The sequence below is a fragment of the Nothobranchius furzeri genome, chromosome 1 (assembly GCF_043380555.1).
Source record: "Nothobranchius furzeri strain GRZ-AD chromosome 1, NfurGRZ-RIMD1, whole genome shotgun sequence".
NCBI lineage: Eukaryota > Metazoa > Chordata > Actinopteri > Cyprinodontiformes > Nothobranchiidae > Nothobranchius > Nothobranchius furzeri.
This window is the reverse complement of record NC_091741.1, coordinates 4,924,356-4,995,403: the sequence shown is the minus strand read 5'-3', so window position 1 is coordinate 4,995,403 and position 71,048 is coordinate 4,924,356.

Genomic DNA, 71,048 nt, shown 5'->3' with positions numbered 1-71,048 from the left:
TGAGCGCCTCCAGGAGAGAGGCCCAGGCAAGATGCGCCCCGAGGAGCGTCTTGCCACATGTCACCACTGGGTCTGACTGAGCGCCTCCAGGAGAGAGGCCCAAGCAAGACGCGCCCCGAGGAGCGTCTTGCAACATGTCACTACTCGGTCTAACTGAGCGCCTCCAGGAGAGAGGTCCAAGCAAGACGCACCCCGAGGAGCGTCTTGCCACATGTCACTACTCGGTCTGACTGAGCGCCTCCAGGAGAGAGGCCCAAGCAAGACGTGCCCCGAGGAGCGTCTTGCCACATGTCAACAATGGTTCTGACTGAGGGCCTCCAGGAGAGAAGCCCAAGCAAGACGCGCCCCGTGGAGCGTCTTGCCACATGTCAACACTGGGTCTGACTGAGCGCCTCCAGGAGAGAGGCCCAAGCAAGACGCGCCCCGAGGAGCGTCAGGCCACATGTCACTACTCAGTCTGACTGAGCGCCTCCAGGAGAGAGGCCCAAGCAAGATGCGCCCCGAGGAGCGTCTTGCCACATGTCAACACTGGGTCTGATTGAGGGCCTTCTGGAGAGAGGCCCAAGCAAGACGCGCCCCGAGGAGCGTCTTGCCACATGTCAACAATGGGTCTGACTGAGGGCCTCCAGGAGAGAAGCCCAGGCAAGACGGGCCCCGTGGAGCGTCTTGACACATGTCAACACTGGGTCTGACAGAGGGCCTCCAGGAGAGAGGCCCAAGCAAGACGCGCCCCGAGGAGTGTCTTGCCACATGTCACCACTGGGTCTGACTGAGCTCCTCCAGGAGAGAGGCCCAAGCAAGACGCGCCCCGAGGAGCGTCAGGCCACATGTCACTACTCAGTCTGACTGAGCGCCTCCAGGAGAGAGGCCCAAGCAAGACGCGCCCGGAGGAGCGTCTTGCCACAAGTAAACACTGGGTCTGATTGAGGGCCTTCTGGAGAGAGGCCCAAGCAAGACGCGCCCCGAGGAGCGTCTTGCCACGTGTCACCACTGGGTCTGATTGAGCGCCTCCAGGAGAGAGGCCCCAGCAAGACCGGTCAGGCCTGCTGTGTACACATCAGAGACATGATGTTCTTTCACAGAACTGAGGTTGTTCATTACTAAATGACTTTTACAGGAATATTGTTATTATACTATTCAACAGGTTGATCATAATAATGTGTATTAAACCCACAACCTAGCACTGAGGACAGAGGGACATTATTTAAATTAGTACTTAATGGAAACGATACATAATGATACACAAGAGCCATGTCATACATTCAGCCTAGGAATAGTAGCATTGTGCACTATTAAAAATATACACATCAATTGCTCGAATCCCATTGTTGCAAAGTAAAACTCTAATAAAACTCTAGTCTGACATCAACAGAGAAGACTTAGTGTATGCACTACAAATACAGCATTAGGATTTCGAGTGGACCGTGCACCTTGTGAACCATCAGAGGCTTATGACGCAACATATCTTCCAGTTGCTATTAGACAAGTTATAATTCTCGACCATTTTTCGGAACTGGTTTCTTGGGTCCGTGAGTAAATGCCAAATGAGATGATAGTCCTTAAGTAAGTTCCTTGCGATCCCATGTCACGCTCTTGCCCATCAGCCGGTGAACGCTGAGACGGAACTCGATGAGAGCGATGTATTTTTTAAGTGCTCTGAATGTACTTCTAACAAGCGTGCCATTCACTTCGTGAGTAAACCGCAGCTGCAGCTGATTCAAACAGTCGAGCCAACTTTCTACATCACAATATTCGTTTTGTAGTTAGTCGAGTTACCTTTTGTGTGGCGCATGCACGGGTTGTTAGCGTCCAGCTCCCAGCTTAGAGAGTCCTGTATTGACACAGACGTCAATACATCTCGATGTCATGCAACACACAAAGTCTGTCGCATACAGGTGGGTTAACACATGTACGATACCTTTTGTGTGGCGCATGCACGGGTCGTTAGCGTCCAGCTCCCGGCTTATAGAGAGTCCTGTATTGACACAGACGTCAATACATCTCGATGTCATGCAACACACAAAGTCTGTCGCATACAGGTGGGTTAACACACATGTACGATGTGTGCGATGGCACGCCCAGTTTACAATGGGACACGACGATGATCATTGTTAACCAAACTCTTGTTTCTCACGACAGGTGTTAGCGTTGTCTCCTGCACCTGGTCTTCGTGCACAGAGGGTGCTGTAATGTGCTCGTCATAGTCGCGATCGTTGTCACTCGAATCCGTTGTTCTCACGACAGGTGGTAGCGTTGTCTCCTGCATGTTGTCTTCGCGTGCGGCAAGCGTTGTGCTGTGCTCGTTATAATGGTTGTCTTCGTACAAAGGGGGTGTTGAATACTCCTTCACGAGTAGTGTAGGCGGTGGTGTGATGGGACGTATCTCAGAGGCGTTATGTGAGCGTACCACCATGGCCTGAGCAACTGCGACTACTGAGAGTACACCCAGTACAGACAGCGAGATCATTTTTTTTCTTGGGTGTTGTAAGGGCGCAAGGGCCTGTGTGTGTGTGTGTGAGTGTGTGTATGTGTGTGTGTGTGTGTGTGTGTGTGTGTGTGTGTGTGTGTGTGTGTGTGTGTGTGTGTGTGTGTGTGTGTGTGTGTGTGTGTGTGTGTGTGTGTGTGTGTGTGTGTGTGTGTGAAACAAATAAAGATAAATATAGCTAGTGCGGCCACGAGCGGTCGTGCAGCGTAGAGGCTGCGCGAAATTGCCTCTAAAACAAGCGCGTGCCCACGCCCGATCCGTGGAAGCACGTAGAACTAGCAAACGTACTAGCAGAAATCAACGATCGCACACGGGTCATTGAGTGTGTACAGGGTTCGTCTGCGTGTGTGGCATTGGGCAATCTAGCGGCAACCGAGTGGCCTGAAGGCGGAACCGGCCAACCCGTCGCCCTCACCATCGTTGTGCTTCGAGATGAACTATTGCTAAAGATGATCGTCCTCGTCAACCACGGCGCTACCAGAGTTACCACGACATGCGCCTTAAAAGCGTTCTCGTTTGGGTCAGCGCCACCAGAATTGAATCGGCAAGTCAGCGGATATTACACAACTCGTAACGAAGACCCTCTCCGCGACCTCGCGGCCAGTGTACGCAGTGTACAGCAAATGACAAACGATGTTTCGAGCGATATATCGGAAAAACTTTGCACTGACGCGACGGTCGCCACTGCAGGTTGTGTAGGAGGTGGTGTGATGGGACGTATCTCAGAGGCGTTATGTGAGCGTACCACCATGGCCTGAGCAACTGCGACTAGTGAGAGTACACCCAGTACAGACAGTGAGATCATTTTTTTACTTGGGTGTTGTACGTGTGGGTACAGCCGCTTTAATGGCAGTGAGAGCAAGTGGTCAAATGTATTTATAGGTCACTAGCAGAAACTAAGGCACGTGGTCAGAGTGTAATCGTAACCACCGTAGCTCTTGTCATAATTTAATTAACATAGAAATCAGAAACGGGCATGTCAGGATAAACATCGCGAGTGATAATGCGGCCAGTATCTGTGTGCGCTTGAGAGCACCTTGTTGTTCTACTGTGGTGCTCACGCCGCCGGGTCTGTAAATGTCATCGACCTTCTTTATATACGCATACGCTAAAGACCGTATATTCTCTATGGATTTGAACACGTCCTTTGTTTTGCGTAACACTTGAGCTGTCTCGAGCGTGATTTTGTGAGTGTACGCAGGTGTTTCGCGTGCACCGAGGTCCGAAAGGGCGTGCGCTACAACTATTAACCTTGGTTTGGGAGTGTGGCGAAACGCTCGCTCCGCTGTAATGGGCAGATGCAATGTTATCACCTGGTACGTTTCGTTAGTCGGGTCGTAACACACCGGTCCGTGACACGGACCGTCACATTGTATGGGGCACAGTAAGGACAGCACGCCGCCGACCGTGACTTCGCACTCGACCGCGGTGGTGTTGTTGATTTGCAAAGGATCACATACGCCTCTCCAGTCGCAATGAGGCACATTGTAGTCGACGCGACCGTCGGTCACCATAGCTTTCGTCAGCCAACACACTCGATTGCCCTTCGAAACATCGGCGATCAACGTGAGCGTAGAGGTCGCTGTCGCTTTACTGTACGCCAGGATATCCGTGTGTGAGTGCACGCTCGACGTCGATTGACAACCGGTCATGTCAGACCTGATCAGACCTTCCGAACACATGACCATTAGTTGTTGTGCGGCCGAGAGTATCGCGATCATACCGTTGAGATGTGTAGAAAGCGCGTACACGCCAGCCTTCCACGTTTCCAAAGTTTCCAGCAATCTAGAGGGACTTGTCTTAGCGCGCACGGCTGTGCTGAATTTGCGTTGGGTAGACACAACGGCTTCTACCTCGCTTAGGATCTTGTGGGCTAATGTACCCGTGGTAGGCCAAGACGTGAATAGTCGAGCGCGGTGACGCCCCGAACACTTGACCCGGTTTTGTTGTGGCGATATGCGTGTCCAGTAACGCGGCAAAGTCCGCGTGTCTAGCGTGTATTGATTTTACAGCTCGCTCATACCCCAACAGTACGGTCCGTAGAAGTTCGTTCACTTGTTTCCATGCGCTCGTGGAACACAGGACATCGCAACCTCTGTGATAATCAAGTAAAGCGTCACACACCAGCTGCTTGCACGCTGTAAATACAATCGGTAGTAACTTCTTACTCCACTCTATGTTGAACTCGTATAGTATGTATATGGGCGGTTGCGGCGGTTTGCGCATTTTCTATCTACCCTCCGCTAATATGACTCTGTGGTCTGTCTCCTGAGATGGTGCGGTTGGAACTTGCGAGAGTGCACTATGGACGGTCGGCGTTTCCATTTCGTCAACTGTGCCATTTTCAGCAGCTGGCAAACGGCCGTCGACGGTCGATGCGAGACACCAACATAACGTTAGACCGCGACCCTCATGCCAGTTTTCTGTAGTACTGGTTGTAGTTTCTGGTGCACACTCGATACGCCATTACGATCACAATTACGTTGATTAATAAATCCAGTGTTGTAGCGACTGCAGCCAGCGCCGTCGCGCAACTCGTGTCGGTGTTATCTCTCGATACTTTCGTTGGTATTCAAGCGTATGCAGAATCTACGGATCTGGTGAAGTTGCTTGTCACTAGCTTGCGCACGTTTGATATGGCACTTTGCGCGAGACTCACACAACCTGCAGTGGCGACCGTCCCGTCAGTGCAAAGTTTTTCCGATATATCGCTCGCAACATCGTTTTTCATTTGCTGTACACTGCGCACACTGGCCGTGAGGTCGCGGAGAGGGTCTTCGTTACGAGCTACTCTGGTAGCGCCGTGGTTGACGAGGACGATCATCTTTAGCAATAGTTCATCTCGAAGCACAACGATGGTGAGGGCGACGGGTTGGCCGGTTCCGCCTTCAGGCCACTCGGTTGCCGCTAGATTGCCCAATGCCACACACGCAGACGAACCCTGTACACACTCAATGACCCGTGTGCGATCGTTGATTTCTGCTAGTACGTTTGCTAGTTCTACGTGCTTCCACGGATCGGGCGTGGGCACGCGCTTGTTTTAGAGGCAATTTCGCGCAGCCTCTACCCTGCACGACCGCTCGTGGCCGCACTAGCTATATTTATCTTTATTTGTTTCACACACACACACACACACACACACACACACACACACACACACGCACACACACACACACACACACAGGCCCTTGCGCCCTTACAACACCCAAGAAAAAAAATGATCTCGCTGTCTGTACTGGGTGTACTCTCAGTAGTCGCAGTTGCTCAGGCCATGGTGGTACGCTCACAAAACGCCTCTGAGATACGTCCCATCACACCACCTCCTAGACTACTCGCGAAGGAGTATTCAACACCCCCTTTGTACGAAGACAACCATTATAACGAGCACAGCACAACGCTTGCCGCACGCGAAGACAACATGCAGGAGACAACGCTACCACCTGTCGTGAGAACAACGGATTCGAGTGACAACGATCGCGACTATGACGAGCACATTACAACACCCTCTGTGCACGAAGACCAGGTGCAGGAGACAACGCTACCACCTGTCGTGAGAAACAAGAGTTTGGTTAACAATGATCATCGTCGTGTCCCATTGTAAACGGGCGCGCCATTGCACACATCGTACATGTGTGTTAACCCACCTGTATGCGACAGACTTTGTGTGTTGCATGACATCGAGATGTATTGACGTCTGTGTCAATACAGGACTCTCTATAAGCCGGGAGCTGGACGCTAACGACCCGTGCATGCGCCACACAAAAGGTATCGTACATGTGTTAACCCACCTGTATGCGACAGACTTTGTGTGTTGCATGACATCGAGATGTATTGACGTCTGTGTCAATACAGGACTCTCTAAGCTGGGAGCTGGACGCTAATGACCCGTGCATGCGCCACACAAAAGGCAACTCGACTAACTACAAAACGAATATTGTGATGTAGAAAGTTGGCTCGACTGTTTGAATCAGCTGCAGCTGCGGTTTACTCACGAAGTGAATCGCACGCTTGTTAGAAGTACATTCGGAGCACTTAAAAAATACATCGCTCTCATCGAGTTCCGTCTCAGCGTTCACCGGCTGATGGGCAAGAGCGTGACATGGGATCGCCAGGAACTTACTTAAGGACTATCATCTCATTTGGCATTTACTCACGGACCCAAGAAACCAGTTCCGAAAAATGGTCGAGAATTATAACTTGTCTAATAGCAACTGGAAGATATGTTGCGTCATAAGCCTCTGATGGTTCACAAGGTGCACGGTCCACTCGAAATCCTAATGCTGTATTTGTAGTACATACACTAAGTCTTCTCTGTTGATGTCAGAGTAGAGTTTTATTAGAGTTTTACTTTGCAACAATGGGATTCGAGCAATTGATGTGTATATTTTTAATAGTGCACAATGCTACTATTCCTAGGCTGAATGTGTGACATGGCTCTTATGTATCATTATGTATCGTTTCCATTAAGTACTAATGGCATTTACTCACGGACCCAAGAAACCAGTTCCGAAAAATGGTCGAGAATTATAACTTGTCTAATAGCAACTGGAAGATATGTTGCGTCATAAGCCTCTGATGGTTCACAAGGTGCACGGTCCACTCGAAATCCTAATGCTGTATTTGTAGTACATACACTAAGTCTTCTCTGTTGATGTCAGACTAGAGTTTTATTAGAGTTTTACTTTGCAACAATGGGATTCGAGCAATTGATGTGTATATTTTTAATAGTGCACAATGCTACTATTCCTAGGCTGAATGTGTGACATGGCTCTTATGTATCATTATGTATCGTTTCCATTAAGTACTAATTTAAATAAAGTCCCTCTGTCCTCAGTGCTAGGTTGTGGGTTTAAGTGGCAAGACGCTCCTCGGGGCGCATATTGCTTGGGCCTCTCTCCTGGATGCCCTCTGTCAGACCGAGTGTGGACATGTGGCAAGACTCTCCTCGGGGCGCGTCTTGCTTGGGCTTCTCTCATGGAGGCCCTCAGTCAGACCCAGTGTTGACATTTGTCAAGACGCTCCTCGGGGCGTGTCTTGCTTGGGCTTCTCTCCTGGAGGCCCTCAGTCAGACCCATTGTTGACATGTGGCAAGACGCTCCTCGGGGCACGTCTTGCTTGGGCCTCTCTCCTGGAGGCGCTCAAACAGACCGAGTAGTGACATGTGGCAAGACGCTCCTCGGGGCGCGTCTTGCTGGGGCTTCTCTCATGGAGGCACTCAGTCAGACCCAGTGTTGACATGTGGCAAGACGCTCCTCGGGGCGCGTCTTGCTTGGACCTCTCTCCCTGAGGCGCTCAGTAAGACCGAGTAGTGACATGTGGCAAGACGCTCCTCGGGGCGCGTCTTGCTTGGGCCTCTCTCATGGAGGTCCTCTGTCAGACCCAGTGTTGACATGTGTCAAGACGCTCCTCGGGGGGCGTCTTGCTTTGGCCTCCCTCCTGGAGGCACTCAGTCTGACTGAGTGCTGACATGTGGCAAGAAGCTCCTCGGGGCCCGTCTTGCTTGGACTTCTCTCCCGGAGGCCCTCAGTAAGAACCATTGTTGACATGTGGCAAGACGCTCCTCGGGGCGCGTCTTGCTTGGGCCTCTCTCCAGAAGGCCCTCAATCAGACCCAGTGTTGACACGTGGCAAGACACTCCTCGGGGCGCGTCTTGCTTGGGCCTCTCTCCTGGAGGCCCTCTGTCATACCCAGTGTTGACATGTGTCAAGACGCTCCTCGGGGCGCGTCTTGCTTGGGCTTCTCTCCTGGAGGCCCTCAGTCAGACCCATTGTTGGCATGTGGCAAGACGCTCCTCGGGCGCGTCTTGCTTGGGCCTCTCTCCTGGAGGCGCTCAGTCAGACCGAGTGCTGACATGTGGCAAGACGCTCCTCGGGCCGCGTGTTGCTTGGTCTTCTCTCCTGGAGGCCCTCAGTCAGACCCATTGTTGACATGTGGCAAGACGCTCCTCGGGGCGCGTCTTGCTTGGGCCTCTCTCCTGGAGGCGCTCAGTCAGACCGAGTGCTGACATGTGGCAAGACGCTCCTCGGGGCGCGTCTTGCTTGGGCTTCTCTCCTGGAGGTGCTCAGAAAGACCCAGTGTTGACATGTGACAAGACGCTCCTCGGGGCGCGTCTTGCTTGGGCCTCTCTCCTGGAGGCGCTCAGTCAGAACCAGAGGTGACATGTGGCAAGACGCTCCTTGGGGCGCGTCTTGCTTGGGCCTCTCTCCTGGAGGCCCTCTGTCAGACCCAGTGTTGACATGTGGCAAGACGCTCCTCCGGGCGCATCTTGCTTGGGCCTCTCTCCTGGAGGCCCTCAGTCAGACCCATTGTTGACATGTGGCAAGACGCTCCTCGGGGCGCGTCTTGCTTGGGCCTCTCTCCTGGAGGCGCTCAGTCAGACCGAGTGCTGACATAAGGCAAGACGCTCCTCGGGGCGCGTCTTGCTGGGGCCTCTCTCCTGGAGGCGCTCAGTCAGACCCAGTGCTGACATGTGGCAAGACGCTCCTCGGGGCGCGTCTTGCTTGGGCTTCTCTCCTGGAGGCCCTCAGTGAGACCCATTGTTGACATGTGGCAAGACGCTCCTCGGGGCGCGTCTTGCTTGGGCTTCTCTCCTGGAGGCGCTCAGACAGACCCAGTGTTGACATGTGACAAGACGCTCCTCGGGGCGCGTCTTGCTTGGGCCTCTCTCCTGGAGGCGCTCAGTCAGAACCAGAGGTGACATGTGGCAAGACGCTCCTCGGGGCGCGTCTTGCTTGGGCCTCTCTCCTGGAGGCCCTCTGTCAGACCCAGTGTTGACATGTGGCAAGACGCTCCTCCGGGCGCATCTTGCTTGGGCCTCTCTCCTGGAGGCGCTCAGTCAGACTGAGTAGTGACATGTTGCAAGACGCTCCTCGGGGCGCGTCTTGCTTGGGCCTCTCTCCTGGAGGCGCTCAGTCAGACTGAGTAGTGACATGTGGCCTGACGCTCCTCGGGGCGCGTGTTGCTTGGGCCTCTCTCCTGGAGGCGCTCAGTCTGACCAAGTGGTGACATGTGGCAAGACACTCCTCGGGGCGTGTCTTGCTTGGGCCTCTCTCCTGGAGGCCCTCTGTCATACCCAGTGTTGACATGTGTCAAGACGCTCCTCGGTGCGCGTCTTGCTTGGGCTTCTCTCCTGGAGGCCCTCAGTCAGACCCATTGTTGACATGTGGCAAGACGCTCCTCGGGGCGCGTCTTGCTTGGGCCTCTCTCCTGGAGGCGCTCAGTCAGACCGAGTGCTGACATGTGGCAAGACGCTCCTCGGGGCGCGTCTTGCTTGGGCTTCTCTCCTGGAGGCGCTCAGAAAGACCCAGTGTTGACATGTGACAAGACGCTCCTCGGGGCGTGTCTTGCTTGGGCCTCTCTCCTGGAGGCGCTCAGTCAGAACCAGAGGTGACATGTGGCAAGACGCTCCTCGGGGCGCGTCTTGCTTGGGCCTCTCTCCTGGAGGCCCTCTGTCAGACCCAGTGTTGACATGTGGCAAGACGCTCCTCCGGGCGCATCTTGCTTGGGCCTCTCTCCTGGAGGCCCTCAGTCAGACCCATTGTTGACATGTGGCAAGACGCTCCTCGGGGCGCGTCTTGCTTGGGCCTCTCTCCTGGAGGCGCTCAGTCAGACACAGTGCTGACATGTGGCAAGACGCTCCTCGGGGCGCGTCTTGCTTGGGCCTCTCTCCTGGAGGCGCTCAGTCAGACTGAGTAGTGACATGTGGCCTGACGATCCTCGGGGCACGTCTTGCTTGGGCCTCTCTCCTGGAGGCGCTCAGTCAGAACCAGAGGTGACATGTGGCAAGACGCTCCTCGGGGCGCATATTGCTTCGGCCTCTCTCCTGAATGCCCTCTGTCAGACCGAGTGTTGACATGTGGCAAGACTCTCCTCGGGGCGCGTCTTGCTTGGGCTTCTCTCATGAAGGCCCTCAGTCCGACCCAGTGTTGACATGTGGCAAAACGCTCCTCGGGGCACGTCTTGCTTGTGCCTCTCTCCTGGAGGCGCTCAGTCAGACCGAGTAGTGACATGTGGCAAGACGCTCCTCGGGGCGCGTCTTGCTTGGACCTCTCTCCTGGAGGCGCTCAGTCAGACCCAGTGTTGACATGTGTCAAGACGCTCCTCGGGCGTTTCTTGCTTGCGCCTCTCTCCTGGAGGCGCTCAGTCAGACCCAGAGGTGACATGTGGCAAGACGCTCCTCGGGCCTCTCTCCTGGAGGCGCTCGGTCAGACCCAGTGTTGACATGTGGCAAGACGCTCCTCGGGGCGCTTCTTGCTTGGGCCTCTCTCCTGGAGGTGCTCAGTCAGACCCAGTGTTGACATGTGGCAAGATGCTCCTCGGGGCGCGTCTTGCTGGGGCTTCTCTCATGGAGGCACTCAGTCAGACCCAGTGTTGACATGTGGCAAGATGCTCGTCGGGGCACGTCTTGCTTGGGCCTCTCTCCTGGAGGCGCTCAGTCAGACCCAGAGGAGACATGTGTCAAGATGCTCCTCGGGGCGCGTCTTGCTTGGGCCTCTCTCCTGGAGGCGCTCAGTCAGACCCAGTGTTCACATGTGGCAAGACGCTCCTCGGGGCGCGTCTTGCTTGGGCCTCTCTCCTGGAGGCGCTCAGTCAGACCCAGTGTTGACACGTGGCAAGACGCTCCTCGGGGCGCGTCTTGGTTGGGCCTCTCTCCTGGAGGCGCTCATTCAGACCCAGTGGTGACATGTGGCAAGACGCTCCTCGGGGCGCGTATTGCTTGGACCTCTCTCCTGAATGCCCTCTGTCAGACCGAGTGTTGACATGTGGCAAGACTCTCCTCGGGGCGCGTCTTGCTGGGGCCTCTCTCCTGGAGGCGCTCAGTCGGACTGAGTAGTGACATGTGGCCTGACGATCCTCGGGGCACGTCTTGCTTGGGCCTCTCTCCTGGAGGCGCTCAGTCAGAACCAGAGGTGACATGTGGCAAGACGCTCCTCGGGGCGCATATTGCTTCGGCCTCTCTCCTGAATGCCCTCTGTCAGACCGAGTGTTGACATGTGGCAAGACTCTCCTCGGGGCGCGTCTTGCTTGGGCTTCTCTCATGAAGGCCCTCAGTCCGACCCAGTGTTGACATGTGGCAAAACGCTCCTCGGGGCACGTCTTGCTTGTGCCTCTCTCCTGGAGGCGCTCAGTCAGACCGATTGTTGACATGTGGCAAGACTCTCCTCGGGGCGCGTCTTGCTGGGGCCTCTCTCCTGGAGGCGCTCAGTCGGACCCAGTGCTGACATGTGGCAAGACGCTCCTCGGGGCGCGTCTTGCTTGGGCCTCTGTCCTGGAGGCGCTCAGTCAGACTGAGTAGTGACATGTGGCCTGACGCTCCTCGGGGCGCGTCTTGCTTGGGCCTCTCTCCTGGAGGCGCTCAGTCAGACCCAGTGGTGACATGTGGCAAGACACTCCTCGGGGCGCGTCTTGCTTGGGCCTCTCTCCTGGAGGCCCTCTGTCAGACCCAGTGTTGACATGTGTCAAGACGCTCCTCGGGGCGCGTCTTGCTTGGGCTTCTCTCCTGGAGGCCCTCAGTCAGACCCATTGTTGACATGTGGCAAAACGCTCCTCGGGGCACGTCTTGCTTGTGCCTCTCTCCTGGAGGCGCTCAGTCAGACCGAGTAGTGACATGTGGCAAGACGCTCCTCGGGGCGCGTCTTGCTTGGACCTCCCTCCTGGAGGCGCTCAGTCAGACCGAGTAGTGACATTTGGCAAGACGCTCCTCGGGGCGCGTCTTGCTTGGACCTCTCTCCTGGAGGAGCTCAGTTAGATCGAGTAGTGACATGTGGCAAGACGCTCCTCGGGGCGTGTCTTGCTTGGGCCTCTCTCCTGGAGGCGCTCAGTCAGACCGAGTGCTGACATAAGGCAAGACGCTCCTCGGGGCGCGTCTTGCTGGGGCCTCTCTCCTGGAGGTGCTCAATCAGACCCAGTGGTGACACGTGGCAAGACGCTCCTCTGGGCGCGTCTTGCTTGGGCCTCTCTCCTGGAGGAGCTCAGTCAGACCCAGTGGTGACACGTGGCAAGACGCTCCTCGGGGCGCGTCTTGCTTGGGCCTCTCTCCTGGAGGCGCTCAGTCAGACACAGTGTCGACATGTGGCAAGACACTCCTCGGGGCGCGTCTTGCCTGGGCTTCTCTCATGGAGGCCCACAGTAAGACCCATTGTTGACATGTGGAAAAAAGGTCCTCGGGGCGCGTCTCGCTTTGGCTTCTCTCCTGGAGGCCCTCAGTCAGACCCATTGTTGACATGTGGCAAGACGCTCCTCGGGGCGCGTATTGCTTGGGCCTCTCTCCTGGATGCCCTCTGTCAGACCCAGTGTTGACATGTGGCAAGACTCTCCTCGGGGCGCGTCTTGCTTGGGCTTCTCTCATGGAGGCCCTCAGTCAGACCCAGTGTTGACATGTGTCAAGACGCTCCTCGGGCCGTGTCTTGCTTGGGCCTCTCTCCTGGAAGCGCTCAGTCAGACCCAGTGTTGACATGTGGCAAGACGCTCCTCGGGGCGCTTCTTGCTTGGGCTTCTCTCCTGGAGGCCCTCAGTCAGACCCATTGTTGACATGTGGCAAGACGCTCCTCGGGGCACGTCTTGCTTGGGCCTCTCTCCTGGAGGCGCTCAGTCAGACCGAGTAGTGACATGTGGCAAGACGCTCCTCGGGGCGCGTCTTGCTGGGGCTTCTCTCATGGAGGCACTCAGTCAGACCCAGTGTTGACATGTGGCAAGACGCTCCTCGGGGCGCGTGTTGCTTGGACCTCTCTCCTGGAGGCGCTCAGTCAGACCGAGTAGTGACATGTGGCAAGACGCTCCTCGGGCGTTTCTTGCTTGCGCCTCTCTCCTGGAGGCGCTCAGTCAGACCCAGAGGCGACATGTGGCAAGACGCTCCTCGGGCCTCTCTCCTGGAGGCGCTCAGTCAGACCCAGTGTTGACATGTGGCAAGACGTTCCTCGGGGCGCGTCTTGCTTGGGCCTCTCTCCTGGAGGCGCTCAGTCAGACCGAGTGCTGACATGTTGCAAGACGCTCCTCCGGGCGCGTCTTGCTTGGGCCTCTCTCCTGGAGGCGCTCAGTCAGACCCAGTGTTGACATGTGGCAAGACGCTCCTCGGGGCGCGTCGTGCTTGGGCCTCTCTCCTGGAGGCGCTCAGTCAGACCGAGTGCTGACATGTGGCAAGAACATCCTCGGGGCGCATCTTGCTTGGGCTTCTCTCCTGGAGGCCCTCAGTCAGACCCAGTGTTGACATGTGGCAAGACGCTCCTCGGGGCGCGTCTTATTTGGGCCTCTCTCCTGGGGCCCTCAGTCAGACCCAGTGTTGACATGTGGCAAGACGCTCCTCGGGGCGCGTCTTGCTTGGGCTTCTCTCCTGGAGGCCCTCAGTCAGACCCATTGTTGACATGTGGGAAGACGCTCCTCGGGGCACGTCTTGCTTGAGCCTCTCTCCTGGAGGTGCTCAGTCAGACCGAGTAGTGACATGTGGCAAGACGCTCCTCGGGGCGCGTCTTGCTTGGACCTCCCTCCTGGAGGCGCTCAGTCAGACCGAGTAGTGACATGTGGCAAGACGCTCCTCGGGGCGTGTCTTGCTTGGACCTCTCTCCTGGAGGCGCTCAGTTAGACCGAGTAGTGACATGTGGCAAGACGCTCGTCGGGGCGGGTCTTGCTTGGGCCTCTCTCCTGGAGGCGCTCAGTCAGAACTGGAAGATATGTTGCGTCATAAGCCTCTGATGGTTCACCAGTTGCACGGTCCACTCGAAATCCTAATGCTGTATTTGTAGTACATACACTAAGTCTTCTCTGTTGATGTCAGACTAGAGTTTTATTAGAGTTTTACTTTGCAACAATGGGATTCGAGCAATTGATGTGTATATTTTTAATAGTGCACAATGCTACTATTCCTAGGCTGAATGTATGACATGGCTCTTATGTATCATTATGTATTGTTTCCATTAAGTACTAATTTAAATAAAGTCCCTCTGTCCTCAGTGCTAGGTTGTGGGTTTAATACACATTATTATGATCAACCTGTTGAATAGTATAAGCCCCATACAATGTTAAGGTCCGTTGTGACGGACCGGTGTGTTACGACCCGACTAACGAAACGTACCAGGTGATAACATTGCATCTGCCCATTACAGCGGAGCGAGCGTTTCGCCACACTCCCAAACCAAGGTTAATAGTTGTAGCGCACGCCCTTTCGGACCTCGGTGCACGCGAAACACTGGTGTACACTCACAACATCACGCTCGAGACAGCTCAAGCGTTACGCGAAACAAAGGACGTGTTCAAATCCATAGAGAATATACGGTCTTTAGCATATGCGTATATAAAGAAGGTCGATGACATTTACAGACCCGGCGGCGTGGGCACCACAGTAGAACAACAAGGTGCTCTCAAGCGCACACAGATACTGGCCGCATTATCACTCGCGATGTCTATCCTGACATACCCGTTTCTGATTTCTATGTATATTAAATTATGACAAGAGCTACTTTAGGTGGTTACGATTACACTCTGACCACGTGCCTTAGTTTCTGCTAGTGACCTATAAATACATTTGCCCACTTGCTCTCACTGCCATTAAAGCGGCTGTACCCACACGTACAACACCCAAGAAAAAAAATTGATCTCGCTGTCTGTACTGGGTGTACTCTCAGTAGTCGCAGTTGCTCAGGCCATGGTGGTACGCTCACATAACGCCTCTGAGATACGTTCCATCACACCACCTCCTAGACTACTCGCGAAGGAGTATTCAACACCCCCTTTGTACGAAGACAACCATTATAACGAGCACAGCACAACGCTTGCCGCACGCGAAGACAACATGCAGGAGACAACGCTACCACCTGTCGTGAGAACAACGGATTCGAGTGACAACGATCGCGACTTTGACGAGCACATTATGACACCCTCTGTGCACGAAGACCAGGTGCAGGAGACAACGCTACCACCTGTCGTGAGAAACAAGAGTTTGGTTAACAATGATCATCGTCGTGTCCCATTGTAAACGGGCGCGCCATCGCACAAATCGTACATCTGTGTTAACCCACCTGTATGCGACAGACTTTGTGTGTTGCATGACATCGAGATGTATTGACGTCTGTGTCAATACAGGACTCTCTATAAGCCAGGAGCTGGACGCTAACGACCCGTGCATGCGCCACACAAAAGGTATCGTACATGTGTTAACCCACCTGTATGCGACAGACTTTGTGTGTTGCATGACATCGAGATGTATTGACGTCTGTGTCAATACAGGACTCTCTAAGCTGGGAGCTGGACGCTAACGACCCGTGCATGCGCCACACAAAAGGTAACTTGACTAACTACAAAACGCATATTGTGATGTAGAAAGTTGGCTCGACTGTTTGAATCAGCTGCAGCTGCGGTTTACTCACGAAGTGAATCGCACGCTTGTTAGAAGTACATTCGGAGCACTTAAAAAATACATCGCTCTCATCGAGTTCCGTCTCAGCATTCACCGGCTGATGGGCAAGAGCGTGACATGGGATCGCCAGGAACTTACTTAAGGACTATCATCTCATTTGGCATTTACTCACGGACTCAAGAAACCAGTTCCGAAAAATGGTCGAGAATTATAACTTGTCTAATAGCAACTGGAAGATATGTTGCGTCATAAGCCTCTGATGGTTCACAAGGTGCACGGTCCACTCGAAATCCTAATGCTGTATTTGTAGTACATACACTAAGTCTTCTCTGTTGATGTCAGACTAGAGTTTTATTAGAGTTTTACTTTGCAACAATGGGATTCGAACAATTGATCTGTATATTTTTAATAATGCACAATGCTACTATTCCTAGGCTGAATGTATGACATGGCTCTTATGTATCATTATGTATCGTTTCCATTAAGTACTAATTTAAATAAAGTCCCTCTGTCCTCAGTGCTAGGTTGTGGGTTTAATACACATTATTATGATCAACCTGTTGAATAGTATAATAACAATATTCCTGTAAAAGTCATTTAGTAATGAACAACCTCAGTTCTGTGAAAGCACATCATGTCTCTGATGTGTACACTGCAGACCTGACCGGGGTTTGCACGCAAGGGCCTGTGTGTGTGTGTGTGTGTGTGTGTGTGTGTGTGTGTGTGTGTGTATGTATGTGTGTGTGTGTGTGTGTGTGTGAGTGTGTGTGTGTGTGTGTGTGTGTGTGTGTGTGTGTGTGTGTGTGTGTGTGTGTGTGTGTGTGTGTGTGTGTGTGTGTGTGTGAAACAAATAAAGATAAATATAGCTAGTGCGGCCACGAGCGGTCGTGCAGGGTAGAGGCTGCGCGAAAACGCCTCTAAAACAAGCGCGTGCCCACGCCCGATCCGTGGAAGCACTTAGAACTAGCAAACGTACTAGCAGAAATCAACGATCGCACACGGGTCATTGAGTGTGTACAGGGTTCGTCTGCGTGTGTGGCATTGGGCAATCTAGCGGCAACCGAGTGGCCTGAAGGCGGAACCGGCCAACCCGTCGCCCTCACCATCGTTGTGCTTCGAGATGAACTATTGCTAAAGATGATCGTCCTCGTCAACCACGGCGCTACCAGAGTTACCACGACATGCGCCTTAAAAGCGTTCTCGTTTGGTTCAGCGCCACCAGAATTGAATCGGCAAGTCAGCGGATATTACACAACTCGTAACGAAGACCCTCTCCGCGACCTCGCGGCCAGTGTGCGCAGTGTACAGCAAATGACAAACGATGTTGCGAGCGATATATCGGAAAAACTTTGCACTGACGCGACGGTCGCCACTGCAGGTTGTGTGAGTCTCGCGCAAAGTGCCATATCAAACGTGCGCAAGCTAGTGACAAGCAACTTCACCAGATCCGTAGATTCTGCATACGCTCGGATACGAATGAAAGTATCGAGAGATAACACCGACACGAGTTGCGCGACGGCGCTGGCTGCAGTCGCTACAACACTGGATTTATTAATCAACGTAATTGTGATCGTAATGGCGTTTCGAGTGTGCAAAAGAAACTACAACCAGTACTACAGAAAACTGGCATGAGGGTCGCGGTCTAACGTAATGTTGGTGTCTCGCATCGACCGTCGACGGCCGTTTGCCAGCGGCTGAAAATGGCACAGTTGACGAAATGGAAACGCCGACCGTCGATAGCGCACTCTCGCAAGTTCCAACCGCACCATCTCAGGAGACAGACCACAGAGTCATATTAGCGGAGGGTAGATAGAAAATGCGCAAACCGCCGCAACCGCCCATATACATACTATACAAGTTCAACATAGAGTGGAGTAAGAAGTTACTACCGATTGTATTTCCAACGTGCAAGCAGCTGGTGTGTGACGCTTTTCTTGAGTATCACAGAGGTTGCGATGTCCTGTGTTCCACGAGCGCATGGACACAAGTGAACGAACTTCTACCGACCGTACTATTGGGGTATGAGCGAGCTGTAAAATCAATATACGCTAGGCCCGCGGACTTTGCCGTGTTACTGGACACGCATATCGCAACAACAAAACCGGGTCAAGTGTTCGGGGCGTCACCGCGCTCCACTATACACGTCTTGGCCTACCACGAGTACATGAGCCCACAAGATCCTAAGCGAGGTCGAAGCCGTTGTGTCTACCCAACGCAAATTCAGCACAGCCGTGCGCGCTAAGACAAGTCCCTCTAGACTGCTGGAAACTTTGGAAACGTGGAAGGCTGGCGTGTACGCGCTTTCTACACATCTCAACGGTATGATCGCGATACTCTCGGCCGCACAACAACTAATGGTCATGTGTTCGGAATGTCTGATCAGGTCTGACATGACCGGTTGTCAATCGACGTCGAGCGTGCACTCACACACGGATATCCTGGCATACAGTAAAGCGACAGCGACCTCTATGCTCACGTTGATCCTCGATGTTTCGAAGGGCAATCGAGTGTGTTGGCTGACGAAAGCTATGGTGACCGACGGTCGCGTCGACTACAATGTGCCTCATTGCGACTGGAGAGGCGTATGTGATCCTTTGCAAATCGACAACACCACCGCGGTCGAGTGCGAAGTCACGGTCGGCGGCGTGTTGTCCTTACTGTGCCCCATACAATGTGACGGTCCGTGTGACGGACCGGTGTGTTACGACCCGACTAACGAAACGTACCAGGTGATAACATTGCATCTGCCCATTACAGCGGAGCGAGCGTTTCGCCACACTCCCAAACCAAGGTTAATAGTTGTAGCGCACGCCCTTTTGGACCTCGGTGCACGCGAAACACTGGTGTACACTCACAACATCACGCTCGAGACAGCTCAAGCGTTACGCGAAACAAAGGACGTGTTCAAATCCATAGAGAATATACGGTCTTTAGCGTATGCGTATATAAAGAAGGTCGATGACATTTACAGACCCGGCGGCGTGGGCACCACAGTAGAACAACAAGGTGCTCTCAAGCGCACACAGATACTGGCCGCATTATCACTCGCGATGTCTATCCTGACATACCCGTTTCTGATTTCTATGTATATTAAATTATGACAAGAGCTACTTTTGGTGGTTACGATTACACTCTGACCACGTGCCTTAGTTTCTGCTAGTGACCTATAAATACATTTGCCCACTTGCTCTCACTGCCATTAAAGCGGCTGTACCCACACGTACAACACCCAAGAAAAAAAATTATCTTGCCGTCTGTACTGGGTGTACTCTCAGTAGTCGCAGTTGCTCAGGCCATGGTGGTACGCTCACATAACGCCTCTGAGATACGTTCCATCACACCACCTCCTAGACTACTCGCGAAGGAGTATTCAACACCCCCTTTGTACGAAGACAACCATGATAACGAGCACAGCACAACGCTTGCCGCACGCGAAGACAACATGCAGGAGACAACGCTACCACCTGTCGTGAGAACAACGGATTCGAGTGACAACGATCGCGACTATGACGAGCACATTACAACACCCTCTATGCACGAAGACCAGGTGCAGGAGACAACGCTACCACCTGTCGTGAGAAACAAGAGTTTGGTTAACAATGATCATCGTCGTGTCCCATTGTAAACGGGAGCGCCATCGCACACATCGTACATGTGTGTTAACCCACCTGTATGCGACAGACTTTGTGTGTTGCATGACATCGAGATGTATTGACGTCTGTGTCAATACAGGACTCTCTATAAGCCAGGAGCTGGACGCTAACGACCCGTGCATGCGCCACACAAAAGGTATCGTACATGTGTTAACCCACCTGTATGCGACGGACTTTGTGTGTTGCATGACATCGAGATGTATTGACGTCTGTGTAACTGACCCAATATAAATACATATACCCACTTGCTCTCACTGCCATTAAAGCGGCTGTACCCACACGTACAACACCCAAGAAAAAAAATGATCTCGCTGTCTGTACTGGGTGTACTCTCAGTAGTCGCAGTTGCTCAGGCCATGGTGATACGCTCACATAACGCCTCTGAGATACGTCCCATCACACCACCTCCTAGACTACTCGTGAAGGAGTATTCAGCACCCCCTTTGTACGAAGACAACCATGATAACGAGCACAGCACAACGCTTGCCGCACGCGAAGACAACATGCAGGAGACAACGCTACCACCTGTCGTGAGAACAACGGATTCGAGTGACAACGATCGCGACTATGACGAGCACATTACAACACCCTCTATGCACGAAGACCAGGTGCAGGAGACAACGCTACCACCTGTCGTGAGAAACAAGAGTTTGGTTAACAATGATCATCGTCGTGTCCCATTGTAAACGGGAGCGCCATCGCACACATCGTACATGTGTGTTAACCCACCTGTATGCGACAGACTTTGTGTGTTGCATGACATCGAGATGTATTGACGTCTGTGTCAATACAGGACTCTCTATAAGCCAGGAGCTGGACGCTAACGACCCGTGCATGCGCCACACAAAAGGTATCGTACATGTGTTAACCCACCTGTATGCGACGGACTTTGTGTGTTGCATGACATCGAGATGTATTGACGTCTGTGTAACTGACCCAATATAAATACATATACCCACTTGCTCTCACTGCCATTAAAGCGGCTGTACCCACACGTACAACACCCAAGAAAAAAAATGATCTCGCTGTCTGTACTGGGTGTACTCTCAGTAGTCGCAGTTGCTCAGGCCATGGTGATACGCTCACATAACGCCTCTGAGATACGTCCCATCACACCACCTCCTAGACTACTCGTGAAGGAGTATTCAGCACCCCCTTTGTACGAAGACAACCATTATAACGAGCACAGCACATTGCTTGCCGCACGCGATGACAACATACAGGAGACAACGCTACCACCTGTCGTGAGAACAACGGATTCGAGTGACAACGATCGCGACTTTGACGAGCACATTATGACACCCTCTGTGCACGAAGACCAGGTGCAGGAGACAACGCTACCACCTGTCGTGAGAAACAAGAGTTTGGTTAACAATGATCATCGTCGTGTCCCATTGTAAACGGGCGCGCCATCGCACACATCGTACATGTGTGTTAACCCACCTGTATGCGACAGACTTTGTGTGTTGCATGACATCGAGATGTATTGACGTCTGTGTCAATACAGGACTCTCTATAAGCCGGGAGCTGGACGCTAACGACCCGTGCATGCGCCACACAAAAGGTATCGTACATGTGTTAACCCACCTGTATACGACAGACTTTGTGTGTTGCATGACATCGAGATGTATTGACGTCTGTGTCAATACAGGACTCTATAAGCTGGGAGCTGGACGCTAACCACCCGTGCATGCGCCACACAAAAGGTAACTCGACTAACTACAAAACGCATATTGTGATGTAGAAAGTTGGCTCGACTGTTTGAATCAGCTGCAGCTGCGGTTTACTCACGAAGTGAATCGCACGCTTGTTAGAAGTACATTCGGAGCACTTAAAAAATACATCGCTCTCATCGAGTTCCGTCTCAGCGTTCACCGGCTGATGGGCAAGAGCGTGACATGGGATCGCCAGGAACTTACTTAAGGACTATCATCTCATTTGGCATTTACTCACGGACCCAAGAAACCAGTTTCGAAAAATGGTCGAGAATTATAACTTGTCTAATAGCAACTGGAAGATATGTTGCGTCATAAGCCTCTGATGGTTCACAAGGTGCACGGTCCACTCGAAATCCTAATGCTGTATTTGTAGTACATACACTAAGTCTTCTCTGTTGATGTCAGACTAGAGTTTTATTAGAGTTTTACTTTGCAACAATGGGATTCGATCAATTGATGTGTATATTTTTAATAGTGCACAATGCTACTATTCCTAGGCTGAATGTATGACATGGCTCTTATGTATCATTATGTATCGTTTCCATTAAGTACTAATTTAAATAAAGTCCCTCTGTCCTCAGTGCTAGGTTGTGGGTTTAATACACATTATTATGATCAACCTGTTGAATAGTATAATAACAATATTCCTGTAAAAGTCATTTAGTAATGAACAACCTCAGTTCTGTGAAAGAACATCATGTCTCTGATGTGTACACTGCAGGCCTGACCGGAGTTTGCACGCAAGGGCCTGTGTGTGTGTGTGTGTGTGTGTGTGTGTGTGTGTGTGTGTGTGTGTGTGTGTGTGTGTGTGTGTGTGTGTGTGTGTGTGTGTGTGTGAAACAAATAAAGATAAATATAGCTAGTGCGGCCACGAGCGGTCGTGCAGGGTAGAGGCTGTGCGAAAACGCCTCTAAAACAAGCGCGTGCCCACGCCCGATCCGTGGAAGCACGTAGAACTAGCAAACGTACTAGCAGAAATCAACGATCGCACACGGGTCTTTGAGTGTGTACAGGGTTCGTCTGCGTGTGTGGCATTGGGCAATCTAGCGGCAACCGAGTGGCCTGAAGGCAGAACCGGCCAACCCGTCGCCCTCACCATCGTTGCGCTTCGAGATGAACTATTGCTAAAGATGATCGTCCTCATCAACCACGGCGCTACCAGAGTAGCTTGTAACAAAGACCCTCTCTGCGACCTCGTGGCCAGTGTGTGCAGTGTACAGCAAATGACAAACGATGTTGCGAGCGATATATCGGAAAAACTTTGCACTGACGCGACGGTCGCCACTGCAGGTTGTGTGAGTCTCGCGCAAAGTGCCATATCAAACATGCGCAAGCTAGTGACAAGCAACTTCACCAGATCCGTAGATTCTGCATACGCTCGGATACGAATGAAAGTATCGAGAGATAACACCGACACGAGTTGCGCGACGGCGCTGGCTGCAGTCGCTACAACACTGGATTTATTAATCAACGTAATTGTGATCATAATGGCGTTTCGAGTGTGCACCAGAAACTACAACCAGCACTACAGAAAACTGGCATGAGGGTCGCGGTCTAACGTTATGTTGGTGTCTCGCATCGACCGTCGACGGCCGTTTGCCAGCGGCTGAAAATGGCACAGTTTACGAAATGGAAACGCCGACCGTCGATAGCGCTCTCTTAAGTTCCAACCGCACCATCTCAGGAGACAGACCACAGAGTCATATTAGCGGAGGGTAGATAGAAAATGCGCAAACCGCCGCAACCGCCCATATACATACTATACGAGTTCAACATAGAGTGGAGTAAGAAGTTACTACCCATTGTATTTCCAACGTGCAAGCAGCTGGTGTGTGACGCTTTACTTGAGTATCACAGAGGTTGCGATGTCCTGTGTTCCACGAGCGCATGGAAACAAGTGAACGAACTTCTACGGACCGTACTGTTGGGGTATGAGCGAGCTGTAAAATCAATACACGCTAGACACGCGGACTTTGCCGCGTTACTGGACACGCATATCGCCACAACAAAACCGGGTAAGGTGTTCGGGGCGTCACCGCGCTCGACTATACACGTCTTGGCCTACCACGAGTACATGAGCCCACAGATCCTAAGCGAGGTCGAAGCCGTTGTGTCTACACAACGCAAATTCAGCACTGCCATGCGAGCTAAGACAAGTCCCTCTAGACTGCTGGAAACTTTGGAAACGTGGAAGGCTGGCGTGTACGGACTTTCTACACATCTCAACGGTATGATCGCGATACTCTCAGCCGCACAACAACTAATGGTCATGTGTTCGGAAGGTCTGATCAGGTCTGACATGACCGGTTGTCAATCGACGTCGAGCCTGCACTCACACACGGATATCCTGGCGTACAGTAAAGCGACGGCGACCTCTAAGCTCACGTTGATCGCCGATGTTTCGAAGGGCAATCGAGTGTGTTGGCTGACGAAAGCTATGGTGACCGACGGTCGCGTCGACTACAATGTGCCTCATTAAGACTGGAGAGGCATATGTGATCCTTTGCAAATCGACAACAACACCGCGGTCGAGTGCGAAGTCACGGTCGGCGGCGTGTTGTCCTTACTGTGCCCCATACAATGTGACGGTCCGTGTCACGGACCGGTGTGTTACGACCCGACTAACGAAACGTACCAGGTGATAACATTGCATCCGCCCATTACAGCGGAGCGAGCGTTTCGCCACACTCCCAAACCAAGGTTAATAGTTGTAGCGCACGCCCTATCGGACCTCGGTGCACGCGAAACACTGGCGTACACTCACAACATCAAGCTCGAGACAGCTCAAGCGTTACGCAAAACAAAGGATGTGTTCAAATCCATAGAGAATATACGGTCTTTAGCGTATGCGTATATAAAGAAGGTCGATGACATTTACAGACCCGGCGGCGTGGGCACCACAGTAGAACAACAAGGTGCTCTCAAGCGCACACAGATACTGGCTGCATTATCACTCGCGATGTCTATCCTTACATGCCCGTTTCTGATTTCTATGTATATTAAATTATGACAAGAGCTACGGTGGTTACGATTACACTCTGACCACGTGCCTTAGTTTCTGCTAGTGACCTATAAATACATTTGCCCACTTGCTCCCACTGCCATTAAAGCGGCTGTACCCACACGTACAACACCCAAGTAAAAAAATGATCTCGCTGTCTGTACTGGGTGTACTCTCAGTAGTCGCAGTTGCTCAGGCCATGGTGGTACGCTCACATAACGCCTCTGAGATACGTCCCATCACACCACCTCCTAGACTACTCGCGAAGGAGTATTCAACACCCCCTTTGTACGAAGACGACCATTATAACGAGCACAGCACAACGCTTGCCGCACGCGAAGACAACATGCAGGAGACAACGCTACCACCTGTCGTGAGAAACACGGATTCGAGTGACAACGATCGCGACTATGACGAGCACATTACAGCACCCTCTGTGCACGAAGACCAGGTGCAGGAGACAACGCTACCACCTGTCGTGAGAAACAAGAGTTTGGTTAACAATGATCATCGTCGTGTCCCATTGTAAACGGGCGCGCCATCGCACACATCGTACATGTGTGTTAACCCACCTGTATGCGACAGACTTTGTGTGTTGCATGACATCGAGATGTATTGACGTCTGTGTCAATACAGGACTCTCTATAAGCCGGGAGCTGGACGCTAACGACCCTTGCATGCGCCACACAAAAGGTATCGTACATGTGTTAACCCACCTGTATGCGACAGACTTTGTGTGTTGCATGACATCGAGATGTATTGACGTCTGTGTCTATACAGGACTCTATAAGCTGGGAGCTGGACGCTAACAACCCGTGCATGCGCCACACAAAAGGTAACTCGACTAACTACAAAATGCATATTGTGATGTAGAAAGTTGGCTCGACTGTTTGAATCAGCTGCAGCTGCGGTTTACTCACGAAGTGAATCGCACTCTTGTTAGAAGTACATTCGGAGCACTTAAAAAATACATCGTTCTCATCGAGTTCCGTCTCAGTGTTCACCGGCTGATGGGCAAGAGCGTGACATGGGATCGCCAGGAACTTACTTAAGGACTATCATCTCATTTGGCATTTACTCACGGACCCAAGAAACCAGTTCCGAAAAATGGTCGAGAATTATAACTTGTCTAATAGCAACTGGAAGATATGTTGCGTCATAAGCCTCTGATGGTTCACAAGGTGCACGGTCCACTCGAAATCCTAATGCTGTATTTGTAGTACATACACTAAGTCTTCTCTGTTGATGTCAGACTAGAGTATTATTAGAGTTTTACTTTGCAACAATGGGATTCGAGCAATTGATGTGTATATTTTTAATAGTGCACAATGCTACTATTCCTATGCTGAATGTATGACATGGCTCTTATGTATCATTATGTATCGTTTCCATTAAGTATAATTTAAATAAAGTCCCTCTGTCCTCAGTGCTAGGTTGTAGGTTTAATACACATTATTATGATCAACCTGTTGAATAGTATAATAACAATATTCCTGTAAAAGTCATTTAGTAATGAACAACCTCAGTTCTCTGAAAGAACATCATGTCTCTGATGTGTACACTGCAGGCCTGACCGGGGTTTGCACGCAAGGGCCTGTGTGTGTGTGTGTGTGTGTGTGTGTGTGTGTGTGTGTGTGTGTGTGTGTGAAACAAATAAAGATAAATATAGCTAGTGCGGCCACGAGCGGTCGTGCAGGGTAGAGGCTGCACGAAAACGCCTCTAAAAACAAGCGCGTGCCCACGCCCGATCCGTGGAAGCACGTAGACCTAGCAAACGTACTAGCAGAAATCAACGATCGCACACGGGTCATTGAGTGTGTACAGGGTTCGTCTGCGTGTGTGGCATTGGGCAATCTAGCGGCAACCGTGTGGCCTGAAGGCGGAACCGGCCAACCCGTCGCCCTCACCATCGTTGCGCTTCGAGATTAACTATTGCTAAAGATGATCGTCCTCATCAACCACGGCGCTACCAGAGTAGCTCGTAACGAAGACCCTCTCCGCGACCTCGCGGCCAGTGTGCGCAGTGTACAGCAAATGACAAACGATGTTGCGAGCGATATATTGGAAAAACTTTGCACTGACGCGACGGTCGCCACTGCAGGTTGTACGAGTCTCGCGCAAAGTGCCATATCAAACGTGCGCAAGCTAGTGACAAGCAACTTCACCAGATCCGTAGATTCTGCATACGCTCGGATACGAATGAAAGTATCGAGAGATAACACCGACACAAGTTGCGCGACGGCGCTGGCTGCAGTCGCTACAACACTGGATTTATTAATCAACGTAATTGTGATCGTAATGGCGTTTCGAGTGTGCACCAGAAACTACAACCAGTACTACAGAAAACTGGCATGAGGGTCGCGGTCTAACGTTATGTTGGTGTCTCGCATCGACCGTCGACGGCCGTTTGCCAGCGGCTGAAAATGACAGTTGACGAAATGGAAACGCCGACTGTCGATAGTGCACTCTCGCAAGTTCCAACCGCACCATCTCAGGAGACAGACCACAGAGTCATATTAGCGGAGGGTAGATAGAAAATGCGCAAACCGCCGCAACCGCCCATATACATACTATACGAGTTCAACATAGAGTGGAGTAAGAAGTTACTACCGATTGTATTTCCAACGTGCAAGCAGCTGGTGTTTGACGCTTTACTTGAGTATCACAGAGGTTGCGATGTCCTGTGTTCCACGAGCGCATGGAAACAAGTGAACAAACTTCTACGGACCGTACTGTTGGGGTATGAGCGAGCTGTAAAATCAATACACGCTAGACACGCGGACTTTGCCGCGTTACTGGACACGCATATCGCCACAACAAAACCGGGTCAAGTGTTCGGGGCGTCACCGCGCTCGACTATACACGTCTTGGCCTACCACGAGTACATGAGCCCACAGATCCTAAGCGAGGTCGAAGCCGTTGTGTCTACCCAACGCAAATTCAGCACAGCCGTGCGCGCTAAGACAAGTCCCTCTAGACTGCTGGAAATTTTGGAAACGTGGAAGGCTGGCGTGTACGCGCTTTCTACACATCTCAACGGTATGATCGCGATACTCTCGGCCGCACAACAACTAATGGTCATGTGTTCGGAAGGTCTGATCAGGTCTGACATGACCGGTTGTCAATCGACGTCGAGCGTGCACTCACACACGGATATCCTGGCATACAGTAAAGCGACGTCGACCTCTAAGCTCACGTTGATCGCCGAAGTTTCGAAGGGCAATCGAGTGTGTTGGCTGACGAAAGCTATGGTGACTGACGGTCGCGTCGACTACAATGTGCCTCATTGCGACTGGAGAGGCGTATGTGATCCTTTGCAAATCGATAACACCACCGCGGTCGAGTGCAAAGTCACGGTCGGCGGCGTGTTGTCCTTACTGTGCCCCATACAATGTGACGGTCCGTGTGACGGACCGGTGTGTTACGACCCGACTAACGAAACGTACCAGGTGAAAACATTGCATCCGCCCATTACAGCGGAGCGAGCATTTCGCCACACTCCCAAACCAAGGTTAATAGTTGTAGCGCACGCCCTTTCGGACCTCGGTGCACGTGAAACACTGGCGTACACTCACAACATCACGCTCGAGACAGCTCAAGCGTTACGCGAAACAAAGGACGTGTTCAAATCCATAGAGAATATACGGTCTTTAGCGTATGCGTATATAAAGGAGGTCGATGACATTTACAGACCTGGCGGCGTGGGCACCACAGTAGAACAACAAGGTGCTCTCAAGCGCACACAGATACTGGCCGCATTATCACTCGCGATGTCTATCCTGACATGCCCGTTTCTGATTTCTATGTATATTAAATTATGACAAGAGCTACGGTGGTTACGATTACACTCTGACCACGTGCCTTAGTTTCTGCTAGTGACCTATAAATACATTTGCCCACTTGCTCTCACTGCCATTAAAGCGGCTGTACCCACACGTACAACACCCAAGAAAAAAAAGATCTCGCTGTCTGTACTGGGTGTACTCTCAGTAGTCGCAGTTGCTCAGGCCATGGTGGTACGCTCACATAACGCCTCTGAGATACGTCCCATCACACCACCTCCTACACTACTCGCGAAGGAGTTTTCAACACCCCCTTTGTTCGAAGACAACCATTATAACGAGCACAGCACAACGCTTGCCGCACACGAAGACAACATGCAGGAGACAACGCTACCACCTGTCGTGAGAACAACGGATTCGAGTGACAACGATCGCGACTATGACGAGCACATTACAGCACCCTCTGTGCACGAAGACCAGGTGCAGGAGACAACGCTACCACCTGTCGTGAGAAACAAGAGTTTGGTTAACAATGATCATCGTCGTGTCCCATTGTAAACTGGGCGTGCCATCGCACACATCGTACATGTGTGTTAACCCACCTGTATGCGACAGACTTTGTGTGTTGCATGACATCGAGATGTATTGACGTCTGTGTCAATACAGGACTCTCTATAAGCCGGGAGCTGGACGCTAACGACCCGTGCATGCGCCACACAAAAGGTATCGTACATGTGTTAACCCACCTGTATGCGACAGACTTTGTGTGTTGCATGACATCGAGATGTATTGACGTCTGTGTCAATACAGGACTCTCTAAGCTGGGAGCTGGACGCTAACAACCCGTGCATGCGCCACACAAAAGGTATCGTACATGTGTTAACCCACCTGTATGCGACAGACTTTGTGTGTTGCATGACATCGAGATGTATTGACGTCTGTGTCAATACAGGACTCTCTAAGCTGGGAGCTGGACGATAACGACCCGTGCATGCGCCACACAAAAGGTAACTCGACTAACTACAAAACGCATATTGTGATGTAGAAAGTTGGCTCGACTGTTTGAATCAGCTGCAGCTGCGGTTTACTCACAAAGTGAATTGCACGCTTGTTAGAAGTACATTCGGAGCACTAAAAAAATACATCGCTCTCATCGAGTTCCGTCTCAGCGTTCACCGGCTGATGGGCAAGAGCGTGACATGGGATCGCCAGGAACTTACTTAAGGACTATCATCTCATTTGGCATTTACTCACGGACCCAAGAAACCAGTTCCGAAAAATGGTCGAGAATTATAACTTGTCTAATAGCAACTGGAAGATATGTTGCGTCATAAGCCTCTGATGGTTCACAAGGTGCATGGTCCACTCGAAATCCTAATGCTGTATTTGTAGTACATACACTAAGTCTTCTCTGTTGATGTCAGACTAGAGTTTTATTAGAGTTTTACTTTGCAACAATGGGATTCGAGCAATTGATGTGTATATTTTTAATAGTGCACAATGCTACTATTCCTAGGCTGAATGTACGACATGGCTCTTATGTATCATTATGTATCGTTTCCATTAAGTACTAATGGCATTTACTCACGGACCCAAGAAACCAGTTCCGAAAAATGGTCGAGAATTATAACTTGTCTAATAGCAACTGGAAGATATGTTGCGTCATAAGCCTCTGATGGTTCACAAGGTGCACGGTCCACTCTAAATCCTAATGCTGTATTTGTAGTACATACACTAAGTCTTCTCTGTTGATGTCAGACTAGAGTTTTATTAGAGTTTTACTTTGCAACAATGGGATTCGAGCAATTGATGTGTATATTTTTAATAGTGCACAATGCTACTATTCCTAGGCTGAATGTGTGACATGGCTCTTATGTATCATTATGTATCGTTTCCATTAAGTACTAATTTAAATAAAGTCCCTCTGTCCTCAGTGCTAGGTTGTGGGTTTAAGTGGCAAGACGCTCCTCGGGGCGCATATTGCTTGGGCCTCTCTCCTGGATGCCCTCTGTCAGACCGAGTGTTGACATGTGGCAAGACTCTCCTCGGGGCGCGTCTTGCTTGGGCTTCTCTCATGGAGGCCGTCAGTCAGACCCAGTGTTGACATATGTCAAGACGCTCCTCGGGGCGTGTCTTGCTTGGGCCTCTCTCCTGGAGCCGCTCAGTCAGACCCAGTGTTGACATGTGGCAAGACGCTCCTCGGGGCGCGTCTTGCTTGGGCTTCTCTCCTGGAGGCCCTCAGTCAGACCCATTGTTGACATGTGGCAAGACGCTCCTCGGGGCACGTCTTGTTTGGGCCTCTCTCCTGGAGGCGCTCAAACAGACCGAGTAGTGACATGTGGCAAGACGCTCCTCTGGGCGCGTCTTGCTGGGGCTTCTCTCATGGAGGCACTCAGTCAGACCCAGTGTTGACATGTGGCAAGACGCTCCTCGGGGCGCCTCTTGCTTGGACCTCTCTCCCTGAGGCGCTCAGTAAGACCGAGTAGTGACATGTGGCAAGACGCTCCTCGGGGCGCGTCTTGCTTGGGCCTCTCTCATGGAGGCCCTCTGTCAGACCCAGTGTTGACATGTGTCAAGACGCTCCTCGGGGGGCGTCTTGCTTTGGCCTCTCTCCTGGAGGCACTCAGTCAGACCGAGTGCTGACATGTGGCAAGAAGCTCCTCGGGGCGCGTCTTGCTTGGACTTCTCTCCCGGAGGCCCTCAGTAAGAACCATTGTTGACATGTGGCAAGACGCTCCTCGGGACGCGTCTTGCTTGGGCCTCTCTCCAGAAGGCCCTCAATCAGACCCAGTGTTGACACGTGGCAAGACGCTCCTCGGGGCGCGTCTTGCTTGGGCCTCTCTCCTGGAGGCGCTCAGTCAGACTGAGTAGTGACATGTGGCCTGACGCTCCTCGGGGCGCGTGTTGCTTGGGCCTCTCTCCTGGAGGCGCTCAGTCAGACCAAGTGGTGACATGTGGCAAGACAATCCTCGGGGCGCATCTTGCTTGGGCCTCTCTCCTGGAGGCTCTCTGTCAGACCCAGTGTTGACATGTGGCAAGACACTCCTCGGGGCGCGTCTTGCTTGGGCCTCTCTCATGGAGGCCCTCTGTCAGACCCAGTGTTGACATGTGTCAAGACGCTCCTCGGGGCGCGTCTTGCTTTGGCCTCTCTCCTGGAGGCGCTCAGTCAGACCGAGTGCTGACATGTGGCAAGAAGCTCCTGGGGGCGCGTCTTGCTTGGGCTTCTCTCCTGGAGGCCCTCAGTAAGACCCATTGTTGACATGTGGCAAGACGCTCCTCGGGGCGCGTCCTGCTTGGGCCTCTCTCCTGGAGGCGCTCAGTCAGACTGAGTAGTGACATGTGGCCTGACGCTCCTCGGGGCGCGTGTTGCTTGGGACTCTCTCCTGCAGGCGCTCAGTCAGACCAAGTGGTGACATGTGGCAAGACACTCCTCGGGGCGCGTCTTGCTTGGACTTCTCTCCTGGAGGCCCTCTGTCATACCCAGTGTTGACATGTGTCAAGACGCTCCTCGGGGCGCGTCTTGCTTGGGCTTCTCTCCTGGAGGCCCTCAGTCAGACCCATTGTTGGCATGTGGCAAGACGCTCCTCGGGGCGCGACTTGCTTGGGCCTCTCTCCTGGAGGCGCTCAGTCAGACCGAGTGCTGACATGTGGCAAGACGCTCCTAGGGCCGCGTGTTGCTTGGGCTTCTCTCCTGGAGGCCCTCAGTCAGACCCATTGTTGACATGTGGCCTGACGCTCCTCGGGGCGCGTGTTGCTTGGGCCTCTCTCCTGGAGGCGCTCAGTCAGACCAAGTGGTGACATGTGGCAAGACACTCCTCGGGGCGCGTCTTGCTTGGGCCTCTCTCCTGGAGGCCCTCTGTCATACCCAGTGTTGACATGTGTCAAGACGCTCCTCGGGGCGCGTCTTGCTTGGGCTTCTCTCCTGGAGGCCCTCAGTCAGACCCATTGTTGGCATGTGGCAAGACGCTCCTCGGGGCGCATCTTGCTTGGGCCTCTCTCCTGGAGGCGCTCAGTCAGACCGAGTTCTGACATGTGGCAAGACGCTCCTCGGGCCGCGTGTTGCTTGGGCTTCTCTCCTGGAGGCCCTCAGTCAGACCCATTGTTGACATGTGGCAAGACGCTCCTCGGGGCGCGTCTTGCTTGGGCCTCTCTCCTGGAGGCGCTCAGTCAGACCGAGTGCTGACATGTGGCAAGACGCTCCTCGGGGCGCGTCTTGCTTGGGCCTCTCTCCTGGAGGCGCTCAGTCAGACTGAGTAGTGACATGTGGCCTGACGATCCTCGGGGCACGTCTTGCTTGGGCCTCTCTCCTGGAGGCGCTCAGTCAGACCCAGTTGTGACATGTGGCAAGACACTCCTCGGGGCGCGTCTTGCTTGGGCCTCTCTCGTGGAGGCCCTCTGTCAGACCCAGTGTTGACATGTGTCAAGACGCTCCTCGGGGCGCGTCTTGCTTGGGCTTCTTTCCTGGAGGCCCTCAGTCAGACCCATTGTTGACATGTGGCAAGACGCTCCTCGGGGCGCGTCTTGCTTGGGCTTCTCTCCTGGAGGCGCTCAGACAGACCCAGTGTTGACATGTGACAAGACGCTCCTCGGGGCGCGTCTTGCTTGGGCCTCTCTCCTGGAGGCGCTCAGTCAGAACCAGAGGTGACATGTGGCAAGACGCTCCTCGGGGCGCGTCTTGCTTGGTCCTATCTAATGGAGGCCCACAGTAAGACCCATTGTTGACATCTGGAAAGAAGCTCCTCGGGGCGCGTCTTGCTTTGGCTTCTCTCCTGGAGGCCCTCAGTCAGACCCATTGTTGACATGTGGCAAGACGCTCCTCGGGGCGCGTCTTGCTGGGGCTTCTCTCATGGAGGCACTCAGTCAGACCCAGTGTTGACATGTGGAAAGACGCTCCTCGGGGCGCGTGTTGCTTGGACCTCTCTCCTGGAGGCGCTCAGTCAGACCGAGTAGTGACATGTGGCAAGACGCTCCTCGGGGCGCGTCTTGCTGGGGCCTCTCTCCTGGAGGCGCTCAGTCAGACCCAGTGTTGACATGTGTCAAGACGCTCCTCGGGCGTTTCTTGCTTGCGCCTCTCTCCTGAAGGCGCTCAGTCAGACCCAGAGGTGACATGTGGCAAGACGCTCCTCGGGCCTCTCTCCTGGAGGCGCTCAGTCAGACCCAGTGTTGACATGTGGCAAGACGCTCCTCGGGGCGCGTCTTGCTTGGGCCTCTCTCCTGGAGGTGCTCAGTCAGACCCAGTGTTGACATGTGGCAAGACGCTCCTCGGGGCGCGTCTTGCTGGGGCTTCTCTCATGGAGGCTCTCAGTCAGACCCAGTGTTGACATGTGGCAAGATGCTCCTCGGGGCACGTCTTGCTTGGGCCTCTCTCCTGGAGGCGCTCAGTCAGACCCAGAGGAGACATGTGTCGAGACGCTCCTCGGGGAGCGTCTTGCTTGGGCCTCTCTCCTGGAGGCGCTCAGTCAGACCGAGTGCTGACATGTTGCAAGACGCTCCTCCGGGCGCGTCTTGCTTGGGCCTCTCTCCTGGAGGTGCTCAGTCAGACCCAGTGTTCACATGTGGCAAGACGCTCCTCGGGGCGCGTCTTGCTTGGGCCTCTCTCCTGGAGGCGCTCAGTCAGACCCAGTGTTGACATGTGGCAAGACGCTCCTCGGGGCGCGTCTTGCTTGGGCCTCCTTCCTGGAGGCGCTCAGTCAGACCGAGTGCTGACATGTGGCAAGACGCTCCTCGGGGCGCATCTTGCTTGGGCTTCTCTCCTGGAGGCCCTCAGTCAGACCCAGTGTTGACATGTGGCAAAACGCTCCTCGGGGCGCGTCTTATTTGGGCCTCTCTCCTGGGGGCCCTCAGTCAGACCCAGTGTTGACATGTGGCAAGACGCTCCTTCGGGCGCATCTTGCTTGGGCCTCTCTCCTGGAGGCCCTCAGTCAGACCCATTGTTGACATGTGGCAAGACGCTCCTCGGGGCGCATCTTGCTTGGGCCTCTCTCCTGGAGGCGCTCAGTCAGACCCAGTGTTGACATGTGGCAAGACGCTCCTCGGGGCACGTCTTGCTTGGGCCTCTCTCCTGGAGGCGCTCAGTCAGACCCAGTGTTGACATGTGGCAAGACGCTCCTCGGGGCGCGTCTTGCTTGGGCCTCTCTCCTGGAGGCGCTCAGTCAGACCCAGTGGTGACACGTGGAAAGACGCTCCTCGGGGCACGTCTTGCTTGGGCCTCTCTCCTGGAGGCGCTCAGTCAGACCCAGTGTTGACACGTGGCAAGACGCTCCTCGGGGCGCGTCTTGCTTGGGCCTCTCTCCTGGAGGCGCTCAGTCAGACCCAGTGTTGGCATGTGGCAAGACACTCCTCGGGGCGCGTCTTGGTTGGGCCTCTCTCCTGGAGGCGCTCATTCAGACCCAGTGGTGACATGTGGCAAGACGCTCCTCGGGGCGCGTATTGCTTGGGCCTCTCTCCTGAATGCCCTCTGTCAGACCGAGTGTTGACATGTGGCAAGACTCTCCTCGGGGCGCGTCTTGCTTGGGCTTCTCTCATGGAGGCCCTCAGTCCGACCCAGTGTTGACATGTGTCAAGACGCTCCTCGGAATCCTAATGCTGTATTTGTAGTACATACACTAAGTCTTCTCTGTTGATGTCAGACTAGAGTTTTATTAGAGTTTTACTTTGCAACAATGGGATTCGAGCAATTGATGTGTATATTTTTAATAGTGCACAATGCTACTATTCCTAGGCTGAATGTATGACATGGCTCTTATGTATCATTATGTATCGTTTCCATTAAGTACTAATTTAAATAAAGTCCCTCTGTCCTCAGTGCTAGGTTGTGGGTTTAATACACATTATTATGATCAACCTGTTGAATAGTATAAGCCCCATACAATGTGACGGTCCGTGTGACGGACCGGTGTGTTACGACCCGACTAACGAAACGTACCAGGTGATAACATTGCATCTGCCCATTACAGCGGAGCGAGCGTTTCGCCACACTCCCAAACCAAGGTTAATAGTTGTAGCGCACGCCTTTTCGGACCTCGGTGCACGCGAAACACTGGTGTACACTCACAACATCACGCTCGAGACAGCTCAAGCGTTACGCGAAACAAAGGACGTGTTCAAATCCATTGAGAATATACGGTCTTTAGCGTATGCGTATATAAAGAAGGTCGATGACATTTACAGACCCGGCGGCGTGGGCACCACAGTAGAACAACAAGGTGCTCTCAAGCGCACACAGATACTGGCCGCATTATCACTCGCGATGTCTATCCTGACATACCCGTTTCTGATTTCTATGTATATTAATTTATGACAAGAGCTACTTTAGGTGGTTACGATTACACTCTGACCACGTGCCTTAGTTTCTGCTAGTGACCTATAAATACATTTGCCCACTTGCTCTCACTGCCATTAAAGTGGCTGTACCCACACGTACAACACCCAAGAAAAAAAATTGATCTCGCTGTCTGTACTGGGTGTACTGTCAGTTGTCGCAGTTGCTCAGGCCATGGTGGTACGCTCACCTAACGCCTCTGAGATACGTTCCATCACACCACCTCCTAGACTACTCGCGAAGAAGTATTCAACACCCCCTTTGTACGAAGACAACCATTATAACGAGCACAGCACAACGCTTGCCGCACGCGAAGACAACATGCAGGAGACAACGCTACCACCTGTCGTGAGAACAACGGATTCGAGTGACAACGATCGCGACTATGACGAGCACATTACAACACCCTCTGTGCACGAAGACCAGGTGCAGGAGACAACGCTACCACCTGTCGTGAGAAACAAGAGTTTGGTTAACAATGATCATCATCGTGTCCCATTGTAAACGGGCGCGCCATCGCACACATCGTACATGTGTGTTAACCCACCTGTATGCGACAGACTTTGTGTGTTGCATGACATCGAGATGTATTGACGTCTGTGTCAATACAGGACTCTATATAAGCCAGGAGCTGGACGCTAACGACCCGTGCATGCGCCACACAAAAGGTATCGTACATGTGTTAACCCACCTGTATGCGACAGACTTTGTGTGTTGCATGACATCGAGATGTATTGACGTCTGTGTCAATACAGGACTCTCTAAGCTGGGAGCTGGACGCTAACGACCCGTGCATGCGCCACACAAAAGGTAACTCGACTAACTACAAAATGCATATTGTGATGTAGAAAGTTGGCTCGACTGTTTGAATCAGCTGCAGCTGCGGTTTACTCACGAAGTGAATAGCACGCATGTTAGAAGTACATTCGGAGCACTTAAAAAATACATCGCTCTCATCGAGTTCCGTCTCAGCATTCACCGGCTGATGGGCAAGAGCGTGACATGGGATCGCCAGGAACTTACTTAAGGACTATCATCTCATTTGGCATTTACTCACGGACCCAAGAAACCAGTTCCGAAAAATGGTCGAGAATTATAACTTGTCTAATAGCAACTGGAAGATATGTTGCGTCATAAGCCTCTGATGGTTCACAAGGTGCACGGTCCACTCGAAATCCTAATGCTGTATTTGTAGTGCATACACTAAGTCTTCTCTGTTGATGTCAGACTAGAGTTTTATTAGAGTTTTGCTTTGCAACAATGGGATTCGAGCCATTGATGTGTATATTTTTAATAGTGCACAATGCTACTATTCCTAGGCTGAATGTATGACATGGCTCTTGTGTATCATTATGTATCGTTTCCATAAAGTACTAATTTAAATAAAGTCCCTCTGTCCTCAGGGCTAGGTTGTGGGTTTAATACACATTATTATGATCAACCTGTTGAATAGTATAATAACAATATTCCTGTAAAAGTCATTTAGTAATGAACAACCTCAGTTCTGTGTTAGAACATCATGTCTCTGATGTGTACACTGCAGGCCTGACCGGTCTTGCTGGGGCCTCTCTCCTGGAGGCGCTCAAACAGACCCAGTGGTGACACGTGGCAAGACGCTCCTCGGGGCGCGTCTTGCTTGGGCCTCTCTCCTGGAGGCGCTCAGTCAGACCCAGTGGTGACACGTGGCAAGAAGCTCCTCGGGGCGCGTCTTGCTTGGGCCTCTCTCCTGGAGGCGCTCAGTCAGACCCAGTGTTGACATGTGTCAAGACGCTCCTCGGGGCGTGTCTTGCTTGGGCCTCTCTCCTGGAGGCGCTCAGTCAGACCCAGTGTTGACATGTGGCAAGACGCTCCTCTGGGCGCGTCTTGCTTGGGCTTCTCTCCTGGAGGCGCTCAGTCAGACGGAGTGCTGACATGTGGCAAGAAGCTCCTCGGGGCGCGTCTTGCTTGGGCTTCTCTCCTGGAGGCCCTCAGTAAGACCCATTGTTGACATGTGGCAAGACGCTCCTCGTGGTGCGTCTTGCTTGGGCCTCTCTCCAGAAGGCCCTCAATCAGACCCAGTGTTGACACGTGGCAAGACGCTCCTCGGGGCGCGTCTTGCTTGGGCCTCTCTCCTGGAGGGGCTCAGTCAGACTGAGTAGTGACATGTGGCCTGACGCTCCTCGGGGCGCGTCTTGCCTGGGCCTCTCTCCTGGAGGCGCTCAGTCAGACCCAGTGGTGACATGTGGCAAGACACTCCTCGGGGCGCGTCTTTCTTGGGCCCCTCTCCTGGAGGCCCTCTGTCAGACCCAGTGTTGACATGTGTCAAGACGCTCCACGGGGCGCGTCTTGCTTGGACTTCTCTCCTGGAGGCCCTCAGTCAGACCCATTGTTGACATGTGGCAAGACGCTCCTCGGGGCGCGTCTTGCTTGGGCCTCTCTCCTGGAGGCGCTCAGTCAGAACCAGAGGTGACATGTGGCAAGACGCTCCTCGGGGCGCGTCTTGCTTGGGCCTCTCTCCTGGAGGCCCTCTGTCAGACCCAGTGTTGACATGTGGCAAGACGCTCCTCCGGGCGCATCTTGCTTGGGCCTCTCTCCTGGAGGCCCTCAGTAAGACCCATTGTTGACATGTGGCAAGACGCTCCTCGGGGCGCGTATTGCTTGGGCCTCTCTCCAGAAGGCCCTCAATAAGACCCAGTGTTGACATGTGGCAAGACGCTCCACGGGGCGCGTCTTGCTTGGGCTTCACTCCTGGAGGCCCTCAGTCAGACCCATTGTTGACATGTGGCAAGACGCTCCTCGGGGCGCGTCTTGCTTGGGCCTCTCTCCTGGAGGCGCTCAGTCAGACCGAGTTCTGACATGTGGCAAGACGCTCCTCGGGCCGCGTGTTGCTTGGGCTTCTCTCCTGGAGGCCCTCAGTCAGACCCATTGTTGACATGTGGCAAGACGCTCCTCGGGGCACGTCTTGCTTGGGCCTCTCTGCTGGAGGCGCTCAGTTAGACCGAGTAGTGACATGTCGCAAGACGCTCCTCGGGGCGCGTCTTGCTTGGGCCTCTCTCATGGAGGCCCTCTGTCAGACCCAGTGTTGACATGTGGCAAGACGCTCCTCGGGGCGCGTCTTGCTTGGGCCTCTCTCCTGGAGGCGCTCAGTCAGAACCAGAGGTGACATGTGGCAAGACGCTCCTCGGGGTGCGTCTTGCTTGGGCCTCTCTCTTGGAGGCCCTCTGTCAGACCCAGTGTTGACATGTGGCAAAACGCTCCTCCGGGCGCATCTTGCTTGGGCCTCTCTCCTGGAGGCCCTCAGTAAGACCCATTGTATACATGTGGCAAGACGCTCCTCGAGGCGCGTCTTGCTTGGGCCTCTCTCCAGAAGGCCCTCAATCAGACCCAGTGTTGACATGTGGCAAGACGCTCCTCGGGGCGCGTCTTGCTTGGGCTTCTCTCATGGAGGCCCTCAGTCAGACCCAGTGTTGACATGTGTCAAGACGCTCCTCGGAGCGTGCCTTGCTTGGGCCTCTCTCCTGGAGGCGCTCAAACAGACCGAGTAGTGACATGTGGCAAGACGCTCCTCGGGGCGCGTCTTGCTGGGGCTTCTCTCATGGAGGCACTCAGTCAGATCCAGTGTTGACATGTGGCAAGACGCTCCTCGGGGCGTGTCTTGCTTGGACCTCTCTCCCTGAGGCGCTCAGTCAGACCGAGTAGTGACATGTGGCAAGACGCTCCTCGGGGCGCGTCTTGCTTGGACCTCTATCCCTGAGGCGCTCAGTCAGACCCAGTGTTGACATTTGGCAAGACACTCCTCGGGGCGCGTCTTGCTTGGGCCTCTCTCATGGAGGCCCTCTTTCAGACCCAGTGTTGACATGTGTCAAGACGCTCCTCGGGGGGCGTCTTGCTTTGGCCTCTCTCCTGGAGGCGCTCAGTCTGACCGAGTGCTGACATGTGGCAAGAAGCTCCTCGGGGCGCGTCTTGCTTGGGCTTCTCATCTGGAGGCCCTCAGTAAGAACCATTGTTGACATGTGGCAAGACGCTCCTCGGGGCGTGTCTTGCTTGGGCCTCTCTCCAGAAGGCCCTCAATCAGACCCAGTGTTGACACGTGGCAAGACGCTCCTCGGGGCGCGTCTTGCTTGGGCCTCTCTCCTGGAGGCGCTCAGTCAGACCAAGTGGTGACATGTGGCAAGACACTCCTCGGGGCGCGTCTTGCTTGGGCCTCTCTCCTGGAGGCCCTCTGTCAGACCCAGTGTTGACATGTGGCAAGACACTCCTCGGGGCGCGTCTTGCTTGGGCCTCTCTCATGGAGGCCCTCTGTCAGACCCAGTGTTGACATGTGTCAAGACGCTCCTCGGGGCGCGTCTTGCTTTGGCCTCTCTCCTGGAGGCGCTCAGTCAGACCGAGTGCTGACATGTGGCAAGAAGCTCCTCGGGGCGCGTCTTGCTTGGGCTTCTCTCCTGGAGGCCCTCAGTAAGACCCATTGTTGACACGTGGCAAGACGCTCCTCGTGGTGCGTCTTGCGTGGGCCTCTCTCCAGAAGGCCCTCAATCAGACCCAGTGTTGACACGTGGCAAGACGTTCCTCGGGGCGCGTCTTGCTTGGGCCTCTCTCCTGGAGGCGTTCAGTCAGACTGAGTAGTGACATGTGGGCTGACGCTCCTCGGGGCGCGTCTTGCCTGGGCCTCTCTCCTGGAGGCGCTCAGTCAGACCCAGTGGTGACATGTGGCAAGACACTCCTCGGGGCGCGTCTTTCTTGGGCCCCTCTCCTGGAGGCCCTCTGTCAGACCCAGTGTTGACATGTGTCAAAACGCTCCACGGGGCGCGTCTTGCTTGGGCTTCTCTCCTGGAGGCCCTCTGTCAGACCCATTGGTGACATGTGGCAAGACGCTCCTCGGGGCGCGTCTTGCTTGGACCTCTCTCCTGGAGGCGCTCAGTCAGAACCAGAGGTGACATGTGGCAAGACGCTCCTCGGGGCGCGTCTTGCTTGGGCCTCTCTCCTGGAGGCCCTCTGTCAGACCCAGTGTTGACATGTGGCAAGACGCTCCTCCGGGCGCATCTTGCTTGGGCCTTTCTCCTGGAGGCCCTCAGTAAGACCCATTGTTGACATGTGGCAAGACGCTCCTCGGGGCGCGTATTGCTTGGGCCTCTCTCCAGAAGGCCCTCAATAAGACCCAGTGTTTACATGTGGCAAGACGCTCCACGGGGCGCGTCTTGCTTGGGCTTCTCTCCTGGAGGCCCTCAGTCAGACCCATTGTTGACATGTGGCAAGACGCTCCTCGGGGCGCGTCTTGCTTGGGCCTCTCTCCTGGAGGCGCTCAGTCAGACCCAGTGTTGACATGTGGCAAGACGCTCCACGGGGCGCGTCTTGCTTGGGCTTCTCTCCTGGAGGCCCTCAGTCAGACCCATTGTTGACATGTGGCAAGACGCTCCTCGGGGGAAGTCTTGCTTGGGCCTCTCTCCTGGAGGCGCTCAGTCAGACCGAGTTGTGACATGTGGCAAGACGCTCCTCGGGGCGCGTCTTGCTTGGACCTCTCTCCTGGAGGCGCTCAGTTAGACCGAGTAGTGACATGTCGCAAGACGCTCCTCGGGGCGCGTCTTGCTTGGGCCTCTCTCATGGAGGCCCTCTGTCAGACCCAGTGTTGACATGTGGCAAGACGCTCCTCAGGGCGCGTCTTGCTTGGGCCTCTCTCCTGGAGGCGCTCAGTCAGAACCAGAGGTGACATGTGGCAAGACGCTCCTCGGGGTGCGTCTTGCTTGGGCCTCTCTCCTGGAGGCCCTCTGTCAGACCCAGTGTTGACATGTGGCAAAACGCTCCTCCGGGCGCATCTTGCTTGGGCCTCTCTCCTGGAGGCCCTCAGTAAGACCCATTGTATACATGTGGCAAGACGCTCCTCGGGGCGCGTCTTGCTTGGGCCTCTCTCCAGAAGGCCCTCAATCAGACCCAGTGTTGACATGTGGCAAGACGCTCCTCGGGGAGCGTCTTGCTTGGGCTTCTCTCATGGAGGCCCTCAGTCAGACCCAGTGTTGACATGTGTCAAGACGCTCCTCGGGGCGTGTCTTGCTTGGGCCTCTCTCCTGGAGGCGCTCAAACAGACCGAGTAGTGACATGTGGCAAGACGCCCCTCGGGGCGCGTCTTGCTTGGACCTCTCTCCCTGAGGCGCTCAGTCAGACCCAATGTTGACATTTGGCAAGACACTCCTCGGGGCGCGTCTTGCTTGGGCCTCTCTCATGGAGGCCCTCTGTCAGACCCAGTGTTGACATGTGTCAAGACGCTCCTCGGGGGGCGTCTTGCTTTGGCCTCTCCCCTGGAGGCGCTCAGTCTGACCGAGTGCTGACATGTGGCAAGACGCTCCTCGGGGCACGTCTTGCTTGGGCCTCTCTCCTGGAGGCGCTCAGTCAGACCGAGTAGTGACATGTGGCAAGACGCTCCTCGGGGCGCGTCTTGCTTGGACCTCTCTCCTGGAGGCGCTCAGTTAGACCTAGTAGTGACATGTCGCAAGACGCTCCTCGGGGCGCGTCTTGCTTGGGCCTCTCTCATGGAGGCCCTCTGTCAGACCCAGTGTTGACATGTGGCAAGACGCTCCTCGGGGCGCGTCTTGCTTGGGCCTCTCTCCTGGAGGCCCTCTGTCAGACCCAGTGTTGACATGTGGCAAAACGCTCCTCCGGGCGCATCTTGCTTGGGCCTTTCTCCTGGAGGCCCTCAGTAAGACCCATTGTATACATGTGGCAAGACGCTCCTCGAGGCGCGTCTTGCTTGGGCCTCTCTCCAGAAGGCCCTCAATCAGACCCAGTGTTGACATGTGTCAAGACGCTCCTCGGGGCGCGTCTTGCTTTGGCCTCTGTCCTGGAGGCGCTCAGTCAGACCGAGTGCTGACATGTGGCAAGAAGCTCCTCGGGGCGCGTCTTGCTTGGGCTTCTCTCCTGGAGGCCCTCAGTAAGACCCATTGTTGACATGTGGCAAGACGCTCCTCGTGGTGCGTCTTGCTTGGGCCTCTCTCCAGAAGGCCCTCAATCAGACCCAGTGTTGACACGTGGCAAGACGTTCCTCGGGGCGCGTCTTGCTTGGGCCTCTCTCCTGGAGGCGTTCAGTCAGACTGAGTAGTGACATGTGGGCTGACGCTCCTCGGGGCGCGTCTTGCCTGGGCCTCTCTCCTGGAGGCGCTCAGTCAGACCCAGTGGTGACATGTGGCAAGACACTCCTCGGGGCGCGTCTTTCTTGGGCCCCTCTCCTGGAGGCCCTCTGTCAGACCCAGTGTTGACATGTGTCAAGACGCTCCACGGGGCGTGTCTTGCTTGGGCTTCTCTCCTGGAGGCCCTCTGTCAGACCCATTGGTGACATGTGGCAAGACGCTCCTCGGGGCGCGTCTTGCTTGGACCTCTCTCCTGGAGGCGCTCAGTCAGAACCAGAGGTGACATGTGGCAAGACGCTCCTCGGGGCGCGTCTTGCTTGGGCCTCTCTCCTGGAGGCCCTCTGTCAGACCCAGTGTTGACATGTGGCAAGACGCTCCTCCGGGCGCATCTTGCTTGGGCCTCTCTCCTGGAGGCCCTCAGTAAGACCCATTGTTGACATGTGGCAAGACGCTCCTCGGGGCGCGTATTGCTTGGGCCTCTCTCCAGAAGGCCCTCAATAAGACCCAGTGTTTACATGTGGCAAGACGCTCCACGGGGCGCGTCTTGCTTGGGCTTCTCTCCTGGAGGCCCTCAGTCAGACCCATTGTTGACATGTGGCAAGACGCTCCTCGGGGCGCGTCTTGCTTGGGCCTCTCTCCTGGAGGCGCTCAGTCAGACCCAGTGTTGACATGTGGCAAGACGCTCCACGGGGCGCGTCTTGCTTGGGCTTCTCTCCTGGAGGCCCTCAGTCAGACCCATTGTTGACATGTGGCAAGACGCTCCTCGGGGCACGTCTTGCTTGGGCCTCTCTCCTGGAGGCGCTCAGTCAGACCGAGTTGTGACATGTGGCAAGACGCTCCTCGGGGCGCGTCTTGCTTGGACCTCTCTCCTGGAGGCGCTCAGTTAGACCGAGTAGTGACATGTCGCAAGACGCTCCTCGGGGCGCGTCTTGCTTGGGCCTCTCTCATGGAGGCCCTCTGTCAGACCCAGTGTTGACATGTGGCAAGACGCTCCTCGGGGCGCGTCTTGCTTGGGCCTCTCTCCTGGAGGCGCTCAGTCAGAACCAGAGGTGACATGTGGCAAGACGCTCCTCGGGGTGCGTCTTGCTTGGGCCTCTCTCCTGGAGGCCCTCTGTCAGACCCAGTGTTGACATGTGGCAAAACGCTCCTCCGGGCGCATCTTGCTTGGGCCTCTCTCCTGGAGGCCCTCAGTAAGACCCATTGTATACATGTGGCAAGACGCTCCTCGGGGCGCGTCTTGCTTGGGCCTCTCTCCAGAAGGCCCTCAATCAGACCCAGTGTTGACATGTGGCAAGACGCTCCTCGGGGAGCGTCTTGCTTGGGCTTCTCTCATGGAGGCCCTCAGTCAGACCCAGTGTTGACATGTGTCAAGACGCTCCTCGGGGCGTGTCTTGCTTGGGCCTCTCTCCTGGAGGCGCTCAAACAGACCGAGTAGTGACATGTGGCAAGACGCCCCTCGGGGCGCGTCTTGCTTGGACCTCTCTCCCTGAGGCGCTCAGTCAGACCCAATGTTGACATTTGGCAAGACACTCCTCGGGGCGCGTCTTGCTTGGGCCTCTCTCATGGAGGCCCTCTGTCAGACCCAGTGTTGACATGTGTCAAGACGCTCCTCGGGGGGCGTCTTGCTTTGGCCTCTCCCCTGGAGGCGCTCAGTCTGACCGAGTGCTGACATGTGGCAAGACGCTCCTCGGGGCACGTCTTGCTTGGGCCTCTCTCCTGGAGGCGCTCAGTCAGACCGAGTAGTGACATGTGGCAAGACGCTCCTCGGGGCGCGTCTTGCTTGGACCTCTCTCCTGGAGGCGCTCAGTTAGACCGAGTAGTGACATGTCGCAAGACGCTCCTCGGGGCGCGTCTTGCTTGGGCCTCTCTCATGGAGGCCCTCTGTCAGACCCAGTGTTGACATGTGGCAAGACGCTCCTCGGGGCGCGTCTTGCTTGGGCCTCTCTCCTGGAGGCGCTCAGTCAGAACCAGAGGTGACATGTGGCAAGACGCTCCTCGGGGAGCGTCTTGCTTGGGCCTCTCTCCTGGAGGCCCTCTGTCAGACCCAGTGTTGACATGTGGCAAAACGCTCCTCCGGGCGCATCTTGCTTGGGCCTTTCTCCTGGAGGCCCTCAGTAAGACCCATTGTATACATGTGGCAAGACGCTCCTCGAGGCGCGTCTTGCTTGGGCCTCTCTCCAGAAGGCCCTCAATCAGACCCAGTGTTGACATGTGGCAAGACGCTCCTCGGGGCGCGTCTTGCTTGGGCTTCTCTCATGGAGGCCCTCAGTCAGACCCAGTGTTGACATGTGTCAAGACGCTCCTCGGGGCGTGCCTTGCTTGGGCCTCTCTCCTGGAGGCGCTCAAACAGACCGAGTAGTGACATGTGGCAAGACGCTCCTCGGGGCGCGTCTTGCTGGGGCTTCTCTCATGGAGGCACTCAGTCAGATCCAGTGTTGACATGTGGCAAGACGCTCCTCGGGGCGTGTCTTGCTTGGACCTCTCTCCCTGAGGCGCTCAGTCAGACCGAGTAGTGACATGTGGCAAGACGCTCCTCGGGGCGCGTCTTGCTTGGACCTCTATCCCTGAGGCGCTCAGTCAGACCCAGTGTTGACATTTGGCAAGACACTCCTCGGGGCGCGTCTTGCTTGGGCCTCTCTCATGGAGGCCCTCTGTCAGACCCAGTGTTGACATGTGTCAAGACGCTCCTCGGGGGGCGTCTTGCTTTGGCCTCTCTCCTGGAGGCGCTCAGTCTGACCGAGTGCTGACATGTGGCAAGAAGCTCCTCGGGGCGCGTCTTGCTTGGGCTTCTCACCTGGAGGCCCTCAGTAAGAACCATTGTTGACATGTGGCAAGACGCTCCTCGGGGCGTGTCTTGCTTGGGCCTCTCTCCAGAAGGCCCTCAATCAGACCCAGTGTTGACACGTGGCAAGACGCTCCTCGGGGCGCGTCTTGCTTGGGCCTCTCTCCTGGAGGCGCTCAGTCAGACCAAGTGGTGACATGTGGCAAGACACTCCTCGGGTCGCGTCTTGCTTGGGCCTCTCTCCTGGAGGCCCTCTGTCAGACCCAGTGTTGACATGTGGCAAGACACTCCTCGGGGTGCGTCTTGCTTGGGCCTCTCTCATGGAGGCCCTCTGTCAGACCCAGTGTTGACATGTGTCAAGACGCTCCTCGGGGCGCGTCTTGCTTTGGCCTCTCTCCTGGAGGCGCTCAGTCAGACCGAGTGCTGACATGTGGCAAGAAGCTCCTCGGGGCGCGTCTTGCTTGGGCTTCTCTCCTGGAGGCCCTCAGTAAGACCCATTGTTGACATGTGGCAAGACGCTCCTCGTGGTGCGTCTTGCTTGGGCCTCTCTCCAGAAGGCCCTCAATCAGACCCAGTGTTGACACGTGGCAAGACGCTCCTCGGGGCGCGTCTTGCTTGGGCCTCTCTCCTGGAGGCGTTCAGTCAGACTGAGTAGTGACATGTGGGCTGACGCTCCTCGGGGCGCGTCTTGCCTGGGCCTCTCTCCTGGAGGCGCTCAGTCAGACCCAGTGGTGACATGTAGCAAGACACTCCTCGGGGCGCGTCTTTCTTGGGCCCTTCTCCTGGAGGCCCTCTGTCAGACTCAGTGTTGACATGTGTCAAGACGCTCCACGGGGCGCGTCTTGCTTGGGCTTCTCTCCTGGAGGCCCTCAGTCAGACCCATTGTTGACATGTGGCAAGACGCTCCTCGGGGCGCGTCTTGCTTGGACCTCTCTCCTGGAGGCGCTCAGTCAGAACCAGAGGTGACATGTGGCAAGACGCTCCTCGGGGCGCGTCTTGCTTGGGCCTCTCTCCTGGAGGCCCTCTGTCAGACCCAGTGTTGACATGTGGCAAGACGCTCCTCCGGGCGCATCTTGCTTGGGCCTCTCTCCTGGAGGCCCTCAGTAAGACCCATTGTTGACATGTGGCAAGACGCTCCTCGGGGCGCGTATTGCTTGGGCCTCTCTCCAGAAGGCCTTCAATAAGACCCAGTGTTTACATGTGGCAAGACGCTCCACGGGGCGCGTCTTACTTGGGCTTCTCTCCTGGAGGCCCTCAGTCAGACCCATTGTTGACATGTGGCAAGACGCTCCTCGGGGCGCGTCTTGCTTGGGCCTCTCTCCTGGAGGCGCTCAGTCAGACCCAGTGTTGACATGTGGCAAGACGCTCCACGGGGCGCGTCTTGCTTGGGCTTCTCTCCTGGAGGCCCTCAGTCAGACCCATTGTTGACATGTGGCAAGACGCTCCTCGGGGCACGTCTTGCTTGGGCCTCTCTCCTATAGGCGCTCAGTCAGACCGAGTTGTGACATGTGGCAAGACGCTCCTCGGGGCGCGTCTTGCTTGGACCTCTCTCCTGGAGGCGCTCAGTTAGACCGAGTAGTGACATGTCGCAAGACGCTCCTCGGGGCGCGTCTTGCTTGGGCCTCTCTCATGGAGGCCCTCTGTCAGACCCAGTGTTGACATGTGGCAAGACGCTCCTCGGGGCGCGTCTTGCTTGGGCCTCTCTCCTGGAGGCGCTCAGTCAGAACCAGAGGTGACATGTGGCAAGACGCTCCTCGGGGTGCGTCTTGCTTGGGCCTCTCTCCTGGAGGCCCTCTGTCAGACCCAGTGTTGACATGTGGCAAAACGCTCCTCCGGGCGCATCTTGCTTGGGCCTCTCTCCTGGAGGCCCTCAGTAAGACCCATTGTATACATGTGGCAAGACGCTCCTCGGGGCGCGTCTTGCTTGGGCCTCTCTCCAGAAGGCCCTCAATCAGACCCAGTGTTGACATGTGGCAAGACGCTCCTCGGGGCGCGTCTTGCTTGGGCTTCTCTCATGGAGGCCCTCAGTCAGACCCAGTGTTGACATGTGTCAAGACGCTCCTCGGGGCGTGTCTTGCTTGGGCCTCTCTCCTGGAGGCGCTCAAACAGACCGAGTAGTGACATGTGGCAAGACGCTCCTCGGGGCGCGTCTTGCTGGGGCTTCTCTCATGGAGGCACTCAGTCAGATCCAGTGTTGACATGTGGCAAGACGCTCCTCGGGGCGCGGCTTGCTTGGACCTCTCTCCCTGAGGCGCTCAGTCAGACCGAGTAGTGACATGTGGCAAGACGCCCCTCGGGGCGCGTCTTGCTTGGACCTCTCTCCCTGAGGCGCTCAGTCAGACCCAATGTTGACATTTGGCAAGACACTCCTCGGGGCGCGTCTTGCTTGGGCCTCTCTCATGGAGGCCCTCTGTCAGACCCAGTGTTGACATGTGTCAAGACGCTCCTCGGGGGGCGTCTTGCTTTGGCCTCTCTCCTGGAGGCGCTCAGTCTGACCGAGTGCTGACATGTGGCAAGAAGCTTCTCGGGGCGCGTCTTGCTTGGGCTTCTCACCTGGAGGCCCTCAGTAAGAACCATTGTTGACATGTGGCAAGACGCTCCTCGGGGCGTGTCTTGCTTGGGCCTCTCTCCAGAAGGCCCTCAATCAGACCCAGTGTTGACACGTGGCAAGACGCTCCTCGGGGCGCGTCTTGCTTGGGCCTCTCTCCTGGAGGCGCTCAGTCAGACCAAGTGGTGACATGTGGCAAGACACTCCTCGGGGCGCGTCTTGCTTGGGCCTCTCTCCTGGAGGCCCTCTGTCAGACCCAGTGTTGACATGTGGCAAGACACTCCTCGGGGCGCGTCTTGCTTGGGCCTCTCTCATGGAGGCCCTCTGTCAGACCCAGTGTTGACATGTGTCAAGACGCTCCTCGGGGCGCGTCTTGCTTTGGCCTCTCTCCTGGAGGCGCTCAGTCAGACCGAGTGCTGACATGTGGCAAGAACCTCCTCGGGGCGCGTCTTGCTTGGGCTTCTCTCCTGGAGGCCCTCAGTAAGACCCATTGTTGACATGTGGCAAGACGCTCCTCGGGGCGCGTCTTGCTTGGGCCTCTCTCCTGGAGGCGCTCAGTCAGACTGAGTAGTGACATGTGGCCTGACGCTCCTCGGGGCGCGTGTTGCTTGGGCCTCTCTCCTGGAGGCGCTCAGTCAGACCAAGTGGTGACATGTGGCAAGACGCTCCTCGGGGCGCGTCTTGCTTGGGCCTCTCTCCAGAAGGCCCTCAATCTGACCCAGTGTTGACAAGTGGCAAGACGCTCCTCGGGGCGCGTCTTGCTTGGGCCTCTCTCCTGGAGGCGCTCAGTCAGAATGAGTAGTGACATGCGGTCTGACGCTCCTCGGGGCGCGTGTTGCTTGGGCCTCTCTCCTGGAGGCGCTCAGTCAGACCAAGTGGTGACATGTGGCAAGACACTTCTCGGGGCGCGTCTTGCTTGGGCCTCTCTCCTGGAGGCCCTCTGTCAGACCCAGTGTTGACATGTGGCAAGACACTCCTCGGGGCGCGTCTTGCTTGGGCCTCTCTCATGGAGGCCCTCTGTCAGACCCAGTGTTGACATGTGTCAAGACGCTCCTCGGGGCGCGTCTTGCTTTGGCCTCTCTCCTGGAGGCGCTCAGTCAGACCGAGTGCTGACATGTGGCAAGACGCTCCTCGGGCCGCGTGTTGCTTGGGCTTCTCTCCTGGAGGCCCTCAGTCAGACCCATTGTTGACATGTGGCAAGACGCTCCTCGGGGCGCGTCTTGCTGGGGCCTCTCTCCTGGAGGCGCTCAGTCAGACCGAGTGCTGACATTTGGCAAGACTCTTCTCGGGGCGCGTTTTGCTTGGGCTTCTCTCCTGGAGGCGCTCAGACAGACCCAGTGTTGACATGTGACAAGACGCTCCTTGGGGCGCGTCTTGCTTGGGCCTCTCTCCTGGAGGCGCTCAGTCAGACCCATTGTTGACATGTATCAAGACGCTCCTCGGGGCGCGTCTTGCTTGGGCCTCTCTCCTGGAGGCGCTCAGTAAGACCGAGTGCTGACAGAAGGCAAGACGCTCCTCGGGGCGCTCATTGCTTGGGCCTCTCTCCTGAATGCCCTCTGTCAGACCGAGTGTTGACATGTGGCAAGACTCTCCTCGGGGCGCGTCTTGCTTGGGCTTCTCTCATGGAGGCCCTCAGTCCGACCCAGTGTTGACATGTGTCAAGACGCTCCTCGGGGCGTGTCTTGCTTTGGCCTCTCTCCTGGAGGCGCTCAGTCAGACCCAGTGTTGACATGTGGCAAGACGCTCCTCTGGGCGCGTCTTGCTTGGGCTTCTCTCCTGGAGGCCCTCAGTCAGACCCATTGTTGACATGTGGCAAGACGCTCCTCGGGGCACGTCTTGCTTGGGCCTCTCTCCTGGAGGCGCTCAGTCAGACGGAGTAGTGACATGTGGCAAGACGCTCCTCGGGGCTCGTCTTGCTTGGACCTCCCTCCTGGAGGCGCTCAGTCAGACCGAGTAGTGACATTTGGCAAGACGCTCCTCGGGGCGCGTCTTGCTTGGGCCTCTCTCCTGGAGGCGCTCAGTCAGACCGAGTGCTGACATAAGGCAAGACCCTCCTCGGGGCGCGTCTTGCTGGGGCCTCTCTCCTGGAGGTGCTCAATCAGACCCAGTGGTGACACGTGGCAAGACGCTCCTCTGGGTGTGTCTTGCTTGGGCCTCTCTCCTGGAGGAGCTCAGTCAGACCCAGTGGTGACACGTGGCAAGACGCTCCTCGAGGCGCATCTTGCTTGGGCCTCTCTCCTGGAGGCGCTAAGTCAGAGCCAGTGTTGACATGTGGCAAGACGTTCCTCGGGGCGCGTCTTGCTTGGGCCTCTCTCCTGGAGGCGCTCAGTCAGACACAGTGTTGACATGTGGCAAGACACTCCTCGGGGCGCGTCTTGCTTGGGCTTCTCTCATGGAGGCCCTCAGTAAGACCCATTGTTGACATGTGGAAAGAAGCTCCTCAGGGCGCGTCTTGCTTTGGCTTCTCTCCTGGAGGCCCTCAGTCAGACCCATTGTTGACATGTGGCAAGACGCTCCTCGGGGCGCGTATTGCTTGGGCCTCTCTCCTGGATGCCCTCTGTCAGACCCAGTGTTGACATGTGGCAAGACGCTCCTCGGGGCACGTCTTGCTTGGGCCTCTCTCCTGGAGGCGCTCAGTCAGACCGAGTAGTGACATGTGGCAAGACGCTCCTCGGGGCGCGTCTTGCTTGGAACTCTCTCCTGGAGGCGCTCAGTTAGACCGAGTAGTGACAAGTCGCAAGACGCTCCTCGGGGCGCGTCTTGCTTGGGCTTCTCTCATGGAGGCCCTCAGTAAGACCCATTGTTGACATGTGGAAAGAAGCTCCTCGGGGCGCGTCTTGCTTTGGCTTCTCTCCTGGAGGCCCTCAGTCAGACCCATTGTTGACATGTGGCAATACGCTCCTCGGGGCGCGTATTGCTTGGGCCTCTATCCTGGATGCCCTCTGTCAGACCCAGTGTTGACATGTGGCAAGACTCTCCTCGGGGCGCGTCTTGCTTGGGCTTCTCTCATGGAGGCCCTCAGTCAGACCCAGTGTTGACATGTGTCAAGACGCTCCTCGGGGCGTGTCTTGCTTGGGCCTCTCTCCTGGAGGCGCTCAGTCAGACCCAGTGTTGACATGTGGCAAGACGCTCCTCGGGGCGCTTCTTGCTTGGGCTTCTCTCCTGGAGGCCCTCAGTCAGACCCATTGTTGACATGTGGCAAGACGCTCCCCGGGGCGCGTCTTGCTTGGGCCTCTCTCCTGGAGGCGCTCAGTCAGACCCAGTGTTGACATGTGGCAAGACGCTCCACGGGGCGCGTCTTGCTTGGGCTTCTCTCCTGGAGGCCCTCAGTCAGACCCATTGTTGACATGTGGCAAGACGCTCCTCGGGGCACGTCTTGCTTGGGCCTCTCTCCTGGAGGCGCTCAGTCAGACCGAGTAGTGACATGTGGCAAGACGCTCCTCGGGGCGCGTCTTGCTTGGACCTCTCTCCTGGAGGCGCTCAGTTAGACCGAGTAGTGACATGTCGCAAGACGCTCCTCGGGGCGCGTCTTGCTTGGGCCTCTCTCATGGAGGCCCTCTGTCAGACCCAGTGTTGACATGTGGCAAGACGCTCCTCGGGGCGCGTCTTGCTTGGGCCTCTCTCCTGGAGGCGCTCAGTCAGAACCAGAGGTGACATGTGGCAAGACGCTCCTCGGGGTGCGTCTTGCTTGGGCCTCTCTCCTGGAGGCCCTCTGTCAGACCCAGTGTTGACATGTGGCAAAACGCTCCTCCGGGCGCATTTTGCTTGGGCCTCTCTCCTGGAGGCCCTCAGTAAGACCCATTGTATACATGTGGCAAGACGCTCCTCGGGGCGCGTCTTGCTTGGGCCTCTCTCCAGAAGGCCCTCAATCAGACCCAGTGTTGACATGTGGCAAGACGCTCCTCGGGGCGCGTCTTGCTTGGGCTTCTCTCATGGAGGCCCTCAGTCAGACCCAGTGTTGACATGTGTCAAGACGCTCCTCGGGGCGTGTCTTGCTTGGGCCTCTCTCCTGGAGGCGCTCAAACAGACTGAGTAGTGACATGTGGCAAGACGCTCCTCGGGGCGCGTCTTGCTGGGGCTTCTCTCATGGAGGCACTCAGTCAGATCCAGTGTTGACATGTGGCAAGACGCTCCTCGGGGCGCGTCTTGCTTGGACCTCTCTCCCTGAGGCGCTCAGTCAGACCGAGTAGTGACATGTGGCAAGACGCTCCTCGGGGCGCGTCTTGCTTGGACCTCTCTCCCTGAGGCGCTCAGTCAGACCCAGTGTTGACATTTGGCAAGACACTCCTCGGGGCGAGTCTTGCTTGGGCCTCTCTCATGGAGGCCCTCTGTCAGACCCAGTGTTGACATGTGTCAAGACGCTCCTCGGGGGGCGTCTTGCTTTGGCCTCTCTCCTGGAGGCGCTCAGTCTGACCGAGTGCTGACATGTGGCAAGAAGCTCCTCGGGGCGCGTCTTGCTTGGGCTTCTCACCTGGAGGCCCTCAGTAAGAACCATTGTTGACATGTGGCAAGACGCTCCTCGGGGCGCGTCTTGCTTGGGCCTCTCTCCAGAAGGCCCTCAATCAGACCCAGTGTTGACACGTGGCAAGACGCTCCTCGGGGCGCGTCTTGCTTGGGCCTCTCTCCCGGAGGCGCTCAGTCAGACCAAGTGGTGACATGTGGCAAGACACTCCTCGGGGCGCGTCTTGCTTGGGCCTCTCTCCTGGAGGCCCTCTGTCAGACCCAGTGTTGACATGTGGCAAGACACTCCTCGGGGCGCGTCTTGCTTGGGCCTCTCTCATGGAGGCCCTCTGTCAGACCCAGTGTTGACATGTGTCAAGACGCTCCTCAGGGCGCGTCTTGCTTTGGCCTCTCTCCTGGAGGCGCTCAGTCAGACCGAGTGCTGACATGTGGCAAGAAGCTCCTCGGGGCGCGTCTTGCTTGGGCTTCTCTCCTGGAGGCCCTCAGTAAGACCCATTGTTGACATGTGGCAAGACGCTCCTCGTGGTGCGTCTTGCTTGGGCCTCTCTCCAGAAGGCCCTCAATCAGACCCAGTGTTGACACGTGGCAAGACGCTCCTCGGGGCGCGTCTTGCTTGGGCCTCTCTCCTGGAGGCGCTCAGTCAGACTGAGTAGTGACATGTGGCCTGACGCTCCTCGGGGCGCGTCTTGCCTGGGCCTCTCTCCTGGAGGCGCTCAGTCAGACCCAGTGGTGACATGTGGCAAGACATTCCTCGGGGCGCGTCTTTCTTGGGCCCCTCTCCTGGAGGCCCTCTGTCAGACCCAGTGTTGACATGTGTCAAGACGCTCCACAGGGCGCGTCTTGCTTGGGCTTCTCTCCTGGAGGCCCTCAGTCAGACCCATTGTTGACATGTGGCAAGACGCTCCTCGGGGCGCGTCTTGCTTGGGCCTCTCTCCTGGAGGCGCTCAGTCAGAACCAGAGGTGACATGTGGCAAGACGCTCCTCGGGGCGCATCTTGCTTGGGCCTCTCTCCTGGAGGCCCTCTGTCAGACCCAGTGTTGACATGTGGCAAGACGCTCCTCCGGGCGCATCTTGCTTGGGCCTCTCTCCTGGAGGCCCTCAGTAAGACCCATTGTTGACATGTGGCAAGACGCTCCTCGGGGCGCGTATTGCTTGGGCCTCTCTCCAGAAGGCCCTCAATAAGACCCAGTGTTGACATGTGGCAAGACGCTCCACGGGGCGCGTCTTGCTTGGGCTTCTCTCCTGGAGGCCCTCAGTCAGACCCATTGTTGACATGTGGCAAGACGCTCCTCGGGGCGCGTCTTGCTTGGGCCTCTCTCCTGGAGGCGCTCAGTCAGACCCAGTGTTGAAATGTGGCAAGACGCTCCACGGGGCGCGTCTTGCTTGGGCTTCTCTCCTGGAGGCCCTCAGTCAGACCCATTGTTGACATGTGGCAAGACGCTCCTCGGGGCACGTCTTGCTTGGGCCTCTCTCCTGGAGGCGCTCAGTCAGACCGAGTAGTGACATGTGGCAAGACGCTCCTCGGGGCGCGTCTTGATTGGACCTCTCTCCTGGAGGCGCTCAGTTAGACCGAGTAGTGACATGTCGCAAGACGCTCCTCGGGGCGCGTCTTGCTTGGGCCTCTCTCATAGAGGCCCTCTGTCAGACCCAGTGTTGACATGTGGCAAGACGCTCCTCGGGGTGCGTCTTGCTTGGGCCTCTCTCCTGGAGGCCCTCTGTCAGACCCAGTGTTGACATGTGGCAAAACGCTCCTCCGGGCGCATCTTGCTTGGGCCTCTCTCCTGGAGGCCCTCAGTAAGACCCATTGTATACATGTGGCAAGACGCTCCTCGGGGCGTGTCTTGCTTGGGCCTCTCTCCAGAAGGCCCTCAATCAGACCCAGTGTTGACATGTGGCAAGACGCTCCTCGGGGCGCGTCTTGCTTGGGCTTCTCTCATGGAGGCCCTCAGTCAGACCCAGTGTTGACATGTGTCAAGACGCTCCTCGGGGCGCGTCTTGCTTGGGCCTCTCTCCTGGAGGCGCTCAGTCAGACTGAGTAGTGACATGTGGCCTGACGCTCCTCGGGGCGCGTGTTGCTTGGGCCTCTCTCCTGGAGGCGCTCAGTCAGACCAAGTGGTGACATGTGGCAAGATGCTCCTCGGGGCGCGTCTTGCTTGGGCCTCTCTCCAGAAGGCCCTCAATCAGACCCAGTGTTGACACGTGGCAAGACGCTCCTCGGGGCGCGTCTTGCTTGGGCCTCTCTCCTGGAGGCGCTCAGTCAGAATGAGTAGTGACATGCGGTCTGACGCTCCTCGGGGCGCGTGTTGCTTGGGCCTCTCTCCTGGAGGCGCTCAGTCAGACCAAGTGGTGACATGTGGCAAGACAATTCTCGGGGCGCGTCTTGCTTGGGCCTCTCTCCTGGAGGCCCTCTGTCAGACCCAGTGTTGACATGTGGCAAAACGCTCCTCCGGGCGCATCTTGCTTGGGCCTCTCTCCTGGAGGCCCTCAGTAAGACCCATTGTATACATGTGGCAAGACGCTCCTCGGGGCGCGTCTTGCTTGGGCCTCTCTCCAGAAGGCCCTCAATCAGACCCAGTGTTGACATGTGGCAAGACGCTCCTCGGGGCGCGTCTTGCTTGGGCTTCTCTCATGGAGGCCCTCAGTCAGACCCAGTGTTGACATGTGTCAAGACGCTCCTCGGGGCGCGTCTTGCTTGGGCCTCTCTCCTGGAGGCGCTCAGTCAGACTGAGTAGTGACATGTGGCCTGACGCTCCTCGGGGCGCGTGTTGCTTGGGCCTCTCTCCTGGAGGCGCTCAGTCAGACCAAGTGGTGACATGTGGCAAGATGCTCCTCGGGGCGCGTCTTGCTTGGGCCTCTCTCCAGAAGGCCCTCAATCAGACCCAGTGTTGACACGTGGCAAGACGCTCCTCGGGGCGCGTCTTGCTTGGGCCTCTCTCCTGGAGGCGCTCAGTCAGAATGAGTAGTGACATGCGGTCTGACGCTCCTCGGGGCGCGTGTTGCTTGGGCCTCTCTCCTGGAGGCGCTCAGTCAGACCAAGTGGTGACATGTGGCAAGACAATTCTCGGGGCGCGTCTTGCTTGGGCCTCTCTCCTGGAGGCCCTCTGTCAGACCCAGAGGAGAAATGTGGCAAGACGCTCCACGGGGCCCGTCTTGCTTGGGCTTCTCTCCTGGAGGCCCTGAGTCAGACCCATTGTTGACATGTGGCAAGACGCTCCTCGGGGCACGTCTTGCATGGGCCTCTCTCCTGGAGGCGCTCAGTCAGACCGAGTAGTGACATGTGGCAAGACGCTCCTCGGGGTGCGTCTTGCTTGGACCTCTCTCCTGGAGGCGCTCAGTTAGACCGAGTAGTGACATGTCGCAAGACGCTCCTCGGGGCGCGTCTTGCTTGGGCCTCTCTCATAGAGGCCCTCTGTCAGACCCAGTGTTTACATGTGGCAAGACGCTCCTTGGGGTGCGTCTTGCTTGGGCCTCTCTCCTGGAGGCCCTCTGTCAGACCCAGTGTTGACATGTGGCAAAACGCTCCTCCGGGCGCATCTTGCTTGGGCCTCTCTCCTGGAGGCCCTCAGTAAGACCCATTGTATACATGTGGCAAGACGCTCCTCGGGGCGCATCTTGCTTGGGCCTCTCTCCAGAAGGCCCTCAATCAGACCCAGTGTTGACATGTGGCAAGACGCTCCTCGGGGCGTGTCTTGCTTGGGCCTCTCTCCTGGAGGCGCTCAAACAGACCGAGTAGTGACATGTGGCAAGACGCTCCTCTGGGCGCGTCTTGCTGGGGCTTCTCTCATGGAGGCACTCAGTCAGATCCAGTGTTGACATGTGGCAAGACGCTCCTCGGGGCACGTCTTGCTTGGACCTCTCTCCCTGAGGCGCTCAGTCAGACCGAGTAGTGACATGTGGCAAGACGCTCCTCGGGGCGCGTGTTGCTTGGGCCTCTCTCCTGGAGGCGCTCAGTCAGACCAAGTGGTGACATGTGGCAAGACACTTCTCGGGGCGCATCTTGCTTGGGCCTCTCTCCTGGAGGCCCTCTGTCAGACCCAGTGTTGACATGTGGCAAGACACTCCTCGGGGCGCGTCTTGCTTGGGCCTCTCTCATGGAGGCCCTCTGTCAGACCCAGTGTTGACATGTGTCAAGACGCTCCTCGGGGCGCGTCTTGCTTTGGCCTCTCTCCTGGAGGCGCTCAGTCAGACCGAGTGCTGACATGTGGCAAGACGCTCCTCGGGCCGCGTGTTGCTTGGGCTTCTCTCCTGGAGGCCCTCAGTCAGACCCATTGTTGACATGTGGCAAGACGCTCCTCGGGGCGCGTCTTGCTTGGGCCTCTCTCCTGGAGGCGCTCAGTCAGACCGAGTGCTGACATTTGGCAAGACACTCCTCGGGGCGCGTCTTGCTTGGGCTTCTCTCCTGGAGGCGCTCAGACAGACCCAGTGTTGACATGTGACAAGACGCTCCTCGGGGCGCGTCTTGCTTGGGCCTCTCTCCTGGAGGCGCTCAGTCAGAACCAGAGGTGACATGTGGCAAGACGCTCCTCGGGGCGCGTCTTGCTTGGGCCTCTCTCCTGGAGGCCCTCTGTCAGACCCAGTGTTGACATGTGGCAAGACGCTCCTCCGGGCGCATCTTGCTTGGGCCTCTCATCTGGAGGCCCTCAGTCAGACCCATTGTTGACATGTGGCAAGACGCTCCTCGGGGCGCGTCTTGCTTGGGCCTCTCTCCTGGAGGCGCTCAGTAAGATCGAGTGCTGACATAAGGCAAGACGCTCCTCGGGGCGCTCATTGCTTGGGCCTCTCTCCTGAATTCCCTCTGTCAGACCGAGTGTTGACATGTGGCAAGACTCTCCTCGGGGCGCGTCTTGCTTGGGCTTCTCTCATGGAGGCCCTCAGTCTGACCCAGTGTTGACATGTGTCAAGACGCTCCTCGGGGCGTGTCTTGCTTGGGCCTCTCTCCTGGAGGCGCTCAGTCAGACCCAGTGTTGACATGTGGCAAGACGCTCCTCTGGGCGCGTCTTGCTTGGGCTTCTCTCCTGGAGGCCCTCAGTCAGACCCATTGTTGACATGTGGCAAGACGCTCCTCGGGGCACGTCTTGCTTGGGCCTCTCTCCTGGAGGTGCTCAGTCAGACCGAGTAGTGACATGTGGCAAGACGCTCCTCGGGGCGCGTCTTGCTTGGACCTCCCTCCTGGAGGCGCTCAGTCAGACCGAGTAGTGACATTTGGCAAGACGCTCCTCGGGGCGCGTCTTGCTTGGGCCGCTCTCCTGGAGGCGCTCAGTCAGACCGAGTGCTGACATAAGGCAAGACGCTCCTCGGGGCGCGTCTTGCTGGGGCCTCTCTCCTGGAGGTGCTCAATCAGACCCAGTGGTGACAAGTGGCAAGACGCTCCTCTGGGCGCGTCTTGCTTGGGCCTCTCTCCTGGAGGAGCTCAGTCAGACCCAGTGGTGACACGTGGCAAGACGCTCCTCGAGGCGCATCTTGCTTGGGCCTCTCTCCTGGAGGCCCTCAGTCAGACTCATTGTTGACATGTGGCAAGACGCTCCTCGGGGCGCGTCTTGCTTGGACCTCTCTCCCTGAGGCGCTCAGTCAGACCTAGTGTTGACATTTGGCAAGACACTCCTCGGGGCGCGTCTTGCTTGGGCCTCTCTCATGGAGGCCCTCTGTCAGACCCAGTGTTGACATGTGTCAAGACGCTCCTCGGGGGGCGTCTTGCTTTGGCCTCTCTCCTGGAGGCGCTCAGTCTGACCGAGTGCTGACATGTGGCAAGAAGCTCCTCGGGGCGCGTCTTGCTTGGGCTTCTCACCTGGAGGCCCTCAGTAAGAACCATTGTTGACATGTGGCAAGACGCTCCTCGGGGCGCGTCTTGCTTGGGCCTCTCTCCAGAAGGCCCTCAATCAGACCCAGTGTTGACACGTGGCAAGACGCTCCTCGGGGCGCGTCTTGCTTGAGCCTCTCTCCTGGAGGCGCTCAGTCAGACCAAGTGGTGACATGTGGCAAGACACTCCTCGGGGCGCGTCTTGCTTGGGCCTCTCTCCTGGAGGCCCTCTGTCAGACCCAGTGTTGACATGTGGCAAGACACTCCTCGGGGCGCGTCTTGCTTGGGCCTCTCTCATGGAGGCGCTCAGTCAGACCGAGTGCTGACATGTGGCAAGAAGCTCCTCGGGGCGCATCTTGCTTGGGCTTCTCTCCTGGAGGCCCTCAGTAAGACTCATTGATGACATGTGGCAAGACGCTCCTCGGGGCGCGTCTTGCTTGGGCCTCTCTCCTGGAGGCGCTCAGTCAGACTGAGTAGTGACATGTGGCCTGACGCTCCTCGGGGCGCGTGTTGCTTGGGCCTCTCTCCTGGAGGCGCTCAGTCAGACCAAGTGGTGACATGTGGCAAGACGCTCCTCGGGGCGCGTCTTGCTTGGGCCTCTCTCCAGAAGGCCCTCAATCAGACCCAGTGTTGACACGTGGCAAGACGCTCCTCGGGGCGCGTCTTGCTTGGGCCTCTCTCCTGGAGGCGCTCAGTCAGAATGAGTAGTGACATGCGGTCTGACGCTCCTCGGGGCGCGTGTTGCTTGGGCCTCTCTCCTGGAGGCCCTCTGTCAGACCCAGTGTTGACATGTGGCAAAACGCTCCTCCGGGCGCATCTTGCTTGGGCCTCTCTCCTGGAGGCCCTCAGTAAGACCCATTGTATACATGTGGCAAGACGCTCCTCGGGGCGCGTCTTGCTTGGGCCTCTCTCCAGAAGGCCCTCAATCAGACCCAGTGTTGACATGTGGCAAGACGCTCCTCGGGGCGCGTCTTGCTTGGGCTTCTCTCATGGAGGCCCTCAGTCAGACCCAGTGTTGACATAAGTCAAGACGCTCCTCGGGGCGCGTCTTGCTTGGGCCTCTCTCCTGGAGGCGCTCAGTCAGACCAAGTGGTGACATGTGGCAAGACACTCCTCGGGGCGCGTCTTGCTTGGGCCTCTCTCCTGGAGGCCCTCTGTCAGACCCAGTGTTGACATGTGGCAAGACACTCCTCGGGGCGCGTCTTGCTTGGGCCTCTCTCATGGAGGCGCTCAGTCAGACCGAGTGCTGGCATGTGGCAAGAAGCTCCTCGGGGCGCGAATTGCTTGGGCTTCTCTCCTGGATGCCCTCAGTAAGACTGATTGTTGACATGTGGCAAGACGCTCCTCGGGGCGCGTCTTGCTTGGGCCTCTCTCCTGGAGGCGCTCAGTCAGACTGAGTAGTGACATGTGGCCTGACGCTCCTCGGGGCGCGTGTTGCTTGGGCCTCTCTCCTGGAGGCGCTCAGTCAGACCAAGTGGTGACATGTGGCAAGACGCTCCTCGGGGCGCGTCTTGCTTGGGCCTCTCTCCAGAAGGCCCTCAATCAGACCCAGTGTTGACACGTGGCAAGACGCTCCTCGGGGTGCGTCTTGCTTGGGCCTCTCTCCTGGAGGCGCTCAGTCAGAATGAGTAGTGACATGCGGTCTGACGCTCCTCGGGGCGCGTGTTGCTTGGGCCTCTCTCCTGGAGGCGCTCAGTCAGACCAAGTGGTGACATGTGGCAAGACACTTCTCGGGGCGCGTCTTGCTTGGGCCTCTCTCCTGGAGGCCCTCTGTCAGACCCAGTGTTGACATGTGGCAAGACACTCCTCGGGGCGCGTCTTGCTTGGGCCTCTCTCATGGAGGCCCTCTGTGAGACCCAGTGTTGACATGTGTCAAGACGCTCCTCGGGGCGCGTCTTGCTTTGGCCTCTCTCCTGGAGGCGCTCAGTCAGACCGAGTGCTGACATGTGGCAAGACGCTCCTCGGGCCGCGTGTTGCTTGGGCTTCTCTCCTGGAGGCCCTCAGTCAGACCCATTGTTGACATGTGGCAAGACGCTCCTCGGGGCGCGTCTTGCTTGGGCCTCTCTCCTGGAGGCGCTCAGTCAGACCGAGTGCTGACATTTGGCAAGACACTCCTCGGGGCGCGTCTTGCTTGGGCTTCTCTCCTGGAGGCGCTCAGACAGACCCAGTGTTGACATGTGACAAGACGCTCCTCGGGGCGCGTCTTGCTTGGGCCTCTCTCCTGGAGGCGCTCAGTCAGAACCAGAGGTGGCATGTGGCAAGACGCTCCTCCGGGCGCATCTTGCTTGGGCCTCTCTCCTGGAGGCCCTCAGTCAGACCCATTGTTGACATGTGGCAAGACGCTCCTCGGGGCGCGTCTTGCTTGGGCCTCTCTCCTGGAGGCGCTCAGTAAGACCGAGTGCTGACATAAGGCAAGACGCTCCTCGGGGCGCTCATTGCTTGGGCCTCTCTCCTGAATTCCCTCTGTCAGACCGAGTGTTGACATGTGGCAAGACTCTCCTCGGGGCGCGTCTTGCTTGGGCTTCTCTCATGGAGGCCCTCAGTCTGACCCAGTGTTGACATGTGTCAAGACGCTCCTCGGGGCGTGTCTTGCTTGGGCCTCTCTCCTGGAGGCGCTCAGTCAGACCCAGTGTTGACATGTGGCAAGACGCTCCTCTGGGCGCGTCTTGCTTGGGCTTCTCTCCTGGAGGCCCTCAGTCAGACCCATTGTTGACATGTGGCAAGACGCTCCTCGGGGCACGTCTTGCTTGGGCCTCTCTCCTGTAGGCGCTCAGTCAGACCGAGTAGTGACATGTGGCAAGACGCTCCTCGGGGCGCGTCTTGCTTGGACCTCCCTCCTGGAGAAGCTCAGTCAGACCGAGTAGTGACATTTGGCAAGACGCTCCTCGGGGCGCGTCTTGCTTGGGCCGCTCTCCTGGAGGCGCTCAGTCAGACCGAGTGCTGACATAAGGCAAGACGCTCCTCGGGGCGCGTCTTGCTGGGGCCTCTCTCCTGGAGGTGCTCAATCAGACTCAGTGGTGACAAGTGGCAAGACGCTCCTCTGGGCGCGTCTTGCTTGGGCCTCTCTCCTGGAGGAGCTCAGTCAGACCCAGTGTTGACACGTGGCAAGACGCTCCTCGAGGCGCATCTTGCTTGGGCCTCTCTCCTGGAGGCCCTCAGTCAGACCCATTGTTGACATGTGGCAAGACGCTCCTCGGGGCGCGTCTTGCTTGGACCTCTCTCCCTGAGGCGCTCAGTCAGACCCAGTGTTGACATTTGGCAAGACACTCCTCGGGGCGCGTCTTGCTTGGGCCTCTCTCATGGAGGCCCTCTGTCAGACCCAGTGTTGACATGTGTCAAGACGCTCCTCGGGGGGCGTCTTGCTTTGGCCTCTCTCCTGGAGGCGCTCAGTCTGACCGAGTGCTGACATGTGGCAAGAAGCTCCTCGGGGCGCGTCTTGCTTGGGCTTCTCACCTGGAGGCCCTCAGTAAGAACCATTGTTGACATGTGGCAAGACGCTCCTCGGGGCGCGTCTTGCTTGGGCCTCTCTCCAGAAGGCCCTCAATCAGACCCAGTGTTGACACGTGGCAAGACGCTCCTCGGGGCGTGTCTTGCTTGAGCCTCTCTCCTGGAGGCGCTCAGTCAGACCAAGTGGTGACATGTGGCAAGACACTCCTCGGGGCGCGTCTTGCTTGGGCCTCTCTCCTGGAGGCCCTCTGTCAGACCCAGTGTTGACATGTGGCAAGACACTCCTCGGGGCGCGTCTTGCTTGGGCCTCTCTCATGGAGGCGCTCAGTCAGACCGAGTGCTGACATGTGGCAAGAAGCTCCTCGGGGCGCATCTTGCTTGGGCTTCTCTCCTGGAGGCCCTCAGTAAGACTCATTGATGACATGTGGCAAGACGCTCCTCGGGGCGCGTCTTGCTTGGGCCTCTCTCCTGGAGGCGCTCAGTCAGACTGAGTAGTGACATGTGGCCTGACGCTCCTCGGGGCGCGTGTTGCTTGGGCCTCTCTCCTGGAGGCGCTCAGTCAGACCAAGTGGTGACATGTGGCAAGACGCTCCTCGGGGCGCGTCTTGCTTGGGCCTCTCTCCAGAAGGCCCTCAATCAGACCCAGTGTTGACACTTGGCAAGACGCTCCTCGGGGCGCGTCTTGCTTGGGCCTCTCTCCTGGAGGCGCTCAGTCAGAATGAGTAGTGACATGCGGTCTGACGCTCCTCGGGGCGCGTGTTGCTTGGGCCTCTCTCCTGGAGGCGCTCAGTCAGACCAAGTGGTGACATGTGGCAAGACACTTCTCGGGGCGCGTCTTGCTTGGGCTTCTCTCCTGGAGGCGCTCAGACAGACCCAGTGTTGACATGTGACAAGACGCTCCTCGGGGCGCGTCTTGCTTGGGCCTCTCTCCTGGAGGCGCTCAGTCAGAACCAGAGGTGACATGTGGCAAGACGCTCCTCCGGGCGCATCTTGCTTGGGCCTCTCTCCTGGAGGCCCTCAGTCAGACCCATTGTTGACATGTGGCAAGACGCTCCTCGGGGCGCGTCTTGCTTGGGCCTCTCTCCTGGAGGCGCTCAGTAAGACCGAGTGCTGACATAAGGCAAGACGCTCCTCGGGGCGCTCATTGCTTGGGCCTCTCTCCTGAATTCCCTCTGTCAGACCGAGTGTTGACATGTGGCAAGACTCTCCTCGGGGCGCGTCTTGCTTGGGCTTCTCTCATGGAGGCCCTCAGTCTGACCCAGTGTTGACATGTGTCAAGACGCTCCTCGGGGCGTGTCTTGCTTGGGCCTCTCTCCTGGAGGCGCTCAGTCAGACCCAGTGTTGACATGTGGCAAGACGCTCCTCTGGGCGCGTCTTGCTTGGGCTTCTCTCCTGGAGGCCCTCAGTCAGACCCATTGTTGACATGTGGCAAGACGCTCCTCGGGGCACGTCTTGCTTGGGCCTCTCTCCTGGAGGCGCTCAGTCAGACCGAGTAGTGACATGTGGCAAGACGCTCCTCGGGGCGCGTCTTGCTTGGACCTCCCTCCTGGAGAAGCTCAGTCAGACCGAGTAGTGACATTTGGCAAGACGCTCCTCGGGGCGCGTCTTGCTTGGGCCGCTCTCCTGGAGGCGCTCAGTCAGACCGAGTGCTGACATAAGGCAAGACGCTCCTCGGGGCGCGTCTTGCTGGGGCCTCTCTCCTGGAGGTGCTCAATCAGACTCAGTGGTGACAAGTGGCAAGACGCTCCTCTGGGCGCGTCTTGCTTGGGCCTCTCTCCTGGAGGAGCTCAGTCAGACCCAGTGTTGACACGTGGCAAGACGCTCCTCGAGGCGCATCTTGCTTGGGCCTCTCTCCTGGAGGCCCTCAGTCAGACCCATTGTTGACATGTGGCAAGACGCTCCTCGGGGCGCGTCTTGCTTGGACCTCTCTCCCTGAGGCGCTCAGTCAGACCCAGTGTTGACATTTGGCAAGACACTCCTCGGGGCGCGTCTTGCTTGGGCCTCTCTCATGGAGGCCCTCTGTCAGACTGAGTAGTGACATGTGTCAAGACGCTCCTCGGGGGGCGTCTTGCTTTGGCCTCTCTCCTGGAGGCGCTCAGTCTGACCGAGTGCTGACATGTGGCAAGAAGCTCCTCGGGGCGCGTCTTGCTTGGGCTTCTCACCTGGAGGCCCTCAGTAAGAACCATTGTTGACATGTGGCAAGACGCTCCTCGGGGCGCGTCTTGCTTGGGCCTCTCTCCAGAAGGCCCTCAATCAGACCCAGTGTTGACACGTGGCAAGACGCTCCTCGGGGCGTGTCTTGCTTGAGCCTCTCTCCTGGAGGCGCTCAGTCAGACCAAGTGGTGACATGTGGCAAGACACTCCTCGGGGCGCGTCTTGCTTGGGCCTCTCTCCTGGAGGCCCTCTGTCAGACCCAGTGTTGACATGTGGCAAGACACTCCTCGGGGCGCGTCTTGCTTGGGCCTCTCTCATGGAGGCGCTCAGTCAGACCGAGTGCTGACATGTGGCAAGAAGCTCCTCGGGGCGCATCTTGCTTGGGCTTCTCTCCTGGAGGCCCTCAGTAAGACTCATTGATGACATGTGGCAAGACGCTCCTCGGGGCGCGTCTTGCTTGGGCCTCTCTCCTGGAGGCGCTCAGTCAGACTGAGTAGTGACATGTGGCCTGACGCTCCTCGGGGCGCGTGTTGCTTGGGCCTCTCTCCTGGAGGCGCTCAGTCAGACCAAGTGGTGACATGTGGCAAGACGCTCCTCGGGGCGCGTCTTGCTTGGGCCTCTCTCCAGAAGGCCCTCAATCAGACCCAGTGTTGACACGTGGCAAGACGCTCCTCGGGGCGCGTCTTGCTTGGGCCTCTCTCCTGGAGGCGCTCAGTCAGAATGAGTAGTGACATGCGGTCTGACGCTCCTCGGGGCGCTTGTTGCTTGGGCCTCTCTCCTGGAGGCGCTCAGTCAGACCAAGTGGTGACATGTGGCAAGACACTTCTCGGGGCGCGTCTTGCTTGGGCCTCTCTCCTGGAGGCCCTCTGTCAGACCCAGAGGAGACATGTGGCAAGACGCTCCACGGGGCGCGTCTTGCTTGGGCTTCTCTCCTGGAGGCCCTCAGTCAGACCCATTGTTGACATGTGGCAAGACGCTCCTCGGGGCACGTCTTGCTTGGGCCTCTCTCCTGGAGGCGCTCAGTCAGACCGAGTAGTGACATGTGGCAAGACGCTCCTCGGGGCGCGTCTTGCTTGGACCTCTCTCCTGGAGGCGCTCAGTTAGACCGAGTAGTGACATGTCGCAAGACGCTCCTCGGGGCGCGTCTTGCTTGGGCCTCTCTCATAGAGGCCCTCTGTCAGACCCAGTGTTTACATGTGGCAAGACGCTCCTCGGGGTGCGTCTTGCTTGGGCCTCTCTCCTGGAGGCCCTCTGTCAGAACCAGTGTTGACATGTGGCAAAACGCTCCTCCGGGCGCATCTTGCTTGGGCCTCTCTCCTGGAGGCCCTCAGTAAGACCCATTGTATACATGTGGCAAGACGCTCCTCGGGGCGCGTCTTGCTTGGGCCTCTCTCCAGAAGGCCCTCAATCAGACCCAGTGTTGACATGTGGCAAGACGCTCCTCGGGGCGCGTCTTGCTTGGGCTTCTCTCATGGAGGCCCTCAGTCAGACCCAGTGTTGACATGTGTCAAGACGCTCCTCGGGGCGCGTCTTGCTTTGGCCTCTCTCCTGGAGGCGCTCAGTCAGACCGAGTGCTGACATGTGGCAAGACGCTCCTCGGGCCGCGTGTTGCTTGGGCTTCTCTCCTGGAGGCCCTCAGTCAGACCCATTGTTGACATGTGGCAAGACGCTCCTCGGGGCGCGTCTTGCTTGGGCCTCTCTCCTGGAGGCGCTCAGTCAGACCGAGTGCTGACATTTGGCAAGACACTCCTCGGGGCGCGTCTTGCTTGGGATTCTCTCCTGGAGGCGCTCAGACAGACCCAGTGTTGACATGTGACAAGACGCTCCTCGGGGCGCGTCTTGCTTGGGCCTCTCTCCTGGAGGCGCTCAGTCAGACCGAGTGCTGACATTTGGCAAGACACTCCTCGGGGCGCGTCTTGCTTGGGATTCTCTCCTGGAGGCGCTCAGTCAGACCCATTGTTGACATGTGGCAAGACGCTCCTCGGGGCGCGTCTTGCTTGGGCTTCTCACCTGGAGGCCCTCAGTAAGAACCATTGTTGACATGTGGCAAGACGCTCCTCGGGGCGCGTCTTGCTTGGGCCTCTCTCCAGAAGGCCCTCAATCAGACCCAGTGTTGACACGTGGCAAGACGCTCCTCGGGGCGCGTCTTGCTTGGGCCTCTCTCCTGGAGGCGCTCAGTCAGACCAAGTGGTGACATGTGGCAAGACACTCCTCGGGGCGCGTCTTGCTTGGGCCTCTCTCCTGGAGGCCCTCTGTCAGACCCAGTGTTGACATGTGGCAAGACACTCCTCGGGGCGCGTCTTGCTTGGGCCTCACTCATGGAGGCGCTCAGTCAGACCGAGTGCTGACATGTGGCAAGAAGCTCCTCGGGGCGCGTCTTGCTTGGGCTTCTCTCCTGGATGCCCTCAGTAAGACTCATTGTTGACATGTGGCAAGACACTCCTCGGGGCGCGTCTTGCTTGGGCCTCTCTCCTGGAGGCGCTCAGTCAGACTGAGTAGTGACATGTGGCCTGACGCTCCTCGGGGCGCGTGTTGCTTGGGCCTCTCTCCTGGAGGCGCTCAGTCAGACCAAGTGGTGACATGTGGCAAGACGCTCCTCGGGGCGCGTCTTGCTTGGGCCTCTCTCCTGGAGGCGCTCAGTCAGAATGAGTAGTGACATGCGGTCTGACGCTCCTCGGGGCGCGTGTTGCTTGGGCCTCTCTCCTGGAGGGGCTCAGTCAGACCAAGTGGTGACATGTGGCAAGACACTTCTCGGGGCGCGTCTTGCTTGGGCCTCTCTCCTGGAGGCCCTCTGTCAGACCCAGTGTTGACATGTGGCAAGACACTCCTCGGGGCGCGTCTTGCTTGGGCCTCTCTCATGGAGGCCCTCTGTGAGACCCAGTGTTGACATGTGTCAAGACGCTCCTCGGGGCGCGTCTTGCTTTGGCCTCTCTCCTGGAGGCGCTCAGTCAGACCGAGTGCTGACATGTGGCAAGACGCTCCTCGGGCCGCGTGTTGCTTGGGCTTCTCTCCTGGAGGCCCTCAGTCAGACCCATTGTTGACATGTTGCAAGACGCTCCTCGGGGCGCGTCTTGCTTGGGCCTCTCTCCTGGAGGCGCTCAGTCAGACCGAGTGCTGACATTTTGCAAGACACTCCTCGGGGCGCGTCTTGCTTGGGCTTCTCTCCTGGAGGCGCTCAGACAGACCCAGTGTTGACATGTGACAAGACGCTCCTCGGGGCGCGTCTTGCTTGGGCCTCTCTCCTGGAGGCGCTCAGTCAGAACCAGAGGTGACATGTGGCAAGACGCTCCTCCGGGCGCATCTTGCTTGGGCCTCTCTCCTGGAGGCCCTCAGTCAGACCCATTGTTGACATGTGGCAAGACGCTCCTCGGGGCGCGTCTTGCTTGGGCCTCTCTCCTGGAGGCGCTCAGTAAGACCGAGTGCTGACATAAGGCAAGACGCTCCTCGGGGCGCTCATTGCTTGGGCCTCTCTCCTGAATTCCCTCTGTCAGACCGAGTGTTGACATGTGGCAAGACTCTCCTCGGGGCGCGTCTTGCTTGGGCTTCTCTCATGGAGGCCCTCAGTCTGACCCAGTGTTGACATGTGTCAAGACGCTCCTCGGGGCGTGTCTTGCTTGGGCCTCTCTCCTGGAGGCGCTCAGTCAGACCCAGTGTTGACATGTGGCAAGACGCTCCTCTGGGCGCGTCTTGCTTGGGGTTCTCTCCTGGAGGCCCTCAGTCAGACCCATTGTTGACATGTGGCAAGACGCTCCTCGGGGCACGTCTTGCTTGGGCCTCTCTCCTGGAGGCGCTCAGTCAGACCCAGTGGTGACAAGTGGCAAGACGCTCCTCTGGGCGCGTCTTGCTTGGGCCTCTCTCCTGGAGGAGCTCAATCAGACCCAGTGGTGACAAGTGGCAAGACGCTCCTCTGGGCGCGTCTTGCTTGGGCCTCTCTCCTGGAGGAGCTCAGTCAGACCCAGTGGTGACACGTGGCAAGACGCTCCTCGAGGCGCATCTTGCTTGGGCCTCTCTCCTGGAGGCGCTAAGTCAGACCCAGTGTTGACACGTGGCAAGATGCTCCTCGGGGCGCGTGTTGCTTGGGCCTCTCTCCTGAAGGCGCTCAGTCAGACACAGTGTTGACATGTGGCAAGACACTCCTCGGGGTGCGTCTTGCTTGGGCTTCTCTCATGGAGGCCCTCAGTAAGACCCATTGTTGACATGTGGAAAGAAGCTCCTCGGGGCGCGTCTTGCTTTGGCTTCTCTCCTGGAGGCCCTCAGTCAGACCCATTGTTGACATGTGGCAAGACGCTCCTCGGGGCGCGTATTGCTTGGGCCTCTCTCCTGGATGACCTCTGTCAGACCCAGTGTTGACATGTGGCAAGACTCTCCTCGGGGCGCGTCTTGCTTGGGCTTCTCTCATGGAGGCCCTCAGTCAGACCCAGTGTTGACATGTGTCAAGACGCTCCTCGGGGCGTGTCTTGCTTGGGCCTCTCTCCTGGAGGCGCTCAGTCAGACCCAGTGTTGACATGTGGCAAGACGCTCCTCGGGGCGCTTCTTGCTTGGGCTTCTCTCCTGGAGGCCCTCAGTCAGACCCATTGTTGACATGTGGCAAGACGCTCCTCGGGGCACGTGTTGCTTGGACCTCTCTCCTGGAGGCGCTCAGTCAGACCGAGTAGTGACATGTGGCAAGACGCTCCTCGGGGTATGTCTTGCTTGGGCCTCTCTCCTGGAGGCGCTCAATTAGACCCAGTGTTGACATGTGGCAAGACGCTCCTCGGGGCGCGTCTTGCTTGGGCTTCTCTCCTGGAGGCCCTCAGTGAGACCCATTGTTGACATGTGGCAAGAAGCTCCTCGGGGCGCTTCTTGCTTGGGCCTCTCTCCTGGAGGCGCTCAGTCAGACCGAGTGCTGACATGTGGCAAGACGCTCCTCGGGGCGCGTCTTGCTGGGGCCTCTCTCCTGGAGGCGCTCAGTCAGACCCAGTGTTGACATGTGGCCTGACGCTCCTCGGGGCGCGTCTTGCTTGGGCTTCTCTCCTGGAGGCCCTCAGTCAGACCCATTGTTGACATGTGGCAAGACGCTCCTTGGGGCACGTCTTGCTTGGGCCTCTCTCCTGGAGGCACTCAGTCAGACCGAGTAGTGACATGTGGCAAGACGCTCCTCGGGGTGCGTCTTGCTTGGACCTCTCTCCTGGAGGCGCTCAGTTAGACCGAGTAGTGACATGTCACAAGACGCTACTCGGGGCGCGTCTTGCTTGGGCCTCTCTCCTGGAGGCGCTCAGTCAGCCCGAGTGCTGACATAAGGCAAGACGCTCCTCGGGGCGCGTCTTGCTTGGGCCTCTCTCCTGGAGGCGCTCAGTCAGACCCAGTGGTGACATGTGGCAAGACGCTCCTCGGGGCGCATCTTGCTTGGGCCTCTCTCCTGGAGGCGCTCAGTCAGACCCAGTGTTGACACGTGGCAAGACGCTCCTCGGGGCGCGTCTTGCTTGGGCCTCTCTCCTGGAGGCGCTCAGTCAGACCCAGTGTTGACATGTGGCAAGACACTCCTCGGGGCGCGTCTTGCTTGGGCCTCTCTCCTGGAGGCGCTCAGTCAAACCGAGTGCTGACATGTGGCAAGAAGCTCCTCGGGGTGCGTGTTGCTTGGGCTTCTCTCCTGGAGGCCCTCAGTAAGACCCATTGTTGACATGTGGCAAGACGCTCCTCGGGGCGCGTCTTGCTTGGGCCTCTCTCCAGAAGGCCCTCAATCAGACCCAGTGTTGACACGTGGCAAGACGCTCCTCGGGGCGCGTCTTGCTTGGGCCTCTCTCCTGGAGGCGCTCAGTCAGACTGAGTAGTGACATGTGGCCTGACGCTCCTCGGGGCGCGTGTTGCTTGGGCCTCTCTCCTGGAGGCGCTCAGTCAGACCCATTGTTGACATGTTGCAAGACGCTCCTTTGGGCGCGTCTTGCTTGGGCCTCTCTCCTGGAGGCGCTCAGTCAGACCGAGTGCTGACATGTGGAAAGACGCTCCTCGGGGCGCGTCTTGCTTGGGCCTCTCTCCTGGAGGCCCTCTGTCAGACCCAGTGTTGACATGTGGCAAGACGCTCCTCCGGGCGCATCTTGCTTGGGCCTCTCTCCTGGAGGCCCTCAGTCAGACCCATTGTTGACATGTGGCAAGACGCTCCTCAGGGCGCGTCTTGCTTGGGCCTTTCTCCTGGAGGCGCTCAGTCAGACCGAGTGCTGACATGTGGCAAGACGCTCCTCGGGGCGCGTCTTGCTTGGGCCTCTCTCCTGGAGGCGCTCAGTCAGACTGAGTAGTGACATGTGGCCTGACGCTCCCCGGGGCACGTCTTGCTTGGGCCTCTCTCCTGGAGGCGCTCAGTCAGACCCAGTGGTGACATGTGGCAAGACACTCCTCCGGGCGCGTCTTGCTTGGGCCTCTCTCCTGGAGGCCCTCAGTCATACCCAGTGTTGACATGTGTCAAGACGCTCCTCGGGGCGCGTCTTGCTTGGGCCTCTCTCCTGGAGGCCCTCAGTCAGACCCATTGTTGACATGTGGCAAGACGCTCCTCGGGGCGCGTCTTGCTTGGGCTTCTCTCCTGGAGGCGCTCAGACAGACCCAGTGTTGACATGTGACAAGACGCTCCTCGGGGCGCGTCTTGCTTGGGCCTCTCTGCTGGAGGCGCTCAGTCAGAACCAGAGGTGACATGTGGCAAGTCAACAATGGGTCTTACTGAGGGCCTCCATGAGAGAAGCCCAAGCAAGACGCGCCCCGAGGAGTGTCTTGCCACATGTCAACACTGTGTCTGACTGAGCACCTCCAGGAGAGAGGCCCAAGCAAGACGCGCCCCGAGGAGCGTCTTGCCACGTGTCAACACTGGGTCTGACTTAGCGCCTCCAGGAGAGAGGCCCAAGCAAGATGCGCCCCGAGGAGCGTCTTGCCACATGTCAACACTGGGTCTGACTGAGCGCCTCCAGGAGAGAGGCCCAAGCAAGACACGCCCCGAGGAGCGTCTTGACACATGTCAACACTGGGTCGGACTGAGGGCCTCCATGAGAGAAGCCCAAGCAAGACGCGCCCCGAGGAGAGTCTTGCCACATGTCAACACTCGGTCTGACAGAGGGCATTCAGGAGAGAGGCCGAAGCAATACGCGCCCCGAGGAGCGTCTTGCCATATGTCACCACTGGGTCTGAATGAGCGCCTCCAGGAGAGAGGCCCAACCAAGACGCGCCCCGAGGAGTGTCTTGCCACATGCCAACACTGGGTCTGACTGAGCGCCTCCAGGAGAGAGGCCCAAGCAAGACGCGCCCAGAGGAGCGTATTGCCACATGTCAACACTGGGTCTGACTGAGCGCCTCCAGGAGAGAGGCCCAAGCAAGACACGCCCCGAGGAGCGTCTTGACACATGTCAACACTGGGTCGGACTGAGGGCCTCCATGAGAGAAGCCCAAGCAAGACGCGCCCCGAGGAGAGTCTTGCCACATGTCAACACTCGGTCTGA